This window comes from Eleutherodactylus coqui, chromosome 4 (assembly GCF_035609145.1).
Source record: "Eleutherodactylus coqui strain aEleCoq1 chromosome 4, aEleCoq1.hap1, whole genome shotgun sequence".
NCBI lineage: Eukaryota > Metazoa > Chordata > Amphibia > Anura > Eleutherodactylidae > Eleutherodactylus > Eleutherodactylus coqui.
Genome location: NC_089840.1, coordinates 28,153,431 through 28,205,355, shown reverse-complemented (window position 1 = coordinate 28,205,355; position 51,925 = coordinate 28,153,431). Strand labels below are relative to the sequence as shown.

The 51,925-nt window shown below is 47.5% G+C and overlaps 1 protein-coding gene and 1 pseudogene across 1 annotated transcript; one reads left to right on the top strand and one right to left on the bottom strand.

The window, feature by feature from the left end:
• Positions 1–404: 404 nt before the first annotated feature.
• Positions 405–27,315, bottom strand: ZNF654 (zinc finger protein 654). The gene is made up of 9 exons (XM_066599148.1): positions 27,154–27,315; positions 20,696–20,841; positions 18,483–18,564; positions 16,708–16,843; positions 16,351–16,553; positions 14,147–14,286; positions 12,146–12,287; positions 9,083–11,336; positions 405–659 (listed from the first exon to the last, which is right to left on the bottom strand). The coding sequence occupies exons 1-9, from the start codon at positions 27,283–27,285 to the stop codon at positions 649–651; spliced, it is 3,246 nt and encodes a 1,081-aa protein (XP_066455245.1). The 5' UTR covers positions 27,286–27,315; the 3' UTR covers positions 405–648.
• An 18,606-nt stretch (positions 27,316–45,921) lies between these two features.
• On the top strand, positions 45,922–47,875 carry LOC136626445 (myosin-9-like; annotated as a pseudogene).
• Positions 47,876–51,925: the final 4,050 nt, after the last annotated feature.

Genomic DNA, 51,925 nt, shown 5'->3' with positions numbered 1-51,925 from the left:
TTCTCTGTAAGATCCCATACAAAAAAATGACTAATAAGGTCTCACGTTTCGCCCCACGCTGCCTCTCGGTAACGAGGTGAGTCAGGTTCAATAGAGAACTTATTACCAGAATCCCAATGATATATGTCATAGACCGTGTTGGGGTGGTTTCACGTCTGCGCTGGGGATTCCGCTTTCCTCCGTTCCGGAATCTCCATGGCCAAATGGTTCCGTCTCTGGCCAATACCGTACAGCGCCGGGCAGACCCCACTGACTATAACTGGGTCAACCCGTTTTCCGCTCAGCTGCCCAGTTTTGGGATGGAAGCCTCCGGGCGGTGGAGGTTCCGGCGCCGATGTGGCCTTACCTCTCTACCACAGCAAACAGGGAGTTGTACGAAGACTGACCAGACCACAAGGCCGATGTGATAAATATAAAATATTTTATTCGATTCAATCCTTGAGGCAGAACACACTTCAAAATTACATGGCACATTTTTTTTTTGTTGCTAAAATGTGAAAGTGAACATTTTTCTGGAATTGAAATATACATCGGGCACTCCACAAGAATTTGTAGTAAAAACGTGAAAGCTGGTAAAGTCCTATTGTTTAAGGCCAAATTCAAAATCGGGAAGAAAAGAAAACAGATTTTTCTAAATTGTGCAAGTTTTCACCAGGCACCTGCGGGGAGAAAAGGAAGAAGGATTAACAATCAGCATCACCAGGAAATCCATTGCATCAACTTCACATCTTAAAGTGGTATCCACACTATCTGAGAAGTTACAGTGAACTGGTTCTGGCGCCGTCGATGTCATTGTCCGCTCTGCGGTTCTGTCGGAAGATCAGTTAAATGGAAATAACGATTCCCTCTTACTTCCCATCGATAGCGGCGGGGTTTTCTGCACTTCAGTTTTGTACAGTCCCGGCTGCAGCACTTTTTTTAACATTATAGTCGATGGCAGACGGAACTGAAGGGACGTTTTTGTTTGCCTCCATTTTTGTTGTCCATTTAATTCATCCAATGATAATTGAGCGTGCGCAGAAGGGAAGACGGACAAAAAAACCACAAAACAAAGCTTTAAAAATGGACGTAAATGAAATGGGAAAAAAAATGATAGAAATGGTGTCGCTTCTGTGCGGTTCAGATTTAAATGGATCTGTTGAATCTGGTATGAAGTAAGCGCGCCCGCAGGGCTCATGGAGTTTTGCTGTGTGAAAGTCGTACCATTTTTTCTGTGTATGTGCGTATTTAGTGCAAATGCAGTATTTTTATGCTCACAAGAACGGCGCATTTTAGAGCATTTCAAGCGCGTTCGACAGTGTTTTTTACTGCACCCCATCATTACAATTGGTGATGAAGTGCGTTAAAATTCGCTGAAACACACTAAAATAGATCAGACCGCGTTCTAAAATATCGGGGTTAGAAACGCTGCGCTAAACGTTGTGAAAAATGAGCAAGAGTGGCCTTAGTATGAAAAAATGTGTAATTTGTACCCATATAGGGGTCATAAATCATTCAATACATTTGATTTTAGAGTTAGAGGACACTAATATTTTATGACGATTTATACAACTGTTGGCCAAGAAACTAGAAGGGAGTCTTGACGGTTGGAAAAAGTGTCTCCAGAAATACTGCCACTCTGTCCATAGGCTATTGCTAGTACTGCAACTTAGAGAGGACGCATCGTGTCCTCGGAGCCGAATCCATAGCAGCTGCCTCCAGAGATGGGGGAGTTCTGTTCTGCTCCATTCCCCCGCACCGGCTCTTATTAAATAGGTTTCCCAAAGCTCAAGTGGGCAGCCTCCATTGTTCACCGTCAACGGATGTCATTAGGTTTGATGGAGACCGGCCACTTTACCAAATACTAGAGTAGCTCCAGGAGTCGTATCCAAGGGGGACAGACAGGAGTAAGGAAAAAGAAAAAAAAACATCACTGGATTTGGGGGAATGGAGTTGTAAAGCTATGCAGCTGGCCTGAGCATACAACAGGTCCTCTTTAAGGCTCTTTCCGATGGACCGCCCCCAACATCAGACCACCAGCGCATACTAGTAGATAGCCCATCCCAGGATGGTGACTGTAATAGAAGATGCATCCACATGGGGGCAGAGTTCTTGTCCTGGGACATCTTACATAGGTGAAGAGCTGGAGCTAGTGAGCGCTTAGCTGCTGGTCAGGTGATGCGGAAGTGGAATCACCTGACCAGTGGCTTGGCACTCACTAGAGGCTGCCGGGGTGAGCCAAAAACGTCCACACCATAGGTGTGGATTTTGATGTGGAGTTTTCATGCTGAACTGCTGCAAGCTTTCCATAGTATTTCTGCCCCCTGTAGATGGGCGCGGGGTACTGCTCACTGCTCCTGTGCTGCGTCTGCAGGGAAATTGAATACTTCGTGTCTAGTTTCCTCACCGCTGATTTCTTTGGGTTTCGGGAGGGAGACACTTTCTCAACTTATTGTCAAAGATCCTTTCAAACAAGTACAGGCTGTCTAAAGCAAAGAACTACTTATAAGAATAAAATACAATACAAGGGGGTCCCCAAAAATAAACAGGAATCTTCTCCTGGTGGAAGGGGGGGCATATCTACTACCGGCTTCTGCTGCTAGCTGAAGTCTGCGGAGCCCTTCTGAGGCGGTACACCAGCCAACGTTGGGGAAAGTTGCATTCGGCTCCAGAGTTTTGTTTTTGAACAAGTTGTTCAGTTTTCTACCTTTTTTTGGGATGGCGGATTCATACGAACACCGTGCAGCTGGAAATTGTATCTCTTTTTTTAATCGTAAAAAAGAATTTGCCCAGTGTGAGATCGCATGAATACGGAGGGCGAGGCGGGAAGATTCCCATTTTTTTTGGTGCCTCCTCATATAAAATGATCAATATAATGGAGTCCCTTTAATACAGAGCAAGAGAGATCCCCGGAGTGAGGTAGCCAATATACCTAGAAATGTGTCTTTCCGGGGTCCGTTTGTGGTTTTCTTTATAAAAAAGAGGACCTCTCGCGTTGAAAAGGTAGTACGGCTGGCTACACAACTCTGCAGCCACGGCCCTGTTGTTAGTTTGGGCTCTTCGATCTAGCTCCTGGCACTGTGAATTTGACAAATGGGCGGTCCCTACTGCTCAGAGTCAGTGGGTGACTTGCCCATTGACCATCATCAGTAAGAACAAACCCTTTGCCAAATTCACAGTGACAACAGCTGTATCTAAGAAGATCCGGTATAGGGGAGAGTACAAAGAAAAGAAGAGAGTCAGTGGGGCTGCAGGACCATACAGTCTGTGCGCACTAAGTGTGGGGGAGGGGGGTGTCTGATGCAGCACACACGGAGCCCAACGAAGATTTTCTCTCCTTTCCCACTGGGGCTCATAATCAATTTCCCAACACTCACAGTCATCTTATCAGTATGTCCTAGGACCCAGCGCTGCCTGTACGCATGAACCACCATACTGCACACTATATAATTTTTTACATGCACACCGCTCGGAAAGATTAAGGAAACCCTGATCCTGCAGGCAGCGCAACGTTCACCAGAACATCTCCAGCTTCGTTCCAGTATGTCATGTGCTCATCTGTGTACAGAACGGGGCGCCAATGCTGGACCCGCTGATTTTCATATTCTCTGGCAAATACCAATCGAGCTGCACGGCGCCGGGCTGTGAGCACGGGTCCCACTACAGGATGCCGGGCCCTCATGGAGTCGGTTTCTGACATTTTGGTTGGAAGCTTGTAGCCCGGTAGCCCGCTGGAGGTAATTTTGTAGGACTTTGGCAGCGCTCCTCCAATGCCGGGTTGATATCCTTTTTCTCATGTAACAGCATTGTCCTGCTATCTGCTACATGCACAAGACTCTACTAGGAGACATAATGAACCTTCTAGCGCTGGCATGTTTGGATGTGCCATCCTGGAGGAAGAGGAGTACCACCTGTGCAACCTACTGGGCTGAGGGCAGCGCCTCATCTACCAGTAAGGACAAGAACACCGGCAAAGCTAAAGAATCAGCAGGAAGGAAGAAAAGAGTCTTTGGCCACCAAGGGTATTCCTTTGTGGGGGTATCTTGCCTCTCCATTGCGCCATTTACACTAAAGTAGCTGAAACAGATTCACAATCGCTTCTGCTTCCGAATGCTGCATTTAGACTAAACCATTATTGTTCAAATGAGCAAAACTCAACGATAATCATTCAATTTCAACACGGCCGAAAACTGAGCAACTAACGGAAATCGCGTGGTTCTCGTTCGTCATTCAGTTTCAGCCGGCATAAACATCAGCGCCGACTCAGGGACTTGTAGTGCAGCTTAAACACGGATCATTCAAATGGTGATGACGACAGCAGCTGAGTCGCTTGACCCATGTAAAGGGGCATAACTGGACAGATTGCTATCCCTTAAGTGGGACTGGGGGTTATACTGGGATGGTTAACTGCTCCAAAAGTTTTTTAGGCAGCGTCTATACAATTCTCTTCACTGCTAACTGCGTAACATTAACCACTTTGTGCCCACCCACAGCCAATTTACAACCCTGCTGCCTAGGCTCTGTGCAGCAGTGACGTAAATTTACGTTCTGCCATTGCCAACAGCCTGTGGTTGGGTGCGGTCATTGAAACCCTATTGGTTCAGGTCCTGATGATGTCATTAGTGACAGCCAAATCCCAACACGGGCCGGGAAAGCAACAAGCTTTCCAGGCATGGTCATAGCTGGAGAGCCTACTGTGTAAAACTGCACACCTCAACATTACCCCTTCTATTACAATCAACTCTACTATTGAGTTAGTATAGGCGATTGTATAGTGTAGGGTTCATTTTTAATAATTCAGCAAATTTTGGGGTGGAGCTGTACCAAAATCCTCACCATTTGTGCAAATTTTTCATAGTTTTTGATGCAGATACGCAGCAGATTTCAGTATTTCACATGAAGGAGGGGGGGGGGGGGGTGAAGTCTGTTGTGGATCTGCATCAAAATCTACAGCACACCTCTAACTGCTGGGAGAGGTACCACCACGTCAATTGCGAACTGTCCGCCGGCCAGTGGAGCTGAAGGGAGGTAGGAGTGCTGAGGGAACCTCGTCTCCCACAATATCGGCTGTAGGACACTTACTGGACCTGCAGTTCAGTTCAAAAGGGTGAGTAGTGACTCTGGCGGGATTAATCCTCTGTGCTGCCCTCTGACCTCTCTTGCCTCCTCTCCCGGGAAGCAAAGTGCAGGCTACAGCGATCTGATAACTAACATTATCAGTGGACACAGACCTGCCACCCGCAACCCCCGGCTGATTGGTTTCCTCTGCAAGTATCCTGCTCTGGGCCTATTCTGCTCGTGTGATACGGTTTTCAGCCTAAAGTGGAAGACACTGGGGGTTCTTTTAGATGAACAGATTATCCTTTGCATGAGCGAGTAGGGTTATTGCTGGCTTGTGCAGCCCGTTTAGATAGGTAGATACAGCCCTGGTTTTTCAAATGAGAAGCGTTCACATTTGCTGTTAAGTGACTGAAAACGACTCATTGAGTGCCTTTTAATCCAATTGATAAGTGAATGAGTGAATGAGTGAATGAGTGAACGAGCCAACGATGCCTTTTATGCCTCCATAAAGTGAACGAAGAGTGAAAAGTGACGGATTCTCATTCAGGTGGTGGCTGTGTATAGACCCAACGATCATCATTTCTCTTTCACTCGTTTAAAAAAATAAATAAAAAAGATTCAATCGCTAATCACTCCGCCTAAAAGTCCCTTTACTGCCGCACCTATCAAAAAAACTAAATTCTGTTTCCCTTGCTAAGCCACCCCTGTGTGAGACCACAACAGCACATGGGGCCACGGCTAACGGAAACCTGTATTCTTGAGCATTTGTGGCTCCGAGTGGCACAGAACCCGACCGTGCAAATCAGTTTTTGCCACTTCTCACAAGATGTATAAATAGACATTCTTGACTCCTAGTTGTGGAGCACGAGTGGAACGTGCTGGAGATAAATATACTTTTATAAAACAAAAGGAACATTAATTTACAATGGGGTGAAAGCGAATCAAATTTACAGCTCCTAGAAATTTTGTTTCCCCGTTTTGGCCCTCACTTATAAATCACAGCTCAGAACCAGGACGACGTTTCTCTACTGGCTCTTCCTTATCTGAGCCAGCGGAACAAAGGCCTGCGTCCAGAGAGGTCGCTGAAAGAGGTACTCTGGGCTCCCTACAGGCCTCTCCCCAATTCTAAAGGCCCGTCTTCAAAAAAAAAAAATAATAATAATAACCCATTCCACCACTGTGGGTGATCTAAACATGGAGAACCTCGCTTTACTTCAAACCCAGATTGTAATTAATACTCCTTCTGTAATTCAGTATTTTCTAAGCAGGACTTCGATCCTTAAGGGCTCCTTCACACTGGCGAGAAAATCTCACGATGCCAGAGAGTGAAAATACAGGATTATGAAACAAATACTTTTCAATGGTTTCTCATTTACAATGTTTTCACTCCTGCAAGGCTGCGTGAAAAAAAAGGAGGGAGAGGAGGAAGAAATCACAGCATGTTCGTTCTTTTTACAATATCGCCCATTGAAAACAATGGGAGAACATTGCGATCCCCTGCCGCGGCTGTGACAGCTCCGCTGGGGGATTCCTTCACTCCCGCGGGGAGTCCCTTCAGAAGCGCCGGGGTGAAGGGATTCCCCACAGTGACGCAAGGCAGTTTTCACATGAAACCCGCCTCTAATCCAGGAGTTTCTTCACATGGATTGCAAGGGGGCGGGCTGTGAATTACATCCCGCTATCAACCTTGCCAGTGTGAAGAAGCCCTTAGGTGCTTTTTAGAGATGAGCGAACGTGCTCGGCCACGCCCCTTTTTCGCCCGAATACCGCGATTTTCGAGTACTTCACTACTCGGGTGAAAAGTACTCGGGTGCGCCGGGGGGCGGGGAGAGACGTGGCGGCGTGGGGGGGGTAGCAGCGGGGAACAGGGGGGAGCCCTCTCTCTCTCCCTCTCCCCCCCCACTCCCCGCTGCAACCCCCGCGCCGCCACGGCGACCCCCGAATTTTTTCGCCCGAGTACGGAAGTACTCGAAAATCGCGGTATTCGGGCAAAAAAAGGGGCGTGGCCGAGCACGTTCGCTCATCTCTAGTGCTTTTATAATTCTTGTCTGTGAGATATTAATGCCCCTTTCACTTCCGTGAATCTATATTTCCTGTATAAGCGACAAGCAGAACTTTTTAATATGTCTATCGAGTCTTTATTTTAGACCCGCGCTGTGACCTCTCAAGTTTTTTTTTTTATACTCATTTCAAAATAGTTGCAATAAAGAAACAAAAAAAAAAAAAGAATAAAATCTGCATTAAAATCAGAACTAGTAGTGCAATACAGAATTGGATGTGGATTTTGGTGCAGATGCAGTGGAAAATTCTCACAAATTCTATTGTGTGTGAACATAACCTCACATTATAAATCAATTAATTTAATCATCAATACCACGGACATGAAGTTAAAAATGCTAAAGTAAAATATAAATGAAAATTAAAAACACTGCAAGCCAGAATGTTAAATTAGTAATTCTCCTAAATTGCTCAGAAATAGGCAAAATTTTTAAAAAGTACATCCAAAATAAAGTAAACAAGTGAAAATATATATCTGATCAAGAAGTTAGTTTGGTATGTATGTCCAGATTTGTCAGACGGCAGTTGAAGACTGATTTAAAAATTTTTCCTTCATTGACATTTTTAATAAATCTACGCAAATCGTAAAACGGTCTACCTTCACCACCTAAATGAAGTACAACGTGTGACGAAGAAGCTGCCAGGATTACTTGGATGTGTAAAACCTTTAGGCTGGGTTCACACAGGGCGGATTTGCCGCGGCAAATCCGCCCGCGGCCGCTGATCTCGGGATTAGCCAGCCATGTGGACGAGATTTCTCAGAAATCTCGTCCACACGAGACAGCCAATCCGCAGCCGTGGTTTCAGAATATGCAGCATGTCCATTCTTTTTTTCATTCCACTGCAGCCGCGCTCTCCTCTATGGGAGCGCCGGCCGCAGCGAAAGAGCGAGCAGCCGGGCCGCTTCAAAGCCGCCGCTGCTTTTTCCGCGGCGGTTTTCCCAGTGGAAATGGTGCGGATTTTGCTGCGGCCAAACCGCGAGATTTCCGATGGGAATCCGCCCCGTGTGAACCCAGGCTTAGAGTTAAGACCCTTTTAGATAAGCCGATTCTTGTACGAACCTACGAGTTATGTCAGTCTGTTTAGACAGGCGGAACATTGTTAAGAATCGTTCACTTCTCATTCGTCATTTGAGAACCCGAAGCCCTCATGTCCACGAGGAAAATCAGGCCCACTACGGATTGTCCATGGAGAATCCGTAGCGGGTCCCACCTGCCCCGCGGACATGAGGGCTGAAAATAAGAATAAACTCACCTGCTGTGGGCCATGCAGGTCTTCCCTTCTTCGCGGCCGGATCTTCTTCCTTCGGCCTGGCGGATGTGCTCGGCACGCCGGCTGCGTGCCGCGCGCATGCGCCAAGCCGAAGAAAGAAGTTTCTGGCCACGAAGGAAGACCTGTATCGCCCGGAGCAGGTGAGTTTAATTCAGGCGCGGGTCTCCTGCGGATCCGGACGGCTTCCATAGGCTTCAATAGAAGCCTGCAGGAGCCATCCCAGCGGGAGACCCGCACCTAAATGGAGCATGTTATGATTTTTTCCTGCACGCGTGACCCACGCCTGAAGGAAAAATGATATCCGCAGGTATTTAACTACCTGTGGGTGTTTTATGCATCCCTATGGGGCGCGGAGCCACGTGCAGGAAAAACGCTGCGGATTTAAAATCTTAATTTGCCCGTGGACATGAGGCCTAAGTGTAGCACTGTGCGGGGAGTTTTTAAACACAACGGGAAGGGAGTGCGCCAATGCTGATTTTTATGCCGGCTGAAACTGGACGAAAGAAAAAGTGAACAATTCTTGTTTCTTGCTGGCTCGCGTTTAAACCAAACTATTATCGCTCTCTTTTGCCTTTAACGATTTTTTTGAACGATTATAGTTTTGTCTAAGCGCGAAATGTTCTCTGTTAAAGGCACACATACCAGACTTCCAGATGTGGCCTGGTCATTAAGGCATAAGCAGGCTTTCTCCTGAAGGGGTTAAGTTACTTACTTTCATCATCTGAGTCAAAACCAAAATACAGCTGACACTTCTTTTGTGCTAGATGCTGCTCAAGTGCTTCCGAGCTGCAGTAATTCGTTAGGCACTTCCAACATCTCAGTTTATCCGTGGGAGCTTTAGATACTGTATGGTTTTCAGAATGATGTTCCTGGCCATTTTTCCTCCGTTTTGGCATACTAATGTACTGTTCGTCCAGGTAACTGGGCGGCAATGGTCTGCTAAAAGGCCGCGCCGCCACTGCGCCGTACGCTGCTGAAGCGATCACATTTGGTTTAGGGGGTATCTGTGCATTTTCAGTAGCAACTTCTGTTGGTGGAATCTCTTGTGCTGTATCTAAGGTCGGAGGATCGTTCTGACTACTCTCCGTATCATCGTCTACCGTGGCACACGTTTCTACCACGACATTAGGCTCCTCCTCAGTAGGGTGTCCATTAAGGCTTTGCTCCTCAGCGGTAGCAGCCTGAGTGGTTTCGGGAATTGGATCCGGTTCTACATTGCAGCTAGTTTGGAGGACCTGTTCAGGCAAGTAGACTTCGCCGTTAATCTTTTTCTCGACTTGTTTATAGGTCTTTGGTTCCGCTAGATCCTTTCTTGACTTCCAAATGGGAACGGGCAGATCTAGAGCCTCGTCTTCCTCGGCAGGTTCTACTTTTTTGATAGGAGGTAAAGCTGTGTCTTGTTGATGGTCTAAACTACTACTGTCCTCTTGTGGAACAAGACAAGTTTCTGGAGGCTCCACGTTGGGTAAAGAAGTGCTACTAGGTAATGGACTTTGTTCGTAATGCTGAGCTTCGTGCTCGTGAAGGGAAGAAATTTGATCAAAAACTTCAAAACAGTTCATGAAGCCGCATTGAACCTCGAAGGTCTCGTGGCACTGCCGATGTTCAGAAAGTTGAGCTGAAAACTTGAATCTCTTATTGCAATTCAACTGCTGGCAAACATAGACGTTCGGGTACGAGTGCATGCGCAGGTGGTCGATAAAGTGTCTGCAATTCAGAAACTTCCTCTGGCAGAAGCGGCACTTGCCTTTGTTCCACGCCATGATGTGCTGCTGTACCTTCGCATCAGAGGGGTGCGCTCTCCGTGCATGCTTATTCAAGGCCCTTACCTTCTGGAAAACCCGCTGACAACCTTCGGCAGGGCACGGGTAAGTATCCTGACGATTGACAACCGGGTCATCTTTATAAAACAAAGCGCCATTTAATTTAACGCATTCACTCAACTCTCCGCCAGCGTCGTCGAGATCTTGCATTTCGCCTAGTGCAGTCACGTCCTCCGAATTGCTTACGTCTGTTGAGAATGAGGTCTGTGTAGCTGTGGAATAATTTAGGCTGCCTCCATTATGGTCGACGGTGTGATTGTCACCAGGCATGGGATGCTCATTGTCGAGCAAGTCCTGGTTCGAGTTTCCAGTCTCAGACGAGGTTTCAGAAGAATTAATATCAGTTTTATCCGAATACATTTGTAAAGCGTCTGAAGAAACATCGACTGAGTTTCTTGCCCGATGCCTCTGAATCTTCTTTAGGTGATGTTTTAGATGCCGAAGCATGGCCATTTTATTCCTGAACTTCCGGACGCACATAACACATGAAAACCAACCTTTCTTAAGATGGGTCTGTGCATGTCTAAGTATGTGACCACCCAAAAACTCTCTATTACACAAAGTACATTGATGCCTGGGTGTGTTCGTATCCATCCTAGAGGGGAGGGGCACCGTATGGTTTTTCCTAGGAGTCGATGGGAGTCTAAGCCTGCTACTGCTTTCTTTGTGCTTCAATTCGCCATTCTGTAATGGCACCACAGGTGCGTCCAAAGGCAAACTTTGTTGTTCGGCGACATTAACTGGTGCGCTAGCATTGGATAAAGCGAGTGTCGCCTCGTCTCCCAGCAGAGCGATGCAGTTTGTTTGGATCATTGAGAAGCTCCAAAATTCTGGATCGAATAATAAACCCCTTTTTAATATTGGAAGTAGTTCAAAACGCACTCGATTCTCGACGTAGCTGGTGAACTCATTGTAATCCTCGTCGGAGTAGCCGTACAGCCGTTCTACAATTCTATAAGATTGTATGGTTCGATCCAGGAAGAAAACGGACAATGCGCAGATCCTGCAGATCTCCAAGTCGGTGGGCAGCAGGTAAGCGATGGTTTTATAAATTAATGACTTTGTTTCAGGGTCGTCTTGGAGATCCAACTGTAACGCACAGCCACAAAGTTCAACGGACAGCTGCACAGAACCTTCACCGATCTGCAACGAGAAGTCAAGCATTAACCCAGTATGCAGGGAATTATTAAACAGATGAGACGGTCACAGAAAGTATATAAAACAGGTAAGGGTAGAAAGGCTTCAGACAGAGCCAAAAAAAAACCACTGTCCTTTATTTAGTGTCTTGCAGAATTCTATGGTGTTTTGTATATCAGTAAGACTGAGACCCATCACGATTTTGGGTGATCGTCTCAAAGTAAAGTCAATATACACAGGATATATGGGAATTGTGAATCTGACACATAACATTTACTGTCAAGCATTTATGCAGCGACCCTGAAAGTCATGAGATTTCACTGCACAAATATATACTAAAGGGTTGTACCAGAATTACAAGTTCTCCCCTATCCAAAGGAAAGGGCCCAACTTGCTGATCCGTGGGGGAATATCACTGCTGAGAACCCACCGATCCCAAGAACAGGCGTTCCATATACACCATCCTCATCACTGCAGGCTTACTGTACCCCCTGCAGTGAGTAGAATGAATGGAGTGAAGGTTGCACAGGCACACCATTCATTTTTAATAGGACTGCCAGAGATGGTCACGCAGTAAGCACTTGGGCATATTCATCAACCCTGTTGAAATGAATGGAGCGCCGACCACGCATGCCCAACCAGTTCTCACTCCACAGTGACAGCATTGCGGGTGGAAGAAGCAGCCCCACAATCCCAAACAAGGTTATCCAGTATCCTGTGAATAGGGAATAGCTTGTACTTCTGGTACAACCCCTGTAATGAAGTATTTGATTCTACACATATCTACAGACAAGACATTTATACCCAGAACTTACCTCCTCTCTGATGGTTTTCATGAAGGGAAATATGGCCTTCACATTTGCAGCAATCCTCAGCATGTTGTAGCACTGCTCCACAAACGCTTGCTTGGAAGGGTTTACTTTTAACTGAAGTTTACTCCAAATAAAGACTAAATCCCTGTAAATGAGAAAACCGAGGATGAATTAGAAATACTTCTGGATACATAGTGGAACTAGTCTTACAGTTTCCCCAATATGTGCCGTTATTTGCAGAGTTCGCTCACTGCAAACATATTTACTGCATAAAAATTAAAAAGGGAACCCATCAGGTCCAATGAGCCCAATAACCTGAGAAAATGGTCTCATAGGACTGGTGCTGCCAAGTCCGCAGTTGTGACTTTCCTACTCTCTTTCCCCCCCCATTCCGCTGCCCAAGAAAGGCAACACTTAGTCAATAGAGAGGATTCAACTGTTCATTCACTGCTCACTAGAGATGAGCGAACCTACTCGGCCACGCCCCTTTTTCGCCCGATTACCGCGTTTGAGTACTTCCGTACTCGGGCGAAAAGATTCGGGGAGCGCCGTGGGTAAGTGGGGGGGGGGGGGGGGGGGGGGGAGGGAGAGAGAGAGGGCTCTCCCCTGTTCCCCACTGCTACCCCCGCGCCGCCACGCCTCCCCCCGCCCCCCGAATCTTTTCACCCGAGCATTGAAGTACTCAAAAATCGCGGTGCTTGATCGAGTAATTACTCGAAACAAGTAGGTTCGCTCATCTCTACTGCTCACACATACTGTCCATGATGAAGACCGTGTGCGCACAATACGCTGAGCGAAGGCTTCGCGGGTGGATGACAAGACAACAGGGAGACAAGCGAGTACGAAACTTGTATCCCCGGACTACTCGGTCATTGGGTTCAAAGGACCTGACAGGTTCCTTAAAAAGGGGTTACTTAACAACTGACTTTTCTCCCCTACTTAGAGGATAGGTGTTAAAAGTCTCTTTGATAGGGACCGCTGAGAACAGAGTTCCCCCGCTCCCCCCCACAAAGTCAGAGGAAGCTTAATGGAATGGTGACAGTTGTGTGTAGCAGCAACGCATATGTTCAATGGGACTGTCAGAGATGGCCTAAGACAAGTCCTTAGCCATTACCAATAGGTCCATTAAAATTAATGGAGGTGTAGTGCACATGCCGACAGGGTCATATCGCCTGCAGCCAATCAATGGCTCATTTTGGTTGGCGATTATCTGCAGTGGTTACTTGTCCCACTGTCAGGACGTCATCGCTCCACAGCTGGAAGAGGAGACTGGGCATCGGTGGAAGAGGAATGGCAAGGGAGGAAAGCGTCGTTTTTTTTCCCCCATTACTCCACCATTCTGGGTTTGTTTGAAAGATTTCTTTACTTTAATACTATGCAGTTATCTATGTAACCCTGTATGTATCCTGACTGCTAACCAAATAAGTGTTGTTGCATCATTTTCAGCAGTATATATATATATACACATATACACATATACACATATACACATACACACACACACGTATACATATACATACACACACTTATTTTTATTTACAAAGCACTTCAGATGAATCAAAGATGCGGAATTCATCCACTCTTTTCACATCACATTTTCCCATCATGCACCAGTTCCGTACCGGCTATGCATTTCCATGCAGATAATTGCATTGCAACGGATATCAGAATACAATCAATGAGGTCAATGTATGAAAAAGAAACCACATCATTTTCTGCGCTTTTCTATCCAGTCAAGACTGACGGGGATGGACACTATGAGACCAAAGATGTCTCCACCTCACATACTAACCGCTACAATTCTGTCCCCAAACTGTTTTTTGCTTCGAAGACTGAAAGCAGTGTGAAGAGAGATGAATAAACCTCTCACATGCGAACACTAAACTGACAATAAAATGCGTACACAACGCCGCGATCCCGCTCTGCAGACGCCCGCTCGTGTTTAGCGGAGCAGGAGGAGAGGACGCAGTTTTTCATACTACAGGCTTCTATTTGGACACTTACCAAACACAATACATTTTTCCAGTTTGCAACTGTGTGATAAGAAAAGCTTCGCTCAGCTGCAGCGCCAACGCCGTTTTACCTTCTTTTTCAATATTGCAGATAATTTTAACTCCGTCACTGCAATCTATTCTTAGTACGTGCTGGAAGAGAGAAGACACCGATTAGAAATAAGGAACTTACCAAACAGGCAGATTCAGTCCTTACAAATCAGAGAAAAGGAATCTACAAAAACCCCACATTTGTACACTCTGATGACGATGTCAGCCCGCCAGGATCACTGCATTATTACACATCGGCAGGAAGGTTTATAACTAGAGATGAGCGAGTATACTCACTAAGGCACATTACACGAGCGAGTAGTGCCTTAGCAGAGTATCTCCCCGCTCGTCTGTAAAGATTCGGGGGGCGGCGCGGGTGACAGGTGAGTTGCGGCGGTATCTCCCCGCTCGTCTGTAAAGATTCGGGGGGCGGCGCGGGTGACAGGTGAGTTGCGGCGGGGTGGGGGGGTGGGGGGGGAGATCTCCCCTCCGTTCCTCCCCGCCGGCCCCCGAATCTTTAGAGACGAGCGGGGAGATACTCGGCTAAGGCACTACTCGCTCGTGTAATGTGCCTGAGCGAGTATACTCGCTCATCTCTAGTTATAAATTACATCTGCAGTTGTTCAGTCTTATAATTCTTACAGGAGCTCCTCGTTTTCTGAGCGTCGCGCTAGAATCACACGTGGTGTTAATGTGCTGCAAGATCTACAACATAGTAAGAATCTCAAGTGAAACGACCGCTGTGCCTTTTGTAGCGCATTTGCTGCAGAATTTCTCCCAGCATTGAAATCTATGATAAAATCCTGCAACAATACAGGAGACTCTGCAGAAAGTATTTTCCACAGTCAAGAATAGTTAGCCGTGCAAATACCTTCCACGTACGAGATGCAGATTTTTTATTTTATAACACTAGAAGCACATGGTGTAAGTTCCCACAGCGGATTTTACGTCGTGTGTGAATCCACCCTCAAGAGGTTTACTGCCATGGACAATCCTATTAATAAGAAGGGTCTTCCAACAGGGACAACCACTGCCGAGACCCCTATTGTTCAGCTGTAATCTGCAAGAAAATGTGACAGTGCCACCAAAACATCAATGAGCTGACCCCATAGCCGGCTTCACAAGGCCGTGTGCGCGTTGGGCGCGTCTTACATTCGACACTCAGACTCCACAGACAATGCACATTGCATTTCCTGTTCTAATCAGTAAAAAAGGGAAGTTCAAATGGGAAATGCAGCACTTTTTTCACATAAACCATGGTACATGTGAATGGCCTCATGGGCCGTGTGCTGTCAGTGGAATGGTCAGCTAACGGCCCGAAATATATGGCCATATTAACTGGTCCTAAGGGTGGCTTCACAGGCAGTTTTTGTTTTTATAGAAAGAGTTGCCGTTTTTGTGCCGAGACTAGAACCGGATTCTGAAAAAAAAGGGAAATATAATGTAAGTATGTCTCCCGCTGCCGCTAGATCCACACCTAGCTTTGTCTTAAAAGGGATTTCCAGTACTATTTCTAATACTATTGATTACCTATTCTCAGGATAGGTGATCAATAGTTGATCTGCTGGGAGCCATCACTTGGAATCCTGACCAATCAGCTGATTGTGAGCCTGCTGACAAGCGCTGCAATTTCAGAGGTCGGAGCAGAAGTCTCTGCTCAGACCTCTGTAGTGGCCGGCGCTTGTGACTGCAGGCACAGCTCTCCTTGAAATCGACTCGAGCCACTGTAATTGAAGGCACGGCTTGCGTTGATTTCAATGCAAGCCGCGCTTGCACTCACTCGATCCTCTATTTTATTGCGGAGCTGTCAGCAGGCTCACAATCAGCTGATCGGTTGCGACCCCGGCCGATCAACTATTGATGATCTATCCTGAGAATAGGTCACCAGTACCATTTTCTTCAGAAAACCGCTTTAAAAACTGCATCAAAAACTTGGGACTCCTTCCTGAATAAATAGTGAGAAACCATCCTGATGCAAAAAAAGAAAAGCACTCGGTCCTTCAGAAAGACGTGTCCTGTTGCCATTCTCTTGGTGAAGGTCCCAAATGATGACCCCCCCCAGCCTTCATGCTATGGATTAGTAATGCAGGCACAAAGGCGACAAGTTCTGCATTTCTATTTTCCCCGGATATAGATAAAAGTTCATAATATAGGACAAGAACAAACCTCAGGAAGCAGCCTGTCTGTTAGTCGGGTCATATGCAGACTGGTAAAGTAGGCCTGATGGTAGTACAGATTCCTGCTGACTTCAGGGTGACTCAAGCAAGTCGTTATTAGAGCCACTGCTTCCGAAATACGTTCGCAGGCGATGAGATATCTCACTCGAAACTCAAAGAACAGCTGGTTCTCGGACCTCAAGTATTTGTCCACTAGGAAAGGAAAGAAAATCAGATTCCTGCCGGCGGATTACGGACGTGTGGCCATCTTGGCCAGTAAACGTTGTGGAACGGCATCTACCACCGAGGCTTCACCAGGGGCCCCATATACCGAACGACAACATGTCGGGTATAAAATGAAACTTACCAATCTCTTGAGGTTCAGATTTGCCTTTAAGTATAGCTTGTAATACTGGATCTTCCCAAGGGCCTCCATCCTTAATCACACATGTGACTAGCCTTAAGTCTGTGTTGTCGTATCGGATTAAGAGGTCGTGGCATTCCTGAAAAACACAGAAATTAGGACTTGTGTAAAATCCATAATGTAATATTGTTCACACAGTATTCTGTTTTGTCAAGGGTGCGCAACCTGCAGCCCCCAACCATCCGGGCATAGAACGGTCTGTATGTGGCGCTCATATGTAGTGAGGGTAGCATGTACTAAGAGTGCCCCGTGTAGCCTTCCCTGGTACTCCATCTATTGAGAATGGCAATCCAGAAAAGAGAATATGACTTAGATGTGGCCGTCTGTGTGCAGCTCTCCCCATTGAGGGGTGGGAAATGCTCAGCTGTTATCACAACTCCCATCATCTACAACAGAGACACAAATGTCTGGACCGCTCGTCTGTGGAGTGCTGGCCGGGACAGATGGGGACCCTCATTCTCCTTACAGGGGGAAGTTCCGTAGAAACGCATACATTTTTGATAAGGGTCTCTTACTGGTAATGAACTGGCTTTTTGTTCATCGTTCCGTTTCAGCAGGACAAAAGAAAAAAAAAATCATCATCGGCTCGCTCACTTCTTGCTCACTTCTCGTTTTGTATCAATGCTGCCCGCTCAGCGTATACATAGGAATGTGAAACACCAAACGAGAAGTTCACGATTCTCAGCGATGATCTGCCAGTCTAATAACAGGCTGAACGAGTTAGTGGTGACGTCACTCGCTCATTAAAACGAGAATCGGCTCGTCTAAAAGGGGCAGCACTGTTGGCAAACTTATTTTAGGGCAAATCACAGTATAGACGGGTTCAGAGCAGAGGGATGCTCACATGGGCCGAGTTTGCTTGAAAGAGAGCCATCTAAGGCGGGGTCCACACAGGGGCGATTCGCAGCAGAATGTCCGCAGTGGGCATTCCCTGCAGCTCAGCCACGGATTGCCTGCATCCAAACTGTGAAGCGGGTTTATTGCACCTTTCTGTCCACACCGCATCTCAGTTTCCGCACGGGTTTTGTTCGGAATATTTTCACAGCTTGTGGACAAGATTTTCAAACTCTCAGCCACTTCGCTGTTACTGTAAATGCTGCGGGGGATCTGCACGGAATTTCAACTGTAAATCCGCCCCGTGTGAAGCCCAACTAAGCTTTGCACAGGCATTCATCCAAAGAGTAGCCATGTTAGGCTCCCTGCACACTAGTGAAAATTCTGCAGCAGGATTTCCCGCAGAATTTCCGCCCGTGCCCGCCTGCATAGGATTGCATTGCAAAACGCGATCCTATGCACACAGCCGTGATTTGTCCGCGTGAAAACACACGCGGAAAACAAAATTGCGGCTTGTTCTATATCTGTGCGGGTCTAACAGAGGCCCGTACAGTAATGTCAGTAGTGACGGGCCGGCAGCTGGCGCATAGCAGGAGACGGAAGACGCCAGGAGCGGGTGAGCCGCAGGCCTCTGCAGGAGCGCTGGTCCGCATCCAGCTGCGAGAATGCAGCAGGATCCAACCCGTCCGTCTGCAGGCAGCCTAATTCTACACTTCCCTTTGCTGAGCTATTAGCCGATCGCTGCGGGTTCGTGGCCGGCTTCTATATAAATTGCCTTAGTGGGGTGACAACTAAACAATGCTGGGTGTGAGCGAGCGAGCGCGTGAGCTCTAGGATACTCGCAGGGTTCCCCAACAATCCACAGGAAACAAACCCATCCTCACCTGGACAGAACCGAGGATGTCTTTTAAAGGAGCCTCATAGAATTCATCCTTCCCAAAAAATAGCAGCAACTCAAAGAGACTTCTGAAATAAAACAGCAACACATTAAGAACAACGTATGAAGAGCAAAATAAGGAGAAAGGATGTCAGACAACTAACTAGCTGGCGCTGCGGATAACAAGTCACACTGGATTATGAGGGGACCAATTAAAAGCCCATGGATAACTTTGGTGGGCTAACCATTGAGTTAACCATTTCGTCAAAGCCCACTGTAAATTTACGTTACCGCTTCCTGGACAGATGTAAATATAGGTTATTCAATCAGTGGGCGATTGTGTACCTCCAAGTGGGTGAAACACCTTTGGTTTGGGTGCAGTCAGGGTCTGATTGGTTCAGGTCCCGATGACATCATATAGTGACAACCGATCACAGCGCCGGCAGAGAAAGTTTATTGTGGTAAACCTTTCCCATACATTTGAGCGCTATAGAAGCCCCCCCCTCCCCTTCCAGTGTGAGATGGGAGGCAAGAGTAGCTGAAGTTACTGTAAACCACACATTAAAGGGGTTGTCCCGCGCCAAAACCGTTTTTTTTTTTTTTTCAACCACCCCCCCCCCCCCCCCCGTTCGGCGCGAGACAACCCCGATGCAGGGGTTAAAAAAAAATCACCGGACAGCGCTTACCTGAATCCCCGCGCTCCGGTGACTTCTTACTTACCCGGTGAAGATGGCCGCCGGCATCTTCTCCCTCGGTGGACCGCAGGGCTTCTGTGCGGTCCATTGCCGATTCCAGCCTCCTGATTGGCTGGAATCGGCACGTGACGGGGCGGAGCTACACGGAGCCCCATTGAGAAAAGCAGAAGACCCGGACTGCGCAAGCGCGTCTAATGTGGCCATTAGACGGCGAAAATTAGACGGCAACCATGGAGACGAGGACGCCAGCAACGGAGCAGGTAAGTGAAAAACTTCTTATAACTTCTGTATGGCTCATAATTAATGCACAATGTACATTACAAAGTGCATTAATATGGCCATACAGAAGTGTATAGACCCACTTGCTGCCGCGGGACAACCCCTTTAACCCCTTCCATCACAATCATCCCATACTGTTTAGTTAGTATATGGGATTGTATGGATTAAGGACCACTTTTAATAATTTATCTGGAAATAAATGTATCACGGTGCGTTTACACATAACAGATCTTGATGTAGATTCGCACCACAATCTGCTTCAAAACACACACCATTTGGCATGGATTTAGCAAAAAAAGCGCCGCAGATTTCTCTCTTCAAATCCAGGGTTGAAGTCTGAAGTCTCTTCGGGATCTACGTCAAAATACGAAGCGCTGGTCTAATGCGGAATTCGATACAGATATTCCGTTGTGGAAAATCTGCACCAATTCCACTAATTTCCACCAATTTATACAAGTTACAAATTATAAACATAGATTAATAATCAAAATTGTAAAACCTACTAGAATTAGTCTCTTACATTGCTCACAAATACGCAAAACATACAAAAATCTATGCGATTTAAAAAATAAAAAATTTTTTCCAGAATTTTGTTATTCTTTTAAATATATCAAGCTGGACAGATATCGGTCTGGGATGATTTAGTGATCCTGCACCGAGTAGGGGGTTGGACCCGATGACCCTGGAGGGAACACAGACCAGATTTCCAGAATTTGGTTTCAGCCTTAAGGCACAAACAAACTTGTTGAAAGGGTTAAACGCATGCATGTTGGGCTGACAATTATTTTTGCCATGAGGTTTAATTAATTTTGCGCGGCTCGTCTTCTGCAGCTTCTACATATCACTGTAGACAGAAACTGCAGTCCAAGTTCATTTTATGTGGCCCAACTGTTGGGGTCAAACGTTTCTCCAAACGCTCGTTCGCCTGACAATCAGCCGCATAGAAACGCAGACAAGAAAACGCTCATCCGCTGATCAAGGAGTTTCAGCAAGCATAAGAATGCTTGCCGATTGTCTGTACTGTACAGCGCCCCCTGTTAACAGGAGATGTACAGCGGTCGGAGGGGAATGAGAGATCAGAGAAGTTGACCGAACGCAATTAAAAAAAGGCATTTTGTATTTAGTAAAGCACAAGGCTACATAACAAATTTGAGGCAGATCGGTCTAGTTTAGCCGTGCGTAAAGAACAAACATAAGCCCCTTTCTCTCTATAAAGCCCTGGCTGTAGGTGTAGATGCGCACTTACAGAGCCAGCCTGCTCAGGACGTGCTGCACGTGGTCACATTCAGCCGGGAAGGACACGCTCGCAGACGTGAAGCAGCACAGCGCGGTCTGCAGTACTTGGAGCTGCGGTAGAGGAACTTGCCAGCGTGCAGTATATTCTTCAACAACCTGCGGAAGAATGAATGAAGAAAACTGTAAGATTAGCGCCTGCACCTCCAAGTGACATCACAAAACTGGAACGTGGTGACATCATCAGCTCTTCATACCTAGCAAGGAAGGGGGGAGTAATAGTAACACAAAACACACATCTATATATTTGGTATTGTGGTAATCAAACTGACCCCCGTGTATTAGGGCAACATTTCATTTAGACCGTATGGTGAACCCCATAAAGCCAAAAAAATACAAAGTTAGAAGGTGCTTTTTCCATCCCTCCCATTTTATTAATAAAAAGTTAAATACATGATTTGTACCCCAGAGCGGCACCATTAGGGAATAAAGTAGAGTCAAGAGCTCCACGATCTCTGGTGCTCTCATAGAAACAGAGTACAGTGCGCCTTCTAGACCAGCGCTCCGTTTGTTCAGGGACAGACTGGACCCCCGTTATCATGATCTGTGGGGGTCTCAGCGGCCGGACCTCCCCGATCAGCTAATGATCTATTCTAGAAGTCAAGTATTTATGTTAAACGTACGTAAATTTCTGGCGATTATCCTTTTTCCCCTTCCAATGTCAAGATCTATATTTAAAGGGGCAGCAACGTCTCAGACCCTTCTGTTCACCTACCAGCTTCTGTTCGTCTCATCGTTTCTGTGATATACTTACATTATTTGTTTTTGCTCTACAATTGTAAATGAGGTTTGTAGTGTCTGCCACTAGGGGACGCTGTCCCAAATACTTTGCAGCCCACTCTGAAGATTCAAAGCTTCATTAGCAACTAGCACACAGGGAAGTTTCTATAGCAGCAGTGGGAGGGGCCATCTTCACAGGCTGACAGACCTGCAGACACTGTGATAAATGTCTCCCTAGTCTCTGCATCTCCCGCTGTTACAACCTGTGTGCATTTTTGAATGCAATCACACACATACAGGGAGTTTACTAACCATTTGGTCAGAATGTCTCCAAGTGCCTGATTGTTTTGGAAAAGCAGAAGGGCGGGCATTCAGATACTGCCTCCTTGCTGATTGGGCCAGAGACGACAGGGAGCATGGAAAGTAAGGGCAAGGAAGTCAGGACAGGGAACTACTGGCAGAATGCTATGCTTGCTACACGTCCCATGCAAATGAGTGTAAGGAAAACCTGGTGAATTATAGAAAACTCAGGTATGCTTCAAAAAATAAAAAATACTTAAAATTCTGCAATAGTCTGAGACTTCCTGTTCTGTAGAGAAAACCCATCCTCATCATCAGCAGGATTACAATGAAAGGTGACACCTATATTTAGATAACACAGGATCTGCCACTACAGGTGATGTCACAGCTCACCTCCTCCCCCTCGCTGCACAGCTCACAGAACATGCCCACTACACATCCCCATAGAAATCAATGGGTCTCCTTCTGCCCATTGTGTGAGCAGCCCGTCAGTTCTTCTGTAAGGCATGAATCTAAATGCTGCTAACTGCAGCTCAGGCAAGATGGCGGCCGTCCTAGTCACTGCAGTACAGACTACAGAATCTGTCGGAAAATAAAAACATGGAGAATGTTTTACTGTCTGGTTGTAAGAAAGAAGAAAAATATAGGCGAGACATCCCCTCTGGGAGGCGCCGCACCTCGGAATAAAACTTGCCGTCTTATCGATGCACTTCACATTTAGTCTGGCCTAAATCTGCTCCCTGAAGTTCCTCTTTTCCTCGGGGAAGCAGACGTTCTAGATACAGGTATCCTATACAGGTGAGCTGTCATTACTGCTCACCTGGCCGCACTCAGATTCAGAAGGGCGTGTGTTAAAATACAGACATTAACCCCTTAAAGACCAGACACTTTTTAGAGATTTTACCCATGGTGGTTTTATTGTCCTATTTTTTGTTCTGCAGCTTCCACAATTATTTTTGTAGTTTTTTTTTTTTTCCAGCGACATAAGATTTCTTTTTTATATCTTTTTTTCGCTGACTTCTTTTCGCTTTAGTTCGGGGTAAAATGATATTTTTTTAAAATGTTATTTATAGTTTATTTGTAAAATTAGTATGTTTACGCTGAAATAAATGACAGGAATAGGTGGCTCATTTTGTTTTAGACATTTGCATATATAATTTGTATCGTTTGGGATTACAGGGCGCATACGGCGACGGCGCAGGTCAGCAGCAGCAGTGGGACATTTTTTTTTTTTTTTTTTTTTAAGTATATTTTTTATTCTATTCTATGATCTTTCTTTACTTCTTTTTGTAGCTTTTTTTTACCATCTATGTTCCCCATGACATCCTGTAAGACCTCTGGGGGACATTCACATTTTTTTTTTTCAATTTGACACTTTCCCACTGTAGCTGAGGCGTCCATAGGAGCCGCATCCATAGGAGCCCCAGTTACAGGGCAAAAATGCCCTTGTATGGACATCAGTCACTGGCAGAGCTGATCAGGGTCTGCCAAGACCCTGCAGATCTGCTGTAACAGGGGCACCAGGCGGTCACGGGATCCCCGAGTCACATAGTGGAAGTACGGTAATACTTCTGCTTTCACTTTTTGAAAGCCGAAAACCGAACCTGCCTCTGCCTGATTGCAGGAGCAGAGGCTTTAATCCCGCACCGTACTTCTGCTATCGGCTGGGATTAAAGCCCAGGACCAAGCACTGTATATTTACCACGCTCAGTCCTTAAGACCCAATGCACACAGGTGTATTTGAATTGTGGAATCCAGAGCGGACGTTCGCCTCCGGATTCCGCAAGGCATACAGCCCATAGACATGCTATAGAAAAATTGCTTTTCCCTGTCCACTCACGGAGGAAAAAACGCTGCATGTTCTATTTCAACACAGATTCCACGCAGACGGCTTCCATTAAAGTCAATGGAAGCCGTCTGATCCGCAGCCGTCACTGTGTATGGGCTGCGGAATCCGCATCATCGTCTAGCGAGGCGCCGCGTCGTCTGTACTGTGCCGGCTAGCACATCTGCAAGACAGATCCGGAAGGGGACGCATGCAGAATCTGACCTGGCCGTGTGCCTTCGGCCTGAGGGGAGAAGATGATAGAAGTATCAGAATATATAGTCACTGGTCAACCAGGACTACCGGCCGCCCGGCACTAGAAGGTAGGGGTGTCAATACTATTTAGTAACGGACAGCTCACCTTTCTATAGAATTTAGTTTCATTGTTCTAATTCACCCAAGATTTAAAAAAAACAAAAACACAAATAAACACAAACCCCCCCCTTCCGAGGCAGAACGGTCTTTTACGGTTCCTAACCTACTGAATGTGTAATCAGATGGGAGGGGCCGGGACGCAGATCAAACTACAGAGGAGCCTTTGTAATCTGACCACAGAGGTTCGAAGGTCTTGTGGCGCCGTGGACTACTTTGGCTTTCAAGACTGCAGCATAGATTGCACTAGATGGTGAAGTCGTTCTGCTGGAATATCGGCCCCTGCGGACAGGAAGCTTCTTGTAGTCGCTAAAGATTAGATGGAGGTGCTGACATGTTCTGACAGGAAGGGGTCATCGATTCATGCTGCCTGTGCCAAATTCTGGCTCCTATCAGCACGGGGCAACAGAAATCTGTATCATCTGACCAGGAGATGTTTTTCCGCTGCTCAGTGATACTATTTTTTTAGCTTTTTCCCCCTGGACTCTCGCCTTTCTGTTTCTCTCAGACAGCAATAGCGCTGGAACTGGTCGTCTGTGTTATAGCCCATCAGTGCTAAGGAAAGGAGAGTTGTACGTTTGGACACAGCTGACATCCTCCTCTGACCCCTTTTTGTTGACGAGTTGTGTGTTTAGACAAGTTAGCGTATCGGCAACGTTGTATTCAGCTGCTCGTCTCAGCAGAGCCTGTAGGTCAGGATGATTCTTGACATCCTCCTCTGACCCCTTTCAGCAACAATTTGTTTCCCTTCACAGAACTCCCTTTTGCTGGATGTTTTCCCTTGATCACACCATTCTTTGTACACCCTCCGCACTGCTATATGAGAAAACCCCACAAGTTGGCAGTGACATCCCGGCCCGGTTAGTCTAACACCGATGACCCGGCCTTGTTGGAAGTCGCTCAGATTGCTGGATTTTCCCATCTAATGTGGGTTCACACTGAAGCTGATCCACAGAGAACTTGTCATGTGACTTTATACCGCACTCCGGGGTCACAGGGAAGCGCCAAGGCTCTAATAAAGCGGCGGTCAATGTAGGCGCTGTAGACACAGCAGCAGGACATTATATATAAAGCTGTTTCCCTATTTACCATGAATGGGGCATTCAGGCAAGAGGCCAACATTACAGGTAGGGAATGGGGTGCTCAGGTGAGGAGCCGTGATTACAGTAGGGGCCCATATCACAGCAAGGGGCCAGGTGCTCGGGTTTGGGGTTGATATCACAGTCAGGTTCAGGGCACTCAGGTAAGCGGTCAGTATTACGGTGGGGATAAGGGGCTGAGAGTAAGGGCACGAGGCACTCAGGTAAAGGGGAATATATGACAGGAGCAGGGAACGCAGGTAAGTGGCCAATATTACAGCAAGAGCACAAACAGGGCCCAATATTACAGCGGGGACATGGGATGCTCAGATAATGAGCCCATATCACAGGGAGGGGCACATAGGTTAGGGCTGATATGACAGCCAGGGTACATGGGGCTCAGGTAGGCGGTCAATATTATAGTGGGGACACGGGGCGCTCAGGTGAGGGGCTGATATTAGTGACAGGGCAGGGAACACTCAGGTAAGAGGTCAACATTACAGCGCATGAATAGGGGGCTCAAGTAAGTGGCTGATATTCTCAGACAGAGGGCCGACATTACAGTCGGGGTGGGGAGCGCTCAGGTGAGGGGCTAATGGTCTCAGGTTACGACTGATATTAGTGTCAGGGCATATATAACTATATACATTACGTCGGGTGCGCTCAGGTGAGGGGCCAACAGTACAGTAGGGGGGGCGCTCAGGTGAGGGGCCGACAGTACAGTAGGAGGGCGCTCAGGTGAGGGGCCGACAGTACAGTAGGAGGGCGCTCAGGTGAGGGGCCGACAGTACAGTAGGAGGGCGCTCAGGTGAGGGGCCGACAGTACAGTAGGGGGGCGCTCAGTTGAGGGGCCGACAGTACAGTAGGGGGGGCGCTCAGGTGAGGGACTAATTTTAGTGTCAGGGCAGATATAGCTATATACCTTACAGTGGTGGCGCTCAGGTGAGGGGCTGACAGTACAGTCGGGGTAGGTGGCGCTCAGGTGAGGGGCTGACAGTGCCAGGGCAGATATAGCCTGGGAAGATATAACCACATACGTTTCAGTGGGGGCACTCATTTGAGGGGCTGACAGTACACTAGGAGGCGCTCAGGTGAGGGGCTCATATACTCAGGCGACGGGCTGACAGGACAGTCGGGGGGCGCTCAGGCGACGGGCTGACAGGACAGTCGGGGGGCGCTCAGGCGACGGGCTGACAGGACAGTCGGGGGGCGCTCAGGCGACGGGCTGACAGGACAGTCGGGGGGCGCTCAGGCGACGGGCTGACAGGACAGTCGGGGGGCGCTCAGGCGACGGGCTGACAGGACAGTCGGGGGGCGCTCAGGCGACGGGCTGACAGGACAGTCGGGGGGCGCTCAGGCGACGGGCTGACAGGACAGTCGGGGGGCGCTCAGGCGACGGGCTGACAGGACAGTCGGGGGGCGCTCAGGCGACGGGCTGACAGGACAGTCGGGGGGCGCTCAGGCGACGGGCTGACAGGACAGTCGGGGGGCGCTCAGGCGACGGGCCGACAGGACAGTCGGGGGGCGCTCAGGCGACGGGCCGACAGGACAGTCGGGGGGCGCTCAGGTGTGGGGCCGACAGGACAGTCGGGGGGCGCTCAGGTGTGGGGCCGACAGGACAGTCGGGGGGCGCTCAGGTGTGGGGCCGACAGGACAGTCGGGGGGCGCTCAGGTGTGGGGCCGACAGGACAGTCGGGGGGCGCTCAGGTGTGGGGCCGACAGGACAGTCGGGGGGCGCTCAGGTGACGGGCCGACAGGACAGTCGGGGGGCGCTCAGGTGACGGGCTGACAGTACAGTCGGGGGCGCTCAGGTGACGGGCTGACAGTACAGTAGGGGGGGCGCTCAGGTGACGGGCTGACAGTACAGTAGGGGGCGCTCAGGTGAGGGGCTGACAGTGCCAGGGCAGATATAACTATATACATTACAGAGGGGACGCTCAGCTAAGGGCTGACAGTACAACAGGGGGCGGTATAACTGCGCCCCACAGACCGGTAACATGCCCGCCGGACACCTCTGACAGGTAGGGGACGCTCTACACACGGGCTCGGCCGGTAGACGAGGCAGTAAGGCCACACACCGCACCGGCTCCTCCTGTGTCTCTCGCAGCCTCTCACCTCACAGAAGCGGCGGCAGTAGTCCCGGCTGCCCAGCTCTGCCGTTCCCAGCCCCCTCAGCTCCTCCTCGGCTATGGCTTCCAGCTCTTCCACCAGCCTCTCCGACTCCTGATCACTCTCGTCTTCCGCCATGCTGCTATGCCCGACCTGCGCGTACTGCTACCGCCGGGCAACCGCCCCCTCCTCTTCCTGCTCCGCCCATAGCGCCATCCAATTGGTCGGGTAGAGCGTCAGTCAAACTGAATAGGCGGCACCATTAGACGATGCTCTGAGCTGATTGGATGGTATCTATATCCGTCAACATACTGTCTCCGGAAGAGATGACGTAGCTCTCGGCCGCTGGTGATTGGCTAAGCGCGTTGGTTGTCAGTAACAGCCTGTCAGAGAGTGGCCGGGGGCGGGGCGAGCTGTGGCGGCTGTGTGCCTGCTGCCTTTGTATTGTCATACCTGTATATACAGACATATCTACAGGGGGCGGGGCGAGCGTTATATATACCGTATATACAGACATATCTACAGGGGGCCACGGAGAAGTAGTCACCACACTGCTTAAAAGAATATCTGTTGTTTGCCAATAGCAACCAATCACAGCACAGCTTTCATTTCCTGTACCACTGAGGTAAAATGAGAGCCGCGTTGTGATTGGTTGCCATGGGCAACAAAGACAGGTTTTCTTTTAGACAACTTTCATAAGAGTGCGGTGCCGGGCGCCATCTCCATGGTGACATTATATATATAAGGAGACTAATAAAATGTAGCACCGAACAGCCGCTGTGTTAAGTGAATGGAGAGGGGCGGGGGAGAGCGAGGAGAGAAATCTCCTGCAGCCACCCCCTGCGAGCCAGTGCTGCTCGCTCCTGTGTCAGCACTGGAGCGAGTGCATGCGGGGAACGAGTGTCAGGCATCGTGTGCGCTACATTCGTGCCGTGTAAATGGGCCTTAACTCTTGTGTTTTCATTTGTAGTTTCCTAGGCTGGATTCTCGCATAGCGAATTCCCGGCGGTAATCTTGCGGTTTGGCCGCAGCGAAAAACCATGAGAAAGCCCTGCTTAGCCGCGGATTTTGGAGCGACTCGGCTGCACGCTTTTCCGTTGCGGCCAGCGCTCCCATAGTATAAAATATCATTAGAACTTTTAATGCGCCTCGCATGCTTTAGAAACAATTGCTAAAATGGCATATTGTAGAGGACTTACCTGGTGCACGAAGGGTTAATCCGTGGCAGCGGGAGTTAACCCTTCGGCACCTGTTGTCCACGTCTGCGGTGTCTAGGTTTCTTTGCTCTCCTTCGGTTGTGCGCGTCCACAACAGAAAAAACAAAAGAATGGACATGCTGTGGTCGGCGAATCCGCGCCGCAGTGCCGGGTTTGCCACGACAGATTTGCCGTCCCGTGTGGATGAGTTTTCTGAGAAATCTCGTCCGCATGGCTGGCTAATCCCGGGATTACCGCGGCAAATCCGCCCTGTATGAACCCGGCCTAAGGCCTAATTCCCACGGGCGGATTACTATTGAACCTAATAGCGCAATGCTCACAGTGCGCAATTCCACCAAGGAATTGCAGTGGAAGCCGTCCGTAGCACAGCGGAAGATAGCGTGAAAACGCTATCCCGCCCACCGACACGTCACGTGATGCTGTGGGCATGTCACATGACACTGCCGGCGCATCACATGGCACTGCCGGCGCATGTCATGCGCTGTACTGCGCATGCCCGCCGGCACGGGATACGGGACATCGGGCCTTGGATCCGGAGGTGAGTATGGGGTCTTTGGGGTCGCTGTGACGGACTGTGCTGCGGAATTCCGCTTGCAGAGCCCATTACGGCGGTGGGCACTAGGCCTTACAGTCCTGTTCATACTGCTCAGATATCTCCTCCAGACATACTCTGCGATCGGCCTCATCTCCGGCTACATCTCTGCGGTCTTGTATCTCTTCAGGGGCTGGTGAAAGATATCCCTCATGTTTCTTCTTCTCGCCTCCCAGTCCTATCCAGCCTTGTTCACACTGAACGGTCTTCTGTTCCAGAAGCAGCCATTGTTCAGCTTCAGCTACTCTTCTAAGGCGTTCATTCTCCTTAAGGCCTCCTGCACACGGGAGACAAAGTTGCGCGGTTTTGTAGCGTTACGAATCACATGTATGTTAAGCCCGTGCTTTCCTATGGATTACTTCACACATGCGATGTTTTGTAGCATGCGACAACTTGACACAAAAACCTTGTGGGTCCGGCGACATCCCCGCGACTCGTGAGGCTTTGTAGGCTATGTTGCCCTATGGAGCCTTCCTCTCTGTTGCATCGCACGAAAACGCGTTTTTTGTGCGTTTGGTGCAACTTTGACAGTAGGAAATCCTACTATCAAAGCCATAACCCAAGCCCTGGCTGCAGGGAAAAATAACACACATACATCACCTTAGAAGCGCTGTCAGCCCGGCCGCAGCTTCTCCCCCGGACCCAGCACTGTTTCTTTTCATGATCTAGCCAGGGATTGAAAAATCCCCGCCTTCTGGAAGCGCTGACTGTGATTGGCTAAGCATAAGCCAATCGCTGCCAGTGCTCAATGAGTGGCTGTGATTGGCCTAAGCTCTCAATAAGTGGCTGCGATTGGCTAAGCATTAGCCAATCACAGTCAGCGCTTCCAGGAGGCTGGGATTTTTCAATCCACATCCAAAAGAGAAGAAGATGATCAGTGCCGGGACCTGGGGAGAAGATGCGGTGGAGCCCCGGACAGTGCGGGAGAGGTGATGTATACTTTTTTTTTTTTTCCTTCAGCTATTTCAAGCCCGTCCCCCAAAAATCCTCACATATGGTGCTACAAAGTCACGCGACCTTGTAGCGTCAGATGTGACTTTGTAGTGTTACAAAATCGCGGTATTGCCGGGAGAACACGCAATGATGTCACACGATGCTGCGATGCGATATTGCTGCGATTTTCTCACGGCAATACCGTGTCGCCCTTGTGAACAAGGCCTTAAGACCGCTGCGCTTTCTGCTTTCACCCGAGCGGCTTCTTTCAGAGCATCCTCTCTTTCTCCCTGGATTATTTCTGACTCCTCCTCTATCAGTAATGCTTGCTTCACCATAGCAGACAGCAGACATTGTGTCAAGTCCCTACTGAGCTCTGAGCAAGCGGGCACCGTCTGGCTTACTTTGGGGTTCAGGGTCTGCACTAACTACCCCTTCTGTCTGTTCTTCCTTTTCTTCTTTGCACCTTTGGCACTATCTGTCCTCTCTCTCTCTAGTTTGCTTTCACAACTCCTCTCTATCACTAGAGGCAAAGTTGTGCTAACTTTCACCTGGGCGTTGGCTGGGCTCTCTGTGGCAACCTGCTCACACCCTGACTTCATTTGGGGAACATTTCTATACACATCATACACAGAAAGCATCCCACAATTCCCCACACATATTTCAGGGTTAATGGTAAACTTTTTCTGCAGCTTTTGGTGCCATTTCAAGCCAGTGCATCATCCACCATACGTGGCAAGGGTTTTTTTTTTGTCTGCGGATTGCTGGTTTCTCCATTCGGGAAATGGCGCACCTCACGTGTGAGCAGGCTCCAGTACACTTGGTTTCTTTCAAATCTGGTGCCTGCCAGTTTTATTCCACAGCAACGGCCCTAAATGCATACAGCACATAACACAGTCCATATGTACAAGGTTTAGGGTTCACAGCCCACAGGGCCCGTCACTAACCCCCACCTGGGACATCTAGAGAACATCCTCCTCTTTCAGACTGGGTGACAGTCCCACACTGGCCCGTACCGGACCTCAGGCTCTGAGTCCCTGAAATGGCTCCTTCATACCACCTCTCACTGGTGCGCACGGGACCTCAGGCTAGCAGCCCTTCAGCTCCACTGAGCTATCACTTCCCCTTTGAGTCTGGCAGTTAACCCTGTCTGTAGCCCTCTGCAGGCTATTTTGTTCATTGCACCCCCTATATATATATGCAGTGTCCGAGGAACAGGCCTACAGCCAAGGAGATAGCGAGATAGATAAAGGCCTTGTCTCAGGGCTCTACCATCTCCTTCTCTGGGGACCCTACCAAGTTACTGCTGGGGGAGGTCACAGAGAAAAGGTTACCTGTAGTCGGTACTGGTTTATTATGTCGCCACCGGAAGTTCAGGGTGGGGATATAATACAGCAGTCTTGACAGTAGCTGACGCCCCCAGCTTGTGATTGGCTGTGGGCAGTCTCCCAGTCCCGACCATCTTGCTGGTCCCTTAGGCGCTGCTGCCATCACTCACCATCGGGCAGCCGCTGCACATCCCCGGCGCTGCTGGCATGCAGACCCCCAGTCCTGTGCCTGGTGCGCTCGGCACTGCAGACCCCCAAAGTATTTGCTGATGACGTCAGCAGACCCCTGGACCTCTTGCTGCTGCCGTCGGCGCTCCTGCCATCACCCACCCACGGGCGGGCGCTCCAGATCCCAGCCGCTGCTGCCATCCACACGCTGGCCCTCTGCCTGCTGCAGTCGGCGCTGCAGAACGCTGGACCTTTTGCTGCTGCCCTCACTCACCCCCCTTGTCTGTGACCTGCCGCTGTTCTGCTTAGGCTCCCGGCTACGCCGATCACAGTTCCCCCGGCGTTTCGCCATCTGCAGGCGACAGTTCCTGCTTTTCAGCATTAGAGCGGAGGACAGCTGTGAGCACAGGGCCAGGGGGAAGCAGAGCAGAGGACAGCTGTAAGAGCGGGGACATGCACAGTGGTGAGCACAGTGACAGTGAACGCAGGGTGAAGCGGAATGGCCATGTAGGTATGAGCGCTGCACAAGCAGGGGACACACTCTAACCTGCCATGCCCATTTCATTAGGATGCGGATTCCAGGGGGGCGTGCTCTTGAAGTTCCCCTATGTCCTTGCTGCTGTATCTTGTCTCCCAATCCAGAGCTAGGGGCGCGACAGGAGTGTTCACTCCTGGTGACAGCTGTCACACCCCTAGCCTCCGGTGGCATCAAGATACACCAGTACCCTTGTAGTCTTCTTTGTCACTCATGACGCCACCCTTCCATCCTCTGAGGTGAACCTTAACAGTAGAATAAAGTAGTCCACACACAGGGAAACGTTCTGGACAAACCGGGAACGGTTAGTAGTGTCCATTTACTGTAACTTCAACACAATCCACTTTATAACAGCAGTTTGGCACAGTTACAACCAGAGAAGGTGGAATCGCAGGGAGGATATTCAGGGTATTCCGGACAATCCACAGTCCTAGTTATCTGTGTAATCCCGTTCCCGGCGACTCTCTCTCTCTCCAACTCTCTACTGGTCAACACTCATGCTTTTAGTGCCTTTCTCTCACCAAGCAGCGGTCCTTCCTTCTCACACAGTACTTAGTGGTAGCACTGGCATATCCTGGGTAGATTGATCCCAGACCAAGCAGAAGGGAATCACTCAGCTTCCTCCATTCTCTCCACATACAGACCGATCACCGAAGTGTGGGCGTCAGACTTCTCTCACTTGCAAACTCAGACTATCACCTCTTGCAAGACTTAACCAAACATAGACTGCTGCTCTGACTTCTCTCATAGCATCCTTGCAAACACATATATACAACACAGTCTGATTGGCTGAGCCATGGCACTCGTAATCCAATCACAGCACTCGCTTGCTGGACACGGGGTATTCAAAGGTCCGTTACCAGGAAGAGCATGCTGTCAGAACGGAGGACATGGCAGCCTGCTGCAGCAGCAGAGAGACCAGCGCGAGGGATTGGGATGCCGCCGGCTAGGTGAGTATTGCTGTGTTTTGTTTTGTTTTTAATCTAGTGTAACTAGGGATTTTTTTGGGGGGAAGGGCCTATATTTCAAGCCCCACCTCCCCAACCCCCATCCCCGAAAATCCGGATAGGGCTTATTATCAGGGTGGGTCTTATTATCGGAGAAACATGGTATGTGTGAATCGTGTCATGGCCGAAGTGCAATAATAATTATTTGTTGGCCCTTAATTCACACCTGAATAGGTGGCTAATGATTCCCTGCTCTCTGTGATAGTGCAGGCTGTCCTTTGTACCCACAATAATGACGTTACCAACAACAAGAGATACCATTGTTTCCCCTGTTTACACAGATATGCAAACCCCAGACTGTATGTCTCTGAGTTAAAACAATGCTAGTGATCAAAAAGAAATGAATAACAGAATTATAAGTCTTCTGAGGGGTTTAACCCAAAACCAGGTATATTTTCAGAACCGCGAGTCCAATGTATTCACTCATGGACTCATGGAATCGCCTACCTGCTGGGTTAATCATCTCCCACATATGATGTTTGGTATCAATTTGTAGATACATTGATGTTATACAATAAGGCAGCCATAGTTTATATGGACAAAATACCAAATTGTGTTTTCATATGGAAGATTTGTGCATTTACTCACCTAGTCCTCCCTTGATGTCATGAGGTACGGCCGGGGCATGCTGTTTGGAGAAGCCTTAAGACTATGGGAGCGCACACACCAAAACCTGTCAGACCAAGAATCTGTATCTGCATACAGGACTGCCCATGTTCCTGAGTGCTCCTCACAACCAGGACGATCAAATCAACTGTTCGGTGTGTATATTGTATGTTCCTTACCCCCTTGTACAGTATCCTTCTTGTATATTTTTTATATAAACACTGCTACATTTTTAGAATAAAGTCTTAAAGGGGTTTTTCAGGGAAATACTATTGATGACCTATCATCAGGATTGTGGGGTTTTCTCATGCAGTGGCATGATTGAGAAAAAAACATCCAGTGAAAGGGAAGCCTCCATGCCGACCTCTGTGTAGTGGCCGGCGGTTGTAACTGCAGGCATGGCTCTTATTAAAATCAATGGGAGCCATGCCTGCAGTTACAAGTGCTGTCCACTATATGGAGGTCGGTGCAGAGGCTTCCAATCCAACCTCTGTGTATTTGCGGTGCTTACAGCACGCACCCGCTCAGCTGATCGGTCAGGGTCCCGAGCGACAGACTACCAGCATTGTATTCACCTGCTCTAGACTGTATTGAGCTATTCTTGACTGCAGCACTTGTTTGTCAGAACGATTTTTGACATCCTCCTCTGACCCCTTTCGACGATGAGTTGTTTCCGTCCACAGGATCTCTTTCACTAGATGTTTTTTTCTCAATCACGCCACTGCATGAGAAAACCCCAGAAGGCTGGCAACGAAATCCTGTCCCCAACTAATCTAGCACCGATGACCAGCCCTTGTTGGCAATGTTGTCAACCTGACTTTTGTCATAATATGTCCATAATATGAGTGTGTATGACTTTATATGTATGTGTGTTGAATAGGTCTATGTGTGCACGTATGTGTAAAGAGTCTCATAGGAGGCGGTACAGATAATAATACCCAAAGTATTGAAAATCAGAGAGTAGAATCCTAAAATATAACTTTTATTAATGATCAGCAATTAAAAACAGCAAGTAGCCAAAAGAATTTAACAAGGCAGCACCTGCTACATCAGGAGGATAGAAGCTTTCACCATCATGGTAGAAGAGGATTCCTTGCTGTACGAGCAGTGAGACTGCGGATCTCTGTCACAAGTGATTAAACGGATCCTCCCCCCTTGCCAGTCATTGATGGCCGCCATGTACACATGGCAGCCTGTCAATCACTTCTAAGAAGAGCTGGCGGGCATTTCCCTTATGAATCCAGCAGTATTGGTCAAACATTTGATTTCATACCCGAGAACCAACATTGGTACATAATACTGAAGCCCACTATGGGATCTAGCGGGGCAGAATATGCCTTGCCTCAGCATTTTTTCCACATCTTGGAATTGCATAACCTTGTTTTTACCGTGTGGAAAACGTAGATAAGTAAAGACCCAAGTAAATGAATCACAAGTACAAGTGCTTGACTTGCTTAGCAGTCCAACTTCTGCATCTCAGATATATTGGATTCTTCTTCCTGAAACATTTGGGGGACAAAGATGTACCGTGTATTTCTCAACCACTGCCAGATGATTTTTTTTAAATTTAAACTCATGCCTTCTCCACTGATAGATCCAAGGTGCTGTTGATCATTGGCCTGTTAGTAGAAGATGCAGAAGTCTGAACTTCTCATTATTTGGAAAAGCGTATAACTTTAGGGGGATCTTGTGGCAATGAATCTAGTGTTTGGTGACCCTAACCACTGCAGAGGGCACTTGATATTAATCATTCGCAGTGAAGGCACTCAGTTGCTGAATATACTAAAGGTTTTGATACTGGTTGTCACGTTAGCTTCGTACGTGCAATCACTACAAGCCAAAATATAGACTCTCTGGCAATGTTCACACCACATTACCAGGAAGCCCCTGCAGTAGGAGGAAAAAATAAAGAAGGGAAACTTTTCCTAAGGGGAACTAGAGGGTGAGAACGCCTACCCACTAGTGGATGACCCGCCCTGATAAGGACGCATCCACTCTTGTGCCTGTGCAGCTCACTAACCCTGATAAATGACAAAGGAAAAACCACCATAAGAGTGAACCAAAACCTCAAAGAAGAAATCTCAGTGATAAATCTCTGAACCTATCTGAAGACCAGCTGAAAGAACCACGAAAACCAGATACAGAGATGTCATTACTCCACAGCAGGAGACTGCACTGAAATTGACCACCACAAAACCCAGACCAGGAGGGAGCTAAAAACCCTCCCTAATAGCCCCCAGGTGTGCACCAACAGCTGACACACCCATCAGAGTCAAAGAAGACCAAAAGCACAGTCAAGCTCAAAGTGACACAACACTTGTCTTCTGCTCTTTCATGGAGCCATTCCACACTGAATTGGCATTTCCATGAAGGTCTTTCAAAACAGGTGAAAGATGAGATCACTAAAGTAAAGAGGACTATATTTGGTTAGGTATTTGTATTGACCAAATATAGAGAAATATATTGAAGAGCTAATATATATATATATATATATATATATATATATATATATATATATATATATATATGTGTGTGTGTGTGTAATAAATTCAATGCAGGATTTGTTGCAAATTTGCTTTCATTAAAATTTAGCAAAGTTTTGAAATATCCTATAAATAAATATATGTTTTATTCATTTAAGCCCCTATTTATCAACAACATTGATAACTAGAATGTGGAAACCGCAATAGAAAATCCGTTATTGCTTTTCCTCTCCATTAGATTAAGTATCCTTATGCTGCTTCTTCCTGAAAAAGCCTGATGTTACCATTTTAATACAGTAACTAGAGATGAGCGAGCATACTCGCTAAGGGCAATTGCTCGAGCGAGCATCGACCTTAGCGAGTACCTGCCCGCTCGAGAGACAAGGTTCGGGTGCCAGCGCGGGGGAGCGGTGAGTTGCGGCAGTCAGCAGGGGGGAGCGAGGGGGAGAGAGGGAGAGATCTCCCCTCCGTTCCTCCCCGCTCTCACCCGCAGCTCCCTGCCCGCCGCCGGCACCCGAACCTTGTCTCTCGAGCAGGCAGGTACTCGCTAAAGGCAAGGCTCGCTCGAGCAATTGCCCTTAGTGAGTATGCTCGCTCATCACTAACAGTAACTATATCACTTAAAACCATGAGTCACATATGAAGGAGTTGTACTTAGAGTCTGGAAAAATTGAGGAGTTGGAGTCAGACGTTTCCGGAACCTTTCCTCACTCTCTAGTGAGTCCTTCACTTTCTAGAACCCAGGGATCCCCTCAAATTCTGTTCCAGAACCAATGCGGGTAAATGTAATCCGGGGAGCAATTTCTGCTGCAAACAGACGCCGACGCATTGCAGAAAGATTATGTCTTTATTGTGGGAAATCTGGGCATTATGTTCTTGACTGCCCTATTAGACCACGAAAGTCAATTACTGGAACTCAAACTGATTTCTGCTCGCACTGTAGTTCTCTGAGTTTGATGACTCAGCCCCTATCATCTATGAGACTAAGTGCTGACAATTTAATTTTCAACCATCCCCATTTCATCATACCGATTCAATTTTCTTATGAATCTTGCAAGTTAACTACTGCTGGGGCAGCGGGATATTTTATGGACATTAAGTTTCTCTTTGATAATTATATTGACCACAATTCAAGATCTTCACCAGTTGAAATCATGATTGTTGATGGACCACCATTAACCCTGGTCCTATAACTTATGAAACTACTGAACTGGAAATAATAATTGATCCTAATCATCAAAGGCTGGGATGCTTTCTTTTAATTTCATCCCAAAAGTTTCCAGAAATTTTGGGCACTCCATGGCTTGGCATCCATAATCCGGCAATTGACTGGAATAGAAAAGAGCTAAAGTTCACCTCTGAATTCTGTTGAATAAGTTGTCAGACAAAGAGTTCTATTGTCTCTCAGCTGAGAGCTACTGGAAAGTCAACTCATAAATCAATAAAATTGCTTAAATCCTATAAAGGATGTTTTCGACAAGAAAAATGTTGACCAGCTAGTTCCTCATCATTCTTATGGCTCTCCTACTGAACTTTCACCTGGTGCAGCCATATGTTTTGCATGCTTCTACCGACTTCCTGAGTCACAACTTAAGGCTCTTGATGAATTTCTGAATGAGAGTTTAGCCACTTAACTCTTCCTGTAGGAGAATATATATATTCTTTGCATAGTGTAGAGGTGCACTATAGAGAATGGCCTGTAGGGGGCAACAGACAGGCATTCTGGTGCCGGAGAAAAAGGAAAACACCCACAGGTATGGTATGGAATGGAAGATATATGTCACAGAGGTTGTTAGCTTCTGTGATATAGATCGGTCCAATATTACTCCAGGCCAGATCTTACACCTGAACCAGCAAGCTATGTAAAGAGTCAGGTGGAAGTGAGAAGGAGGTGTGTGTGTGTCTGGGAGAACTAGACTTGTGTTGTGACCAGACGTCTGGTCAATCTGACTCCTGTTGTAAGCAGAGAGAGATGCTGTGACTAGGCGGAGAGACGTTGTCCCAGCAGGACGCTTGGGGAACTCTGGCCCTGGGATTGAGGTCTGGGGATGCTATGGCATGGCAATGAGCTGCGCTTCTGGACTGTTATAGGTCTGTGAAGGTGAACGGACTTGTTACTGTTTGGCTAAGTTGTGGACTTGATTGCTCCTCCTGTGGACTGTTGAAGGCTTAAATTGATGGACTTTGCAAACGTTATCATTTTTCTGGAGACCCATTCGTTTCTGTTCTGCTAAAACTTATGTTGAATAAACTAACAGAGGAGTGAAAGTGACCATTGGCGTACTCATTAACCCTTGTGTTGCTACAATAGACTATAGAGACCTTAATCAAATAGCTGTCAAGAATTGCTATCCTGTTCCCCTTATTCCAGAGTTGCGTGAGAGAGTACAGTCAACAACGATTTTCACTAAGTTTGACCTGCAAGGGGCTTACAACCTGGGTTACGTATGACTCACGGCTGAGTGGAAAACAGCATTTTAAACATCGTCATTTTGAATCCCTTTTCATGCCCTTTGGACTTTGTAATGCTCCAGCTACATTTCAGCACTTTATCTCTGATATCTTTCAGGATCTTCTGGATCGATTTGAAGTACCCTATTTGGATGACATACTTATAATCTCTGAAGACCTTGAAGAGCATTGTAAGTAAGTGAACATACTTCTCAGCCATTTGCGAGGTAACACGTTGTACATCAAGCTGGAGAAGTGCAAACTTGAGAAGTTGGAGATTCACTTTCTGGGGTTCATTCTTTCTCCCAAGGGGCTATGCTTGGGCCCAGCAAAATTCAAGATATATTAGACCGGAAAACATCCAAGAATGTAAGGAAGGTGTAAAGATTTGTAGGTTTTGACAATTTCTGTCGCAGGTGGTCTTTAAGTGCTGAAGCTTCATTTTCCTAGTTAAAGATTGTGTTTATTTGTGGCCCTATCTTAGTTCATCGTAACCCAGGTGTTAGAGCTTGCTGCTTGGATCTGTGGTTCTACATGTTTTCCCAGAAGCGCACCTTCCCAGGTGTGGTTGATTGTGTTGGCTGGGTGTGGTTTGCTCCAGTGAGCCAATCTCTCAGGTCTGTTGCTTATTGTAGTAGTGCATTACACAAAATGACCTGCAGAGTGTGCTAGTCAGGCATTCTAATACCTGCAAGAGGGAAAGAGAGGGTTAATACCCTAGATGTAGCAAGAGTTAGCTACAAAAGAGGCAGTTTGTGCAGGAAGCAGGGAAAGACGTTGGCTGAGAGAGCCAGAGAGACAGCTCAGTGGAGCTGGAGGGGCTGCTAGCCCCAGGGTCCAGTGCAGACCCGGAAAGGCACGAGGTTGACAGAGACGACAACCCTAGCCTCAAACACCCAGGTGGAGTGCTTATATAGGCTTTGTTTTATGAAAGAATGCTTATTTGGACTCTGTTTCCATTGTGTGATGTGCTGTAAATAAAGGCTGGCAGGAGCCAGATTTAAAGAACATCCATGTCTCTGGAGCATTTCTGCACGACTGGTGGCCATTCCGGTTCCAAAAGTGGGCGATCCCATAGCAAGTAGACCCCAACTTGCCACATATGGTGGAGGATGCGCTAGCACAAACGAAGTGGCGCACAAAGCTGCAGAGAACAACGCCTGTACAGAGGACATCAGCAGTGAGTAGTGTTGCTGGAGGAATTTAAAGGGCCAGGAGGCCGGAAAATTGCGGTTGCTGTGGAGGGCAATAGAAGAGTTCAAGAAGAGGAGGACGTCTGTGAGGCAAGTTGATGGACTTGTTGCATATGTTTAGTTTTGGGACTGTGGAGTCAAGATGACGGGTGGTGCAAGAAGCAACCAAAAAGAGCCATGCTGGGGATGTGTGCAAATGGACTTATGTATGTATGGATGTCCAGTGGCAAAGTGGCCAGTAAAACCCCACTGGTCTGTGTTGGAGGGACAAAAGCTTTAAATAAACTTGTGAAAAACCTTATGAACCCTCCATGTCGCTGGCAAGTCAAGTTCATAAGCCAGCGGATTCACTACACGCGTGATGACAAAGGGACCCACGTAATGCGGCGCCAGTTTTTAAAGACGGAACCTTCAATTTGAGATTTCTAGAAGACAAATATACCTTCTGTCCCACCCTGTAAGGTTCAGATACTGACAAACTCCTCCCACTACGCAAATGCATGTGAGCCCCTGTTGCTTCCAGATTCTTCTGTACTTCTTTCCATACTCCCTGCAGCATCTCAGTGGCGAAATCAGCTGCAGGACAGACAGACAGAGTAGAAATAGCTGTAAGGAAGCGAGGATGCTGACCATATACGCAATGGAATGGAGACACCCCAGTGGAAGAACAAGTACGGTTGTTTAGCGCAAACTCTGCCAGCGGCAGAAATTCTGCCCACTGATGAGCCTTTTCGCTAGCAAATAACCGTAAATATTGCACTAAATCCTGGTTCTTCTGCTCAGTCTGACCATTAGTTTGCGGGTGGAATGCTGACGAGAAGGAAAGCAATGTTCCCAGGTATCTACAGAAGGTTCACCAGAATTGCGCAACAAACTGAACCCCGCGATCAGATACAATGTTCTCGGGAACACCATGTAGACAAATGATTTGTTTTACAAAAATCTTGGAAAATTCTATCGCAGAAGGTAGCTTCTTTAGCGCCACGAAATGTGCCATTTTAGAGAAGCGGTCCACAACAACCAGGATCATGGTGAACTTCTGGGACTCAGGCAGATCGGTGATAAAAATCTACCAATAAATGCGACCACAGATGAGAAGGCATCGGTATTGGTCTCAGAGGCCCCTCCAGACGACGCCGACGACCTTTACTGCGTGCACAGACAGAGCATCCCTTAACAAAGTCGCGGATCTCCCGAGACATGCCTGGCCACCAGTAGTGTCTACTACAAAGATCCAGAGTCCCCTGAACCCCCGGATGGCCAGCGAGAACAGATGAGTGAGACTCTTCAATGACTCTAAGACGCAAGGTCTCTGGCACAAACCATCTGCCCTCCGGCACCGCCGAGGGGGCGTCCTGCTCACAATTTTGTAGATGAGAAACGAGATCAGATTCTACAGCTGCCACCACCACCCCAAGATATTCTCGGGAGCCACTGTCTCACTTTCCGGCGAACCGAAACTCTGTGAGAGGGTGTCCGCCTTCATGCTCTCCTCCCCTGGAATATATGTAATGACGAAGTTAAACTTGGCGCAAAACAACGCCCACCTGGCTTGATGAACTGTGAGTCTTTTAGCAGTGGCAAGATATACCAAGTTTTTATGATCAGTATATACGGTAATGGGATGCCTTGCCCCCTTAAGATGGTGACGCCACTCTTCTAGAGCCCACTTGATCGCCAATAACTCACGATTACCCACGTCATAGTTACATTCCGCCGAACTGAACTTCCGCGAGAAGAACGCACATGGACTATACCCAGATCTCCCGCTGATTTCCTGAGAAAATACAGCCCCGTCCCCACCTGAGACGCATCGACCTCCATAAAGAACGGTCGCCGCGTGTCAGGCTGTACTAGTGTGAGGGTATATATATATATATTGCCATATGTTTTTTTATGTTTTATACCTATATGCAAGTTTTATTCAATTCCAAATGAGAAAAAACGTATATGTCGCCTTACATCAGATATTCCAAGGCTTTGCAAGGCTGAGAGATGTTCTAGAAATTCAGAGAAGATACGGAACCAGACACAAGGCCGCGTGTACTTGGCCGTTTTCCCAGAAGCGCTGGAACAAGATATCAAGATGTTCCACCATGTACATAATTTTCACTGTCAGGCCGGAAATCCGGACTGCCCATATATGGTTATAAGCCCATCACCCCTTGTTGGTGATGGGACAAAGCGTATAAGATCTCATGTAATCTGTAATAAAGCACGTCGGCGAAGCGCAGCCATGCCCCGTGTGAGGAATTATACCAGACCTCCCTGTGTGGTGTTTTTTTTCTTTACCGCCGGCAACGGGGCAAGTGGGGTGGGCCCGATTGGTGCTGTACTTAGAAAGAATATTACCCTGACACTAGTACCGGGGCAGCAGTAAATGCCCTCTTGAAATGACTAAACGACTAAACGCCTTTGGCGACCATCTTACCAAATTGTCCCCCTTTTTGGTAAGATCGGTCAGGGGCTGCGAAATAACCAAATAAACCTAGAAACCGCTGGAGAGCTTTCAGGTTATCTGGTCTGACCCATTGGGAAATTGCTGCCACTTTATCACACTCCATTTGAATCTCCGTGGGTGAAATCACATAACCAAGAAAAGACACTTGTTTAGTGCCAAACTTGCATCTCTCCAACTTGGCAAGAAGTTGGTACTCACGCAAACGGGTCAGAGCCAGCCTCAGGTGCTGTACATGAGAATCCCAGTCTGAGGAGTACACCAGAATGTCATCGAGATATATGACCAAGAATACCCCCAGGAAGTCATGGAAGACTGCATTCATAAATCCCTGAAACACAGCGGGGGCATTACAAAGTCCGAAGGGCATGACCAGACATCCAAAATGTCCTAACGGGGTGTTGAACGCGGTCTTCCACTCATCTCCCTCTCGGATGCGAATTAAAGGGGTTGTCCCGCGCCGAAACATAAATTTTTTTTTTTTGCACAGATCCCCACTTAGTACACAGTAATACCGCATCCATTTGTTATTTTTTTTTAATTCTCTTACCTGGATCCCTGTTCTGCAGCTTTGAAGATTCTTCTTTCCAAGATGGCGCCGCTGGTCTTCTCCCATGGTGCACCGTGGATATTCTTCTCCAGTCTGCGCTCCACTGCCGATTTCAGCCACCTCATTGGCTGATCAGCACCACGTAACGGAGGCGGAGCTACGCGATGATGCGGAGAAGAAGCAGGAGCCAGGACACAGCTCATGAGCCCGGACCATCCAGAAGAGGAATCTTCAGTGCGCAAGCGCGGCTGTTCCTGCGACCAGAGGAGAAGTTTGGAAACGGGGACGCCAGCACAGGGGGGGGGGGGACCCCCTGTAGGTAAGTAAATAACTCCTGTATGGCCAATATTTAATGCACGATGTATATTACAAAGTGCATTAATATGGCCATACAGCAGTGTTTAACCCCACTTGCTTTCGCGGGACAACCCCTTTAAATTGTAAGCCCCCCTTAAGTCCAATTTGGAAAACCAGTGGGCCCCTACCACCTGATTCACTAAGTCAGGAATCAGGGGCAAGGAGCACTAGTTCTGCACTATAATTTTATTCAAAGCCTGATAATCCACACAAGGCCTCAATGTCGCATCTTTCTTCTCTACAAAGAAGAGACTTGCCCCAGCAGGGGACCTGGACTGCCTGATATGTTGTTTGGCCAGAGACTCTGAGATATAGGACTTAAGGGCTTTGTGCTCATGCCCCGACAAATTGAAAATGGCTCCCTTAGGGATGGGACTGTCGAGGATCAAATCAATACCACAGTCCCACTCCCTATGAAGAAGGCAAAGTTTCAAACAGATTCTTGGAAAATACATCATGGAAATCAGACAAATACTCCGGAATAAATACGGCATCTGCTGAACACATATGTATAGTAGCTAAGTGACAATGACAGGACAACCCCCAATGTGTCAATTTCCGAGTGGACCAATCAAATCTGGGATTGTGCAGTGCCAACCAGGGCATACCCAGCACTACATCAACGGACATCCTCTCCATTACTAAGAACGACAGATTCTCAGAATGGAGAACACCAACAGTGAACTGTACCATGGTAGTCCTCCACTGAACAACCCCTGCAGACAGAGGGGTGGAATCAATACTAGTGAAGCGTATGGGTGTCTTTAATGCCGAAAATTCAGCCATCAGAGGTCTGACAAAACTTAGACTAACCAAATTGGCGGCCGCATCGAATCAATAAAGGCCTGACCGGACCGAGTGAAATTCTGGAAGCCTATATGACAGGGCACCAACAACTTAGGGAGTACCTGTGATCCTAGGCGACCCTCCTGACAGTCGCCTAGGATCTGAAGTTTTCCGCTGGGTTCAGGCTTATGTTGCAGCCGCTTCTGAAGACAGGTTGCTACACGATGTCCGGCTTTCCCACGTTGCCTTTCTTCGGGACTTAGCTGGTCCACTTCCATTGGCTGGGCACCAGAAGTGGGCATGGGAGAAATGGGAGCAGGTCTGCTGAATACTCTAGCTTTGCGGGCCTGACGTTCCTCTTTCCTAGATCTCAGCCTCCTGTCAGCTTTGACTGCCAATTCCAACGCATCATTGAGTGTCACGGCGGCGAGATGGGAAATGAGCAGATCCTTGACAGCGTCAGACAGACCCAACAAAAACATATCTCTAAGAGCGCTATCATTCCAAGAGGTTTCACCGGCATACTGTCTAAATTTAGAGCAGTAGTCCTCTACCCACTGTGGCCCCTGACGCAGAGACATGAGATGAGAGACCACCAACCCCACACAGTCCAGCTCATCAAAAATACCTCCACGTTCCCGAAAAATCAAATCAACTGACTGCAGGCAAACCGAACTCCCGGGTAAGGACTAGGCTCATGTCTGGGGGGGACCCCAAAGTAAGAACATAACCAATCCCCCCTTCTGGGATTCTGAGCCAGATGAGTGCGACCGCATCCAAAAAAAGCAATTTACATGCCTGCCGAAAAACAAAAAACTTGCTCCTCTCCCCTGAAAACACCTCAGGAAGAGGACACTTAGGCTCCGAAATAGAAGGGGTGGCAGAAGCATGCACTAACTCCTGCTGCTCCTGAGCCACCATGTGCTTGGGCAGGTCTTGGATTGCACCCACCAAATCCTGCAACTGACTTGCGAGGGTACTCATGGCCTCCATTGCAGAGCAAAATAAAACCCGCTGGGCAAATTTTTAAGGGCCAGTTATTATGTTATAGTATACTACCCTGGATACGCCAGCTCGGGTTGCCCTGGATCTTACCTGCAACCCCTGTCCCTGCCTACTTGCCTCCACTCCTGGCTAACCCCAGGCGGGCAACTGGGTGGCGGTCCCTACACTATCTAGGGAACGAGAAGGGACGCTGGCATACTTAGGTGGAATGGGTAGAATACCGAAAGAAAAAGCAGATGATCATTACCAACATGAACAATACTGATAATACCGAGGCAGATGGAAAAACCTGGCAGATAGTAACAAGAAAGCAGGCAAGGTGACAGAGGCAAGAGACCTACAGATGCAGACTAACTACACTCTGAGGGATACCAATAACTGGCAGTGATTGCAGTCACTGCCAGACTTTTAAACAAAAGCCTCCAACCAGGGCCAAAGAGAGGGAGACAGCAACTCCCAACAGAACATAAAAGGGGAGCTCGTGGACTGCAGCTGCGCTCACAGGTGCGCGCACGTACAGCGCCGTGCGCCACCAGCATCACGCCGGCCAGGCGCCCGTGCCCCCGGCAGCCAGACCACAAGCCAGGGGGACGCGCCCCGACCGTGGGACCAGCCGCATGGTAACAAAAGGACTGTAACAGAGATCTGGAGAAGAATACATGGAGTGGTGAGGCCACTAAAGAGACTGTGGGTTCTGAGCGGTAGGGACTTGTGAGTGAAAAAAATGATGCCAATGTGGTTAAAATGCTGCATAACAGAATGTTTTCCTTGCAGGAGAGTACTGGGAAAACTCCAGTGTCTGCATTGGGTGCAAAAAAGTTCAAAAAACGTATGGTGCATAATGTGTTTCTTGATATGTTTTCTGTGCACGATGATACCGTGAAAGCCGCACAGTGTGCACGGACATTTAAGGAAGATTTGTCTGAGAACTGTGTTGCTGACCGGTTGTGCAAGAAAAGTCCATTAACCCTGAAGTGTCATGTGTGGGGGATGGTGGGATGTATTCTGTGCTAATATGTGTAGATATGTTTCCTAAATGAAGTCAGGGTGTAAACAGGTTGCTGTAAGGAGTGCAGCCAACGCCCATGTTGGAGTTAGCACAACTATGCCTCTAGTGATAGAGAGGAGTAGTGAAAGCAAACTAGAGCTGTCTGAGAAGACAGATAGTACTAAAGGTGCAAAGAAGAAAAAGAAGAGGAAAAAGGCATCTCCTAGTGAAACAAATGAAGTAGTCAGTGCAAATTCTGAAGTCCAGGGTGAGACAGACCACAAAGGCTTGCCTAGAATTCAGGAAGGATTTGCATTGATGCAAGCTTACATAAAGTTTCTTGAGGAAGCATGTCAAACTGCTAATGAAAGATATGACGCGCAGTTAAAAAAAGAAATGGCCAACTTGTGTCTGCTTGGAGAAGAGGCCAAAAGGCAAAGGCTGTTAGCAGAGGAGCAGACAGAAAGAATCCTAACAGAAAAGGAAAGTATTCTCCAGGAAGCTGAGCAGATGAAAGCAGACAATGCAGCTCTCTTAAAGGAGAATGAGTGCCTTGAGAGATTGGCTAAGGAGGAAGCTGATCATCAGGTGTTGCTGGAACTGAACCATGCTGTAGCTATGGGGGAAATATCCAAGCAGTTGGAGCAAACTGAAAAGGTGAAAGAAATATTGGAAAATGAGTGTATTGAGCTGACCCATAAGGTGAAGGTGCTATTGAAGGACAAGCAATAGTATGAATGTGAGAGATGCAGTAGAGAAGCAGCTTCAATTACAAATGACTGAAGGTGACAGAGTACAGACAGAACTGTCTGAGAGGCTGAATAGACTACAGGTGGAGCTAGAAGCTACGAGGGAATGCTCTACCCCAAGGCATCCGGACAATTCCCGATGCACGAAATTTCAGACGTGCCTTAAAAACACACCTCTTCAGGGAAGCATACCAAATCTCCTGACCTAGTCCCTCGCCCCTCCCTATGGTGCTCCACCCTGTTTGCCTTCTGATAAATGATCTGTACATAAAATTTCCTATTGCCTGTGTTCCCCAATCCCTGCACCTCCTGTACCACCCCCAACCCATTTGCGTCTAACCCAATGTACCTCACATTGTATTTGTTGTATTGTTTTGCATTTATCCATGCCGGAAAGTGCTGCGGAATAAGTTGGCGCTATACAAATAAAGATTATTATTATTATATTAAGAGTCCCAGAGGTTGCTACAGGAAGAGACGCAGCAGAGGCTTGGTCTTAGCACACACCTGAAGACCATGCAAGATGAGAGAAATGTGTTCCTCAAGCGGTTAGAGGAAGATGCACAAACTAAGAGAGACCTGCCAGAGCAGATTGCAACCCTTCAGGCTGATGTATTGGTTCTGGAAAAGAAAAGGGAGAAGAGTGCAATGTGCTTGGATTCTGTTAAAGAGCATAAGAAGAAAGTTCAAAAGGAGTTAGAAGCTGCAAATCAACGGTATAAAGAAAAAGCAGCTGCTCATGACAAACTAGAGAAGGCTAACACTAGACTTCAGCAAGAATTATCAGTGTGGATTGGGGTCACCAACATCAGATTGTGTCCAACTTGAAAAAGAAACAGAAGAAGTTTGATCAGTTGCTTAGTGAGGAGAAAACCATCTCTGTTAAATATACAGAAGAACGTGATCGTGCGGAAGCAGAGGTTCATGAGAAAGAAACCAAAGTGATCTCCTTGCAGCGCACCCTGGAAGAGGCCTTCAAAGTGAAGGTTGAGTTAGAAAGACTTAATAAGCAGTTGTGTTCAAGTCTGAACAGGGAAAAACAAAAGCAAGAGAGTCTTCAGGATGAGTCAGAGGATTTAAAGGGACAGTGTGTGATCGCCCAAGCATCACAAGAAGACATAGCTAATGAACGGTTTGCAGAGTCTCAGGGCTTGATGAAGTATAAAGAGGCTGAAGTCCAGAGGTTGCACAGAAAACTAACAGACATGATAGTGGCCAACCAGCAGATGGAAGTAGAGATGACCCATATGCAGGAAGAGCTTACAGTGGCAGAGTGTGCCAGAAGACAAGAGCAAAAAGAGAGCGATAAACTCCCTGATTAAATTGCAAGTAGCAGTAGTGAAGAGGCTCTAGTTGTGGAAGAAGAGAGACTGTTTAAATCCAGTACGACACAACTAGAGGAAAATGAAATGACCGGGAGAGTGTTTGCGGTTTTCACTGTCTCAATTGTGGAGACCATTCAGAGTGGAACAGATCTCTGTGTAGAGAACACAGTCCTGAGGGAAATGGAAAACACAGAAGTTGTGCAAGAGTCACTCTCGACAAATAAATATGAACATGACCTGAAGTTCCCAATAGAGACATGGCAAGAGTTCCTGAACATACACCTGGAAGGTGAGAAAAAGGCCATTGAAGCTTGGTTCTTGGGCTATTCATTAATTGACCTGAGTCAAAAATATTAACAGAAGCTGAATGGTTTAAAAAGAGAGCTAGTAGGAAGTCTACAAGATGCTCTGAGACAACAGGAAGCGAAGGTCACCAGTTGGGCTAAAACACGGTCCCAGTTAAAATTGGAAGCAAGGGCTCGAGGGGAAAATACTGAATCGCTACCCTTGACACGTCATTGGAAATAGGTATCAAAAGAAAAGGTGTGGTTTCCAAAGGTTGCCCAGAAATCAAGCGCAAAGATGAAACTCATGGAGTCAAATAGTTGTTTTGCTAGAAGGGAGGCTCAGAGACTAGAGAGGTCTAGGGCCCAGTTCAGACAAGTGGAAGAAAAGAAAATCTGGATGAAGAATTTTAAAAAGGAAGTAAAAACTGTGAAAGTAATTGAGAAAGTGAGAGTTGAGCTACAGATGGAGGCTGAGCAGCCTTCTGAGTTACAAGAGGTAGTAAAAATAAAAAGAGACCTCCGAGTCTGGAGTTTTGACCCTGGTGGGCCAAAAGAAAGTGTGATATGGCCTATGGCCTTTATCAAAGGGAGAGGGTATGTAGTGGTGCATTACACAGAATAACCTGCAGAGTGTGCTATTCAGGCATTCTAATACCTGCAAGAGGGAAAGAGAGGGTTAATACCCTAGGTGCGGCAAGAGTTAACTACAAAAGAGGCAGTTTGGGCAGGAAGCAGGAAGAGACGTTGGCTGAGAGAGCCAGAGAGACAGCTCAGTGGAGCTGGAGGGGCTGCTAGCCCCATGGTCTAGTGCAGACCCGGAAAGGCACGAGGTTGACAGGGACGACAACCCTAACCTCAAACACCCAGGTGGGGTGCTTATATGGACTTTGTTTTATGGAAGAATGCTTATTTGGACTCTGTTTCCGTTGTGTGATGTGCTGTAAATAAAGGCTGGCAGGAGCCAGATTTAAAGAACATCCATGTCTCTGGAGCATTTCTGCACGACTGGTGGCCATTCCGGTTCCAAAGGAGGACGATCCCGTGGCAAGTAGACCCCAACTTGCCACATTATATGTACCAACTCCTTTGTCAGTGTCTGCTAGTTTTCCTCTTGCAGTGTGAGCAGTCTTGTGTTCCTGCATCTTTTAAGGCCTTCTAATCTCTCTATTCTGGCATGTCATCAGTTTTGTCTCCGTTTTCTGTATATTTGTCAATGCGTGTCTATGCTGGGTCTATTCTAGGCCTTCTGATCTGTCTGTGCTGGATTTATCGCCAGTTCTGATTCTGTGTCTGTATATATGTGTGTGCATACCTGTGCTGCTTGGATCTTTTACCATCTAGGCCTTGTTAGGTCCTTAGGTTGCAGTGCGGGGCCGTCCCCATTAGGCAGGTATCCTGGGGTTAGTGGAGTTGTCTCATTAGAGTAGGGACCGCGAAACAATGAGGAACCTTGAAGTGAGCTTGCGGCTTAAGTGACTTGGCCAATCCACACAACTAATTCCTTGTCCTTATTATAGCAATTCCATCTGTTTATTAATGCAGGTGTGCTGGTGAGTGTTTTGGCTGTTTGGCAGTCTGTCTTGCTTCTGTCTGTATGTAATTCATCTCTCTATTCTGAGCTCTGTCTGAGTCCTGAGTCTGTGTTCCTAAGTTTGTTCTGTAGTTCTGACTATGCCTTCTCAGTTCTGCTTTGTTTTCTGAGTTCTGTTTATGCAGTCCGAGTTCCGTCTGTATTCCGTATCTGAGTTTGAGTTGAATTCCTGCTACACGCTCGCTATCTGAGAAGTCAGCTGCCAACCAAACCAAGTCCTGCCTAGGCTTGGTTGGTTGGTCCAGTGGATCTACATTCCGTAAATCAGTATTCTGAGGCCATGGGTCCCACTGATCTCCTCGGGTGAGAAAGGCGTAACACCAGGCTTACCATTTGTTGTTGAAGAGAATGCTTCGCATTCAGCAGTGCAGGTAGTGTTGTCCTAAAGAGTTGATTATAATTCTCCATGTAGAGATTTCTCCTTGTCAAATATCACCTTCCGAAAGAAACAATGACATCAGAAACAAGGGTTTACATGAAATAAAGAAGGACCTTACAGAATGGAGACATCTTCTAGAAGGCACTTTTCATTCTGTTCTATTTCTTACTGGACATCAAAATATCGCGTTCATTAGATCAGGTGAGAGACTTTCTGGCAGACATAGACGTTGAGATTTATTTTTTGCAAGATTAAATTTTATTATTTCTTAGGGCCCATATACACTGAAAGATAATCACACAAGCGACAGTTTGAGTGACAGTATTGAGCAATCATCTTTGCATAACTCTAAGTAGCTAATTAGCTACTTAAAGGGGTTGTCCCGCGCCGAAACAGTTTTTTTATTTTTTCAATAGCCCCCCCATTCGGCACGAGACAAACCCGATGCATGTGTTGAAAAAAAAAAAACGGATAGTACTTACCCGAATCCCCGCGCTCCGGTGACTTCTTACTTACCTTGCGAAGATGGCCGTCGGGATCTTCACCCTCGGTGGACCGCAGGTCTTCTGTGCGGTCCATTGCCGATTTCAGCCTCCTGATTGGCTGGAATCGGCACACGTGACGGGGCGGAGCTACGAGGAGCAGCTCTCCAGCACGAGCAGCCCCATTCAACACGGAGAAGACCGGACTGCGCAAGCGCATCTAATCGGGCGATTAGACGCTGAAAATTAGACGGCACCATGGAGACGGGGACGCTAGCAACGGAACAGGTAAGTGAATAACTTCTGTATGACTCATAATTAATGCACAATGTACATTACAAAGTGCATTAATATGGCCATACAGAAGTGTATACCCCAACTTTGTTTCGCGGGACAACCCCTTTAAGAGTTAATGCAGGCGGAGCAGGATACCGCTGCAATAGCTCCGAGAACAAAGCAGCTGTTTATCAGTGTGAAAACAGTCATAATACCAAATAGTGCACGAACAGTGCACAATGGCAGCAATTTTAGACACAATGATTATAACTCAAAAGATGGCTTTTGAGCGAATTTTGAGCGATAATCGTTGTGTCTAAATGGGCCTATACAAACCTGGATCCCATAGCTGAAAGAAGAGTCTTTGCTAGGACAGGGGTGTCAAACTCATTTTCCCTGAGGGCACATCAGCCTTATCAATGCCTTCAAAGGGCCGATTGTAATTGTTTAGTAAGGGCTCATTCACATGAGCGTATATGTGTAGCATGTTATTCACAAAATAGGCAGCAAGGAGAACCCATTGACTTCAATGAGTTTGTTCACATGAGCGTATTTTTTTCAGGCGATGTGTGATCGTGTGAAAAAAACATGTGGCATGACCTATATTGGTGCATATTACGCACCACAATAGGCAATTAAAGTGAATGAGCGGGCGCAAATACGTAGTGAGTATTCACTGTGTATTAGTGCACCATTTCAATTAGCCTGTGTGCGTTATTTTTTGCGTGTACAAATATGCAGTGTATTTGTGCACATAAAAACATGTAGTAGTGTCCGAAAAATGTATGTGTAACCTAATTTTTGCATTTATGCCCGTGTAATTGAGCCCTAGTAGTGATTTCCATACTGGCTGCAGTAGTAAGTGTCTCCAATAGTAACAGTGTCCCCAATAGTGTTCCTAGCAGTTATAGTGATCTCCACAGTGGCCCCAGTAGTAATAGTGATCCACATAGTGGCCCCAGTAGTAATAGTATCCCCTATATTGACCCCACTAGTAATATTGACCTGCATAGTAGTCACTGTAGAAACTCC

Coding starts and splice junctions, on each gene's coding strand:
- ZNF654 (XM_066599148.1), bottom strand. CDS start 27,285: ATGGCGGAAGACGAGAGTGATCAGGAGTCGGAGAGGCTGGTGGAAGAG. Junction 16,844..18,482: donor ACATCCTCGGTTCTGTCCAG/GTGAGGATGGGT, acceptor TGTGTTTTTCAG/GAATGCCACGACCTCTTAAT. Junction 11,337..12,145: donor TGAAAACCATCAGAGAGGAG/GTAAGTTCTGGG, acceptor TTCTCGTTGCAG/ATCGGTGAAGGTTCTGTGCA.